Source organism: Neofelis nebulosa, chromosome 6 (assembly GCF_028018385.1).
Source record: "Neofelis nebulosa isolate mNeoNeb1 chromosome 6, mNeoNeb1.pri, whole genome shotgun sequence".
Lineage (NCBI taxonomy): Eukaryota > Metazoa > Chordata > Mammalia > Carnivora > Felidae > Neofelis > Neofelis nebulosa.
In genome coordinates this window covers 80,565,134-80,637,222 of record NC_080787.1, presented here as the reverse complement: position 1 = coordinate 80,637,222, position 72,089 = coordinate 80,565,134, and the positions used below count along the sequence as shown (strand labels likewise).

Below are 72,089 nucleotides of genomic sequence, written 5' to 3'. Positions count from 1 at the left end.
AGACATAAGGAAATTGAGGCACTGAAGAGGATCAGTAGCTTCTCTAAGTTCACACAACTAGCAAGTGATAGATCCTGTTTTAATAACTAGCAGTCTGCCCTATGACCCAGCAATTGCACTACTAGGTATTTATCCAAGGGATACAGGTATGCTGTTTTGAAGGGACACATGCACCCCCATGTTTATAGCAGCACTATCAACAATAGCCAAAGTATGGAAAGAGCCCAAATGTCCATCGAAAATGTGATATACACACACACACACACACACACACACACACACACACACACACAATGGAGTATTACTTGGCAATCAGAAAGAATGAAATCTTGCCACTTGCAACTATGTGGATGGAACTAGAGGGTATTATGCTAAGAGAAATTAGTCAGAGAAAGACAAATATCATATGAATTCACTCATATGAGGACTTTAAGAAAAAAAACAGATGAACATAAGGGAAGGGAAACAAGAATAATATAGAAACAGGGAGGGGGACAAAACATAAAAGACTCATAAATATGGAGAACAAACAGAGGGCTACTGGAGAGGTTGTGGGAGGGGGGATGGGCTAAATGGGTAAGGGGCATTAAGGAATCTACTTCTGAAATCATTGTTGCATTATATGCTAACTAATTTGGATGTAAATTAAAAAAATAAAATTAAAAAAAATTTCCTTCTAATTCGGGAACTTTTAACCAGAAGTTTGATTTAATTCAACAACTATTTAGCATCTACTATTTTACTGTGGTTCCTTTGTTAGGATAATAAGTAAATCAGAAACTCACTTCCCCTCCCAAAAAATAAAATAAAATAACTAGCAGTCTGACTGCAGAGCCCATGTTTTGGCCGCTAGATTATACTACAGATGACAGAGTACACAGTCAGTTGACTACTATGAGCAACTACTATGTCTAAAACACTGCCCTGGAGGTACTGAACAGGACATATTTCTGCCTTCAAAGAGCTCTTGGTCTTGCTAGGCAAAGCCAATAGGTATGCAAATAACTGAATTACAATATTGTATGATTGAATAATGAAAAAAAGAAGTTCAAGTTTCAGAAGTATTAGAATGAAAGAAATGATTCAGTTCTAGGGACAGTTTTCCAGAGGAGTTAACGTGTGATCTGGGTTTTGAGAGAAGAGCTGCTAAAATAAGTAAGGAAGTTCTAAGCAGAATGCATGACCTGTAAAAACAGTATGGTTAGTCTAAGGAACAATTATATACTGTAGTCTGATATTACTGGAGATAAAGTGAGAGGGAGGAGACCGGAAAGGTAGCTGTGCATATTGGCATTATGCTTCCCATGGGTGTCCTATACATTTCACGTTTACACAATTTTCATCATAACTTCTATTTTTTTTTTATCATCTCATTTGGGCAAATGGTTTGCTTTACCCACCTGGGGCTACAGATGATTTCCTTCATTTCCTTGGATTCAATGAATCTCCTTATTGCCTGACTAGATTCTATATATTCCTTTTATATTTTCTTTGTGTGGTATCAATTCTATAGCTATTTAACTGACAGGCTAGGAAAGACAGATATGAACAGGTAATTACTCTTCAGTGAAATAGAGCAATCTTAGAGGTATGTCCCTGGCACTGTGATACCAAGAATCAACATGTGATCTACTCCATTTCATAGGAGGCAACAAAACTGAGTTTTGAAGGATTATCAGGTATTCCAAGCAGAGGACAAGCACAGCTTGCATGAGAAACATGAACTAGTTTAACCAGAGTGTAAAATGTACCAAGAGAAATGATGAAAAAGTGAGCCTGACCATATAAGCAAATACCCAAAAAGGAGGGTTATGGTTTCCAAACCAAGGAGTTCAGGTTTTTCTGGTAAGTAACTGTGAGTCACTGATGAGTTTTAAGAAACAGAGTAACATGATTAGAGTTTCATTTTAGCAATTGTCTCTGGCAGCATCAAAGAGGGTGAATTCAAAGCAGAGAGATCAGTCAAAATAACTATTGCAAAAGACAAATTTAAGGGCAATTTGGCAACATCTGTCAGCATTGAAAATCTATATACCTTTTGACTCACCAATTCCACTTGGAGGAATTCATCCTATGGCTACATTTGCACATGCATAGAAGGTTATATACAAGGTTATTTATGGCACCTAAATGCTTAATAGTCATCCAGAACATGAAATAATTTAATGCTAAAAAAACATTTTATGTATTGATATAAAATGATCTCAAAAAGTTATTATTAAATTACAAAAACAAAAATTGTAGAACAACACGTAGTGTATGCCATCATTTAAGTAAGAAAGACAAAAGAATTTTATGATTTTAATATACACACAGTACATGAAAAACAGCATATGCATAAAATATCTCTGGAAAGAAACACTAGAAACTGATAACATTAATTACTCTGGAGAGGTGAGCCAGGTGGAGAAATAGGAGTGGGAACAGACATTTCACTAGAACTTCTTAACCTGGAACCATGTGAGTGTATTGCCAATTCCTAAATAAATAAAATCAATGTTAATTTAAAGGGGTGACTCTAGTAAGATATAAAGGGGGCTCTGAATCAAGATATCAGCTGTCACAGGTGGAGAAAATGGAATAGAGAAAAAATGTTAAGGAAATAGAAACTAAAGACTTTTATAACTCTTCAGAGATAGCATGTGAGAGAGAAGAGTTTATAATAACCCTGGTTATAATAACTAAGAAACAAAGTGACCATATTAATGCCACTTACCAAGATAATGAAGGCAAAAAGAATAACAAGTTTAAGGAAAATAAAATGAGGACAACTGTGGACATATTATGTCTGAAGCATTGCAGGACCACATATCCAACTGCCTACTAGGTAACTTATTCATCCAATCAACTGTGCTAACCACTGAGAGCATACACATGGTATGAAAGTGTACCTGTCCAAGAGGTATTGGACTATATGATCTGAAGCTCAAAAAAAGAATTTTGACCAGAGATATTGCTACAGATTTTCAAGTCGTTAAAACATACATAGTTGACATAGGCTGAATTATGTCCCCCCAAATTTGTATGTTGAAGCCCTAACCTCTAGTACCTCACAACCTGACTGCATTTAGAGATAAGATTTTAAAAGAGATACTAAATTAAAATAAGGTCTAGAGTGGGCTCTAATCCAATATGATTGGTGTCTTTTTTAGAAGAAGAAATTTGGACACAAAAAGAGAGGAAATAATATATAGACATGGGGATAAGACAGTCATCCACACCTGGAACAGAACCTTCTTTCATAGTCCTCAAGAAAATGCCAATGCTGCCAACACCTTGACCTTTGACTTCTCACAATGAGAAAATAAATTTCTGTTGTTAAGCATCCAGTCTGTGGTACTTTGTGATGGCAGCCCTGACAAGCCAATAACAAACTAATATAAAAATTGTAGGCAAAAGAAGACATAAGCATAGCTTTTATTTTTTTTTAATACAAATCATAGAGGATTCTAGGAAATAGCAACAGAAGCAACATAGTTTTGGAATCTATCTAAATCTCACCATAGAAACAGATAAAGCAATTATGGTAGCAATATAAAAAGCCCAGGAACAATATTTAAAACAAACTAGGGTAAAGGTAGCACTATAAAACACAAAATGTAGGCATAAAAAAAAAAACAACTACAAGAGCTGCACAGTACCAATAACAGAGAGAAGAAAAAAGAAGCAAGAAACAGCTGATTGAACTGAAAATAAAAAAAAAAAAACAGGTGTTCACTGAAAAGTTCAAGGGGTCAACTTAAGAATAGCAGCTGAAACTAGGAAGGATTTTGCACACTCTAACATCAGGGGTCCATATTACGGTCTGAAGAGGATGAAGCAGTCTTGACCATATATATCTCAAAGCTAATCATGTAAAGAGTCTCTCAAGTATAACCCCACAATGAGGAGAAACATCTGAGATAAGAATCAAATTGAGTAGTATAGTGACAGTAGAGATAAAGAAAAGAGAATATTCAGGTAAAAACTGGGGAGGGGAATACAATATAGCTCAAAAAAGAAGCCATCATATTTTTTAACACTTCACTAGCATAACAGAGAAGGAAACTCTAGAACAAAGAAGTTAGAAAACCCATCTGCAACAGTCTACTTTAAGAAATTCAGGTAGATTATTTTCATAAAAATAAACAACAGAAAACAAGGCCAAATTTTATATGTACAAAGATACTATAAGCAAAAAGGAAGATAAGGAGTAGAATACCATGCCCATAAATGTTGAAAGCACACAAAACAGATGAAAACTATGGTCTACTATTTCAAAATAAGCTTAAATATGTTAAAGTGTGAAAGAAAAGCATAGGATTAGAAAAATTCATAAACTCAGAAAAGAATTAAAAATAAAGGAATTTCAGAAATTAATACTAAACTCAAATATAAGACTGAATAAAAATAAGATAGTGACTTCAGAGAAATGAGTAGAAAGGACTGCATATTTAAATATAACAGAGCATTCTAGGAGAAGTTAAGATGGTGGAGAAGTATTAGGACCCTATGCTTGCTTCATCCCTCAAACACAGCTAGATAAATATCAAATCATTTTGAACACCCAAGAAGTAGATCTGAATGCTGAAAGAACAAATTGCAGAACTAGAGGAAGAAAAGAAGCCACATCATGGAAGGTAGGAGTTGCAGAGACATCATTCTGGGGAGAAAAGAATCTCAGGTGCTGTGGAGGAGAGGGAGACTTGGTCTCAGAGAGAGTAGAGAGAGAAACAGAGAGAAAGCACCACACAAGGGACTACATAAGACAAACATGTCCCCAAAACCAGTGACTAGGAAAACTAGAGTGGCTAATTATCCTAAGTTTTCACAAGCCATGGAGCTCAAAGTCTTAAGTTTTAGAAGTCTCTGCCACCACCAAGTGGACCCTGGTGAACATGGTGGTGCCCCTGTGGGAAAGGAGCCAGAGGTCCAGGAGCAGACAGCATTGTTTGAGGGTCCCCTGGAATGCACTGGAAGAGACAGATCCCTTTCTTGGAGTGCACTTGGGAGAGGTGGTATGGCCTCCCAGGGAAAAAAGAGCTGGCAGCATCAATGCTGTCCTGTTCATTAGTATAAGAACAGAGACACCTGCTGAGGGCAACAAACCTTGTTGTTGGCTTTTTGCTCTGCTTTACCATAAACTTTGAGCGCCTGTAGAATTGTGCAACAGCTTTTCTGGGACAAACCAGGACCAGCCGCGGCATGGTGAGACACTCCCCTAAAGGATCAGCTTGGGTCCACATGTGCTAGGTCCCTAAAATGTGGAATTTTGTAACCCAGCTAAACAGTGGCAGGTAGGAACTCCCCATTTTGGGATCAAGAGTTCTGGGCAATGCCATTATCTCCCTGCCCCTGGGCACTTACAGACCTCAATGAGCAACACAGAGCTCCCAGACTGAAGCCACTTACACCAAGCACCACCCCCTGTGCACTGCTAGTGCATCTTTACCAGGGCAAGTCAGCTTGAGAACCAGCACAGCAGGCCCATCTCCCAGAAGACCAGCACAAAGCCCTGGCATGCACCAAGTCTACTGATCATAGAGTGCTGCAAAGCTTCAGCTCTAGTGAAAATAGAATCAGGCTTATTTTAAGAAGCAGACCAAAGCACACCTAGTTAAAATGCCACACACAGGATAAGATCCAAACACTACCCACTGCTGGCAAGGAGAAATTCTGCAGAGGACTGACCTAAGGAAAAGAGCAGCCAAAACACAACAGCAGAGTGCACACTCTGAAAGACTTCCTGAAGCACTAGGCCATAGACAGTATAGGACCTCTCCTTAAGCTAGCCATTACTCTCAGGAGCAAGAACTATAACAGACTTTCCTAACACACACACACAAGGAATTCAGCCCAAAAGAAAGAACAAAAAAAGGTGATGGCTAGGAATTTATTCAAAACAGATATAAATAATATGTCTGAAACAGAATTTAAAAGAACAATCATAGGATACTAGCTAGGTTTGCGAAAAGAATACAAGGCACTAGGGGAGGAGCCAAGATGGGGATATAGCATAGAAGTTTTTTGTGTGTCTCCCATCCATGAAGTATAGCCAGACCAACAGTAAACCATCCTGCACACCTAGAAAACTGATTTGAGGATTAACACAACAATCTGCACAACCTCAACCACAGAATTCAGCAGGTACACGGCGCGGAGACGTGAACATGGGGAGAAAGAAGCTGCAGCGGGCTGGGAGCCACTTTTGTGGGTGGACAGAGGACAGAGACTGGGGGAAGAATACAGGAAAAGCACCCCTCCCCAAAAGCAGCTAGAGAGAAAGTGGAAAATTGAAAACAGCTGCAGGGACTAAACTAAAAAGGGAGAAAGGAGAAATTCCATTAAGACTGTAAACAAGGGGGGCGCCTGGGTGGCGCAGTCGGTTAAGCGTCCGACTTCAGCCAGGTCACGATCTCGCGGTCCGTGAGTTCGAGCCCCGCGTCAGGCTCTGGGCTGATGGCTCGGAGCCTGGAGCCTGTTTCCGATTCTGTGTCTCCCTCTCTCTCTGCCCCTCACCCGTTCATGCTCTGTCTCTCTCTGTCCCAAAAATAAATAAAAAACATTAAAAAAAAAAAAAAAGACTGTAAACAAGGGAAGCGCAAAGTCTGCAACTCTGCAGCTCGATACCTGGCGGTGCTCTGGTGGGAAGGGCAAATCCCCAGGAAGAGAGTGGGGTCCGGGAGGTTCTCAGGCCACATGGGGAAAAGCAGTTCCACTGCTAGAAGGACATTTGGTAGACTGTTGAAGCCACCTGGTCCCAGCAGACCCCAGAGAATGGCCAGATTTGCTGGTGCTGCAACAAGGTCATTAAGGGTGAGGCCTGGTGCCAGATGTGTGTTGTGATTTTCCATAATCCCTGAAACGCTGCTGCTACACTATCTCGCAAATTTTTTCCAGGGCAGGCTGGCACCTGGCCACAGTCTCGGGGCACCAGCAGCAGCAGGTCCAGCAAGTGTTCCTGGTTGCAGCCGACATTTGGCAGTTGCTCGGTGAGGGGCAGAACAAGTCAAAGCCATAGTCCTTCAGACATAAGGGACTGGGGAAAAGAGCCTCATCTGAGACAAACCTAGGGAGAGAGGTACTGCCTGGGGTTTGCTCACGGACAGTGAAAAAGCAGGGAGTGGACGAGAGCTGAAGACAGAGGACAGGTGCACAATTGATGATCGGGGAGAACAGAGTTCCGATACTAGAGACTGGGTAACTGGGTGACACCTTTTTACCACTCCCACGCATGCACATAGGCACCTATAAGTGCCACAACACTCCACCCCAGTAGGCTAGCAGCGCCATCTAGTGGAGAACAGAGCCATTACACTAAGCCCCACCCAACTGGGCCAATCTCACTCTTCAAAAACACAAGTCTCACCACCTGCTTAGTTTATGGACTATAAAGCGCTTCATAGTCTTACTTCTAGGGGAAAATAAAGTAATTTCAGTCCTATTTCAATCTGTTAGCAGGTCCAGGTCCATCTATTCAGTTTTCTTTCTTTTTTTTTCTTTTTCACTTCTTTTCTTTACCTTGAATACAAAAAGAGAACAAATTCATTTTTCTTAAAAAATATTTTAATATTTTTTCCTATATTTTTTACTTTTGTGTAAATTTTTTCAAATTCTATTTTACTTCCATCATTTTATTTTAGTATAATTCAGTGTATTCACTTTTTCAAATACTCAATTTCCTTTTTCTCTTTTATCTCATTTTTGTATCTTTTCTTTTTCTTGAATACAGAAGAAAAAATTCATTTTTATTTTCAATTTCTACTAAAAATATTTTTCCTTTAATTTTTTGACTATGTTTTTTACGTTTTTAAAAATTTTCTTTTAACGTTTATTTATTTTCGAGACAGAGAAAGACAGAGCATGAATGGGGGAGGGTCAGAGAGAGGGTCAGAATCTGAAACAGGCTCCAGGCTCTGAGCTATCAACACAGAGCCCAACGCAGGGCTCAAACTCACGGACTGCGAAATCATGACCTGAGCCGAATTGGCCTCTTAACTGACTGAGCCACCCAGGCACCCCTATATTTTTTATTTTTATGTAGATTTTTCCAAATTCTATTTTAGTTGCATCATTTTATTTTAGGCTACTACAGTGTATTCACTTTTTCAAATTTTTAAACAATTTCTTCCCCCGCCCCACTTTTTTCTCTAAAATTTCAAACCACTTTCAACACACAGACAAAAACACACTTAGAATCTAGCATCATCTATTCTATTTGTGTGTGTGTGTGTTTAATTTTTAAATTTTAACATTTTTTAAATTCAATGTTTTTTAATTTCAATTTTTCTACCTCATTAATTCCTTTTCTCCCTTCACAATGACAAAATGAAGAAATTCACCCCCAAAAGAAAGAGCATGAAGAAACAACAGCCAGGGGTGTAACCAACACAGAGACAAGCAAGATGTCTGAACCAGAATTTAGAATCACAATAATAAGAATACTAGCTGGAGTCAAAAATAGGTTAGAATCCCTTTCTGCAGAGATAAAAGAAGTAAAAACTAGTCAGGATGAAATAAAAAATGCTATAACTGAGCTGCAATCACGGATGGATGCCACGGCGGCAAAGATGGATGAAGCAGAACAGAGAATCAGTGATTAGAGGACAAACGTAGGAGAATAATGAAGCAGAAAAAAAGAGGGAGATTAAAGCAAAAGAGCACGATTTTAAGAATTAGAGAAATCAGTGACTCATTAAAAAGGAACAACACCAGAATCATAGGGGTCCCAGAACAGGAAGAGAGAGAAATAGAGGTAGGAGGGTTATGTGAGCAAATCTAAGTGGAAAATTTTTCTAACCTGGGGAAAGACACAGACATCAAAATCCAAAAGCACAGAGGACCCCCATTACGTTCAACAAAAACCGACCATCGACAAGGCATATCATAGGCAAATTCACAAAATACTCAGGCAAGGAGAGAATCATCAAAGCAGCAAGGGAAAAAAAAGTCCCTGACCTACAAGGGAAGACAGATCAGGTTTGCAGCAGACCTACCCACAGAAACTTGGCAGGCCAGAAAGGAGTGGCAGGATATATTCAGTGTGCTGTATCAGAAAAATATGCAGCCAAGAATTCTTTATCCAGCAAAGCTGTCATTCAAAATAGAAGGAGACATCAAAAGTTTCCCAGACAGACAAAAATTAAAGGAGTTTGTAACCACTAAACCAGCCCTGCAAGAAATTTTAAGGGGGACTTTCTGAGGGGAGAAAAGATGAAAATACATATATATATATATAAATAAATAAGTACAAAAAGCAACAAAAGATTAGAAAGGACCAGAGAACACCACCAGAAACTCCAACTCTACAAGCCACATAATGGCAATAAATTCATATCTTTCAGGACTCACTCTAAACGTCAATGGAATCAATGCTCCAATCAAAAGACATAGGGTAACAGAATGGATAAGAAAACAAGACCCACCTATATGCTGTTTACAAGAGACCCACTTTAGACCTAAAGACACCTTCAGATTGAAAATAAGGGGATGGAGAACCATCTATCATGCTGATGGTCAACAAAAGAAAGCCCGAGTAGGCATACTTATATCAGACAATCTAGACTTTAGTATAAAGACTGTAACAAGGATGCAGAAGGGCATTATATCATAATCAAGGGGTCTATAGACCAAGAAGACCTAACACTTGTAAATATTTATGCGCCAAATGTGCAAGCACCCAAATATATAAATCAATTAATCACAAACATAAAGAAACTCATCCATAGTAATACCATAATAGTACAAGGCTTCAACACCCCACTCACAGCAATGGAAAGGTCATCTAATCAAAAAATCAACAAGGAAACAATGGCTTTGAATGGCACACTGGAGCAGATGGACTTAACAGCTATATTCAGAACATTTCATCTTAAAGCAGCAGAATATACATTCTTCTCCAGTGCACGTGGAACGTTCTCCAGGATAGACCATATACTGGGACACAAATCAGCCCTAAGTAAGTACAAAAAGATAGAGATCATCCTGTGCATATTTTAAGACCACATCGCTATGAACCTCAAAATCAACCACATGAAAAAATTTGGAAAGGTAACAAGTACTTGGAGACTGAAGCACATCCTACTAAAGAATGAATGGGCGAACCCAGCAGTTAAAGAAGAAATTAAAAAGTGTATGGAAGTCAATGAAAATGATAACACCACAAACCCAAAACCTCTGGGACGCAGCAAAGGTGGTCATATGAGGAAAGTATATGGCAATCCAGGCCTTCCTAAAAAGGACGAAAGATCTCAGATACACAACCTAACCTTATACTTTAAGGAGCTAGAAAAAACAACGACAACAAAAACAAAAAACAAAACAAAACAAAAAACAAAACCCAAACCAGCAGAAGACAGGAAATAATACAGATTAGAGCACAAATTAATGCTATCGAAACGAAAAAACAAAACAAAACAGTAGAATAGATCAATGAAACCAGAAGCTGGTTCTTTGGAAGAATTAACAAAATTGATAAACCACTAGCCAGTTTGATGGAAAAAGGAAAGGACCCAAATAAATAAAATCAGGAATGAAAGAGGAGAAATCACAACCAACACAGCAGAAATAAAAACAATAATAAGAGAATATTATGAGCAATTATATGCCAATAAAATGCGCAATCTGGAAGAAACGGACAAATTCCTAGAAACATATACACTACCAAAACTGAAACAGGAAGAAATAGAAAATTTGAACAGACCAATAACCAGTAAGGAAATCGAATTAGTAATCAAAAATCTGCCAAAAAGCAAGAGTCCAGGGCCAGATCGCTTTCCAGGAGAATTCTACCAAACATTTAAGGAAGAGTTAACCCCTATTCTCTTCAAACTTTCCAAAAAATAGAAATTAAAGGAAAACTTCCAAACTCTTTCTATGAAGCAGCATTACCTTGATTCCAAAACCAGCCAGAGACCCCACTAAAAATGAGAACTATAGACCAATTTCCCTGATGAACATGGATGCAAAAATCCTCAACAAGTTACTAGCCAAACGGCTCCAACAATACATTAAAAAAATTATTCATCACGACCAAGTGGGATTTATACCTGGGATGCAGGGCTGGTTCAATATCCATAAAACAATTAACATGATTCATCACATCATTAAAAGAAAGGACAAGAACCATATGATCCTCTCAATAGATGCAGAGAAAGCATTTGACAAAATACAGCATCCTTTCTTGATACAAACCCTCAAGAAAGTAGAGATAGAAGGATCATACCACAAGATGATAAAAGCCATATATGAGCGACCCAATGCTAATATCATCCTCAATTGGGAAAAACTGACAGCTTTCCCCCTTAGGTCAGGAACAAGGCAGGGATATCCACTCTCACCACTGTTATTCAACGTAGTATTGGAAGTGCTAGCCTCTGCAATCAGACAACACAAGGAAATAAAAGGCATCCAAATCAGCCAGGACGAGGTCAAACTTTCACTCTTTGCAGATGACATGATACTCTATATGGAAAACCCAAAAGATTCCACCAAAAAACTGCTAGAATTGATTCATGAATTCAGCAAAGTTGCGGGATATAAAATCAATGCACAGAAATCAGTTGCATTTCTATACACGAACAATGAAGCAACAGAAAGAGAAATCAAGGAATCAATCCCATTTACAATTGCACCAAAAACCATAAAATACCTAGGAATAAATACAACCAAAGAGGTGAAAATCTATACACTGAAAACTATAGAAAGCTGATGAATGAAATTGAAGAAGACACAAAAAAGTGGAAAAAGATTCCATGCTCCTGGATAGGAAGAACAAATATTGTTAAAATGTCAATACTACCCAAAGCAATCTACATATTCAATGCAATCCCTATCAAAGTAACACCAGCATTCTTCACAGAGCTAGAACAAATAATCCTAAAATTTGTTTGGAACCAGAAAAGACCCCAAATAGCCAAAGCGATCTTGAAAACGAAAACTGAAGCAGGAGTCATCACAATCCCAGACTTCAAGCTATACTACAAAGCTGTAATCATCAAGACTGTATGGTACTGGCACAAGAACAGACGCTCAGATCAATGGAACAGAATAGAGAGCCCAGAAATGGACCCACAAATGTATGGCCAACTAATCTTTGACAAAGCAGGAAAGAATACCCAATGGAATAAAGACAGTCTCTTCAACAAATGGTGTTGGGAAAACTGGACAACGACATGCATAAGAATGATCCTGGACCACCTTCTTACACCATACACAAAAATAAACTCAAAATGGATGAAAGGCCTCGATGTAAGACAGGAAGCCATCAAAATCCTCGAGGAAAAAGCAGGCAAAAACCTCTTTTATCTTGACTGCAGCAACTTCTTAAGAAGCAAGGGAAACAAAAAACAAAAATGAACTACTGGGACCTCACCAAACTAAAAGCTTCTGCACAGTGAAGGAAACAATCACCAAAACTAAAAGGCAACCAACAGAATGGGAGAAGATATTTGCAAATGACATATCAGACAAAGGGTTAGTATCCAAAATCTATAAGGAACTTATCAAACTCAACACCGAAAAAAACAAATAATCAGTGAAGAAAGGGGCAAAAGACATGAATAGACACTTCTCCAAAGAAAACATCCAGATGGCCAACTGACACATGAAAAAATGCTCAACATCACTCATCATCAGGGAAACAGAAATCAAAACCACAATGAGATACCACTTTACACCTGTCAGAATGGCTAACATTAACAACTCAGGCAACAACAGATACTGGCGGGGATGAGGAGAAAGGATCTCTTTTGCATTGTTGGTGGAATGCAAGCTGGTGCAGCCACTCTGGAAAACAGTATGGAGGTTCCTCAAAAAACTAAAAATAGAACTACACTACAACCCAGCAATTGCACTACTAGTTATTTGTCCACGGGATAGAGGTGTGCAGTTCGATACAGGTGCATGTACAAACATGCACCCCCATGTTTATAGCAGCACTATCAACAATAGCTAAAGTATGGAAAGAGCCCAAATGTCCATCGATGGATTAATGGATAAGGAAGATGTGGTATATATATACAATGGAGTATTCTTTGGCAATCAAAAAGAATGAAATCCTGCCATTTGCAACTACGTGGATGGAACTGGAGGGTATTATGCTTAGTGAAATTAGTCAGCCAGAAAAAAAATATGACTTCACTCATATGAGGACTTTAAGACACAAAATGGATGAACATAAAGGAAAGGAAACAAAAATAATATAAAAACAGGGAGGGGGACAAAACAGATGAGACTCGTAAATATAGAGAACAAACTGAGGGTTACTGGAAGGGTTGTGGGAGGGGGGATGGGCTAAATGGGTAAGGAGTCTACTCCTGAAATCATTGTTGTACTATATGCTAACTAATTTCGATGTAAATTTTAAAAAATTAAAAATTAAAAAAAAAAGAATAGAAGGCACTAGAGCACCCCTTACTGCAGAGATAAGAGAACTGAAAACTACTCAGGCTGAAATAAGAAATGCTATAATCGAGATACAAAACTGACTGGATGCACTGACAAGGATGGATAAAGCAGTGGAAAGAATCAGTGATATAGAAGATAAAATTATGGGAAAAAATGAAGTGAAAAGAAGAGGGAAAGAAAAGTTTTGGATTACAAATGCAGACTTAGGAATTCAGTGATTCCATAAAGCATAACATTTGTATCATAGGATTCCCAGAAGAAGAGAGGGAAAGGGGGGGGGGGGGCAGAAGGTTTATTTAAGCAAACTACAGCTGAAAACTTCCCTAATCCGGGGAACGAAACAGACTTCAAAATCTAAAAGGCACAGAGAATGCCCATCAAAATGAACAAAAGCCAGCCAACACCAATATATATAGTAAAATTTACAAAATACACAAACAAAGAAAGAATTCTGAAAACATCAAGGGAAAAAAAATCCCTAACCTATAAAGGAAAATAGAATCAGGTTTGCAGCATACTTGTCCACAGAAACTTGGCGGGCCAGAAGGGAGTGGCATGATATAGTCAACATGCTGAATGAAAAAAAAAAAAATGCAGCCAACAATCCTTTATCCAGAACAGCTGTCATTCAGAATAGGAGAGATAGTTTCCCAGACAAAAAGGTGTTTGTGACCACTAAAACAGCCCTGCAAGAAATATTAAAGGTGACTCTTTGAATGGGAAAGAAAGACCAAAAGCAACAATGACTAGAAACGAACAGAGAACATCACAAACACACCAACCAAGTTTACAGGTAAAACAATGGGACTAAATTCATATCTATCAAAAATCACTCTGAATGTAAATGGACTAAATGGTCCCATCAAAAGACACAGGATCTCGGGATGGATTTAAAAAAAAAAAAAAAGACCCATCTATATGCTGCCTATAAGACCCTCATTTTAGACCTAAAGACACCTGCGATTGAAAGTGAGGGAATAGAGAACCATCTATCATGCTAATGGATGTTGAAAGAAAGTTAGAGTAGCCATATTCTTATCAGACAAACTAGATTTTAAAACAAAGACTGTAGGGGCACCTGGGTGGTTCAGTTGGTTAAGCATCTGACTTCAGCTCAGGTCATGATCTCACAGACCATGGGTTCGAGCCCTGCATTGGTCTCTGCACTGATTGGGTTTCTCTCTCCCTCTCTTTGTCTCTCTCTCCGCACCCCCAACCCCATTTACCCCATTTACCCCATCTCACTCTCTCTCTCTCTCTCAAAAATAAATATATAAACTTTTAAAAAAACACATAAAACAAAGACTATAAGAAAAGATGAAGAAGGCCACTATATCCCAATTAAGGAGTCTATCCACCAAGAATATCTAACAATTGTACATATTTATGCCTCCAACTTGGAAGCACCCAGATATATAAAACCAATTAATCACAAACATAAAGAAACTATTGATAATAATACAATAACAGTAGGGGACTTTAACACCCAACTTACACCAATGGCCAGATCAACTAAGCCAAAAATCAACAAGGAAAAAATGGCTTTGAATAACACACTGGACCAGATATACTTAACATATCTAAACAGAACATTTCATTCTAAAGCAACAGAATACACATTCTTTTCAAGTATACATGGAGCATTTTCCAGAATAGATCAAACAATGGGTCACAAATCAGGCCTTAACAAGTTCAAAACGATCAATATCATACAATGCAGATTTTCAGACCACAATGCTATGAAACTTGAAATCAACCACAAGAAAAAATTTGGAAAGACCACAAATTCATGGAGGTTAAGGAACATCCTACTAAAGAATGAATGGGCAGGAAATTAAAGAAGAAATAAAAAAAGTACAATGAAAACATGACGGTCTAAAACTTTAGGGATACAGCAAAGGCAGTCCTCAGAGGGAGTATATACAACACAAGCTTCCCTCAAGAAGCAAGAAAAGTCTCCAATACACTACCTAACTTTACACCTAGAGGAGCTAGAAAAGGAACAGCAAATAAAGCCTAAAGGCAGGACAAAAGGGAAATAATAAATATTAGAACAGAAATAAATGCTACAGAAACAAACAGATAGAAAACCAGCAGAACAGATCAAAAAACTAAGAGCTTGTTCATTGAAAGACTTAATAAAATTGATAAATCCCTAGCCAGACTAATCAAAGGGAAAGAGAAAGGACCCACATGAATAAAATCATGAATGAATGAAGAGAGATCACAACCAACACCACAGAAATACAAACAATTATAAAAGAATATTATGAAAAATTATATGCCAACAAACTGGGCAATATGGAATAAATGGATAAATTCTTAGAAATCCACAAAATACCAAAACTCATACAGGAAGAAATAGAAAATTTGAACAGAACCATAACCAATAAAGAAATTGAGTCAGTAATCAAAAATCTCCCAACAAACAAAAGTCCAGGCCAGATGGCTTCCCAGGGAAATTCTACCAGACATTTAAAGGGGAGTTAAGGGTGCCTGGGTGGCTCAGTTGGTTAAGCGTCCAACTTCGGCTCAGGTCATGATCTTGTGGTTTCTGAGGTTGAGCCCCGCGTCAGGCTCTGTGCTGACAGCTCAGAGCCTGGAGCCTGCTTTGGATTCTGTGTCTCCCTCTCTCTCTGCCCCTACCCCAATTGTGCTCTGTCTCTATCAAAAATAAATGAAATGTAAAAAAAAAAATTAATTAAAGGGGAGTTAATACTATTCTTCTCAAACTGTTCTAAAAGATAAAAATGGAAGGAAAACTTCCAAACTCATTCTATGAAGCCAGCATTACCTTGATTCCAAAACTAGACAGACACCACTAAAAAAGAGAATTACAAGCCAGTATCCCTGATAAACATGGATGCAAAATTCTCAACAAGATATACTAGCCTCAAATCCAACACTACATTAAACCATGATCAAGTGGGATTTATTCCTGGGCTGCAGAGCTGGTTTGCTATTTGCAAATCAATCAATGTGATATACCACATCAATAAATGAAAGGATAAAAAACATCTGATCCTCTCAATAGATGCAGAAAAAGCATTTGACAAAATACAGCATCTATTCTTGATGAAAGTCCTCAACACAGTAAGATAGATGTAACAACCTCAACATCATAAAGGTGATACACGAAAGACCCACAGCTAACGTCAGCCTCAATGGGGAAAAACTGAGAGCTTATCTTCTACAGTCAGGAACAAGACAGGGGTGTCCACTCTTACCACTGTTATTTAACATAATACTGGAATTCATAGCCTTGGCAATCAGACAACAAAAATAAATAAAAGGCATCCAAAATGGAAAAAAAAAGTCAAACTTTCCCTATTTTCAAATAACATGATACTCTATGTAGAAAACCCAAAGACTCCACCAAAAACTGCTAGAACTAATACATGAATTCAGCAAAGTTGCAGGATACAAAAATGAATGTACAGATATCGATTGCATTTCTATACACCATTAATGAAGCAGCCGAACGAGTAATCAAGGAACTGATCCCATTTACAATTGCACCAAAAGCCATAAGATACCTAGGAATAAACCTAACCAAAGATGTAAGAGATCTGTACTCTGAAAAGCATAGAACACTTATGAAAAGAAATTAAAGAGGACACAAGAAATGGGAAAACATTCCATGCTCATGGATTGGAAGAACAGACATTGTTAAAATGTCTCTACTATGCAAAGCAATCTACACGTTTAATGCAATCCCTATCAAAATAACACCAGCATTCTTCACAGAGCTAGAATAATCCTAAAATTTGTATGGCACCCAAATAGCCAAAGCAATCCTGAAAAAGAAAAAAAAGCTAGAGGCATCACAATTCTGGGCTTCAAGCTATATTACAAAGCTGTAGTTAGCAAGACATTATGTTACTGGCACAAAAATAGATACATAGATCAATGGAATAGAATAGGAAACTGAGAAATGGACCCACAACTATATGGTCAACTAAATTTTCTACAAAGCAGAAAAGAATATCAAAAAAGACAGTCTCTTCAACAAATGCTTTTGGGAAAACTGAACATCAGAAAAATGAAACTGGACCAGTGTCTTACACCATACACAAAAATAAATTCCAAATGAATTAAAGACCTAAGTGTGAGACAGGAAACTATCAAAATCCAACAGAAGAACACAAGTAATAACCTCTTTGATATCAGCTGCAGCAATTACTAGATACATCTCCTTAGGCAAGTGAAACAAAAGCGTGAACTATTGGGACTTCATCAAGATAAAACTGCTGTACAACAAAGGAAACAATCAACAAAAACAAAAGACAACCTTCGGAATGGGAGAAGATATTTGCAAATGACATATATTATAATAGGAGTTAGCATCCAAAATCTAAAAAGAACTTATCAAACTAAACACCCAAAAAACAAATAACCCAGTTAAAAAATGGGCAGAAGACATGAGTAGACAATTTGCCAAAGAAGACATCCAGATGGCTAACAGACACATGAAAAGATTCTCAACAACAGTCATTATCAGGGAACTACAAATCAAAACTACAATGACACCACCTCACACCTGTCAGAATGTCTAAAAGTAACAACACAGGAAACAATAAAGGTTGACAAGGATGCAGATAAATAGGAATACTCTTACAGTGTTGGTGGGAATGCAAACTGGTGCAGCCACTCTGGAAAACAGTACAGAGGCTTCTCAAAAAGTTGAAAATAGAACTATCCTACAACACAGCAGTTGCACTACTAGGTATTTATCCAAAGTAGTAGATACAAATACACTGATTCAAAGGGATACATGCATTTCAATGTTTACAGCAGCATTATCAACGAGAACCACACTATGGAAAGAGCCCAAATGTCCATTGACTATTGAATGGATAAAAAAGATGTGGCATATATATATATATACATATATATATATATGTATATGTATATGTATATGTATATGTGTATATATATATATATATATATATATATGCAGCAAAAACAATGAAATCTTGCCATTTACAATGATGTGGATGGAGCTAAAATGTATTATGCTAAGCAAAAGAAGTCAGTCAAAGAAAGACAAATACCATATGATTTCATTCGTATGTTAAATTTAAGAAACAAAACAAATTAACATGATGGGGGTGGAGAGAGAGGCAAACAACAAAACGGACTCTAAACTATAGAGAACAAACAGAGTTCCTGTAGGGAGGTGGGCAGGGGGATGGGTTAAATACATGATGGGTATTAAGTAGTATACTTGTTGTGATGAGCACTGGGTGTTGTATGTAAGTGATGAATCCCTAAATTCTATACCTGAAACTAATATTATATTGTATGTTAATTATAATTTAAATAAAATCTTGAAGAAAAAATTATCAAACAGAATTCAAAGAGCTGAAAATTATAACTGATTTGAAAAATTCAATATAAAGTTTCAACAACAAACTATACCAAGTGGAAGTGAAATTCATCCAATGAGAGAGGCAAAAAGAAAAAAGAATGTTAATGAGTGAGGACAGCTTAAGGGATTTATGGGATACCATCAATCAAGCCAATATATACATTATAGGGGTCCCGGGAGAAGAGAGAGAAAAGGGTAGAAAGCTTATTGGTGAAAACAATGGTGAAATAATGGTGAAACCTGGGGGGGAAAAACAGATATCCAGATCCAGGAAGTCCAGACAGTACCAAATAAAATAATCTAAAGAGACCCATAGTAAGCTACACTGTAATTAAATTGTCAAAAGTTTAAGATGAGAAGAAAATCTTAGAAGTAGCAAGAGCAAAAGAACTTGTTACATACAAGGCAACCCCTGTAAGACTATCAGCATATTTTTCAACAGAAACTTTGCAGAAGTGAGTAAGATGAAATACTCAAGGAGTTGAAAAAACCTGCCAATCAAAATTACTCTACCCAACCAGGGGTCCTTCAGAATTCAAGAAGAGATAGAGTTTTCCAGACAAACAAAGGCTAAAGGAGTTCATCACCATTAGATCAGTCTTTTTCTTTAAGTTTTTATTTATTTATTTTGAGAAAGAGAAAGAAAGAGTGGGAGAGGGGAAGAGAGAGGGAGAGAGAGAATCCCAAGCAGGCTCCAAGCTGTCAGCACAGAGCCCAATGTGGGGCTTGATCTCATGAGCCATGAGATCATGACCTGAGCTGAAGTCAGACACTTAACCAGCTGAGCCACACAAGTGCCCCAACCATTAGATCAGCCTTAAGTGAAATGTTAAAGGGACTTTGTCAAACTGAAACAAAAGGATGGTAATAAGTAGCAAGAAAACATGTGAAACTATAAAATTCACAGGTAAAGGTAAATATATAGTTTAAATTTAGAATACCCTAATGTTGTAATAGTGATAGGTAAATCATTTATAACCCCAGTATGAAGGTTAAAAGAAAAAGAAATGGGGTGCTTGGGTGGTTCAGTCAGTTAAGCATCCGACTCTTGATCTCAGCTCAGGTCAGAGATCTCTCTCTCTGCCCCTCTCCCACTCAAACTCTCTCTCTATCTCAAAATAAATAAATAGACATTTTTAATTTAATTAATTAATTAAAAATAACTATAACTACAACAGTTTGTTAATGAATATATAGTGTAAAAGATGTAAATTGTGACACAAAAAGCATAAAATGAGTGGGGGGGGGCAGGAACGTAAAAATAGAGACCTTTATTTTTTTTTTCAATATATGAAATTTAGTGTCAAATTGGTTTCCATACAACACCCAGTGCTCATCCCAAAAGGTGCCCTCCTCAATACCCATCACCCACCCTCCTCTCCCTCCCACCCCCCATCAACCCTCAGTTTGTTCTCAGTTTTTAACAGTCTCTTATGCTTTGGCTCTCTCCCACTCTAACCTCTTTTTTTTTTTCCTTCCCCTCCTCCATGGGTTTCTGTCAAGTTTCTCAGGATCCACATAAGAGTGAAAACATATGGTATCTGTCTTTCTCTCTATGGCTTATTTCACTTAGCATCACACTCTCCAGTTCCATCCACGTTGCTACAAAGGGCCATATTTCGTTCTTTCTCATTGCCATGTAGTACTCCATTGTGTATATAAACCACAATTTCTTTATCCATTCATCAGTTGATGGACATTTAGGCTCTTTCCATAATTTGGCTATTGTTGAGAGTGCTGCTATAAACATTGGGGTACAAGTGCCCCTATGCATCAGTACTCCTGTATCCCTTGGGTAAATTCCTAGCAGAGCTATTGCTGGGTCATAGGGTAGGTCTAAAAAATAGAGAAATTTAGTGTAGCTCAAAGTTAACTTGTTATCAGTTTAAAATAAGTTCTTGTAAATTTAAGATGTTTTATGTAAGCTCCATGGTAACCAAAAAGCAAACACCTACAATAGATACACAGAAGATGAAAAGAAAGGAATCAAATCACATCACTACTGAAAATCATCAAATCACAAAAAAGTAGCGCAAGAGGAAGAAAGGACCAAAGGAATTAGTAAAAAAAAAAAAAAAAAAAAAAAAAAAAAAAAATTAATTCATTTAAAAAAATAAAAATAAAACACAAACAAAAAACCCCCTAGAAATCAATTAATAAAATAACAATAGTAAGTCTATAACTATCAATAATTACTTTTAGGGCACCTGGGTAGCTCAATCGGTTGAGTGCCCAGCTTTTGATTTCCACTCAAGTCATGATCCCAGGGTCGTGGAATCAAGCTTCACGTCAGGCTCCACACTGAGTGTGGGGTCTGCTTGGGATTCTCTTTCTCGCTCTCTCCCTCTCCCCCTCTCCTCCACTTGCGTGCTCTCTCTCTCTCTTTAAAGTAAAATAAAATTAATAATAATAATTACTTTCCATGTAAATGGATTGAATTCTCCAATCAAAAGATATGGTTGAAGAAAAAAAAAAAAAAAAGACCCAACTATAGGCTGCCTATAAGACACTCACTTCAATTTTAAAGACACACTTAGACCAAAGTTAAAGGGATGGAAAAGATATTCTAATGGAAACCAAAAGAAAGCAGGATTGACTATACTTATATCAGATAAAATAGACTTCAAGCCAAAAACTGTAAGAAGAGACAAAGAAGTTCATTATATAATGATAAAAGGGTCAATCCAACAAGAGGGATATAATAATGGTAAGTGTTTATGCACCCAACATGAATTTATCCAAATATATAAAGCAAATACTGACAGATCTGAAGGGAAAAATAGACAGCAACACAACAATAGTATGGGACTGCAATACCACATTTTCAAAAATGGATAGATAATACAGAATATCAACAAGAAAACTACACATTAGACCAGGTGGACTTAACAGACATTTACAAAACATTCAATCCAAAAGCAGCAGAATTCTACTCAAGAGCCCAAAGAACATCCTCTAGGATAGATCATATGTTAGGATACAAAACAAGCCATAATAAATTTAAAAAGGCTGGAATCATACCAAGCATCTTTTCCAACTTAAATGTTTTGCAACTAAAAATTAATTACAAGAAGAAAACTAAAACATTCACAAATATGTGAAGATTAAAAAGCAGTCCCCTGAACAACCAATGAGTCAAAAAATAAATCAAAAGAGAAATCAGAAAATGTTTTAAGAGAAATAAAAATGAAAATATGGGGTGCCTGGGTGGCTCAGTCTGTTAAGCATCCGACCCTTGATTTCAACTCAGGTCATGATCTCATGGTTCGTGGGTTCAAGCTCCACATCTGGCTCTGCAGTGGGGAGCCTGCTTTGGATTCTCACTCTATCCCTCTCTTCCCCACCCATCCCTGCTCATGCTCTCTCTCTCTCAAAAATAAATAAACATTTAAAAATATTTAAAAATGAAAAATGAAGATGAAATTACTACATACCAAAACTTAAGGGATGCGACAAAATTATTTCTAATAGGAAAGTTTATAGCACTAAAACTACATTAAGAAAAAAAATAGACTTCAAATAAACAACCTAAAGTTATACCTAGAGGAACTAGAAAAAGAACAATTAAGTTAAAGAGGAAGAAAGGAAATAACACACACACAAAAAAAAACAGAGCAGAAATAATTAAAATCGTGACAAAAAAGACAATAGACAATCAATGGAACTAAGAGCTAGTTTTTCTGAAAAGATTAAAAAAATAAAAAATAAACATTTAATTGGACATACCAGGGGGGGAAAAAAGAGGATTCAAACAAGTAAAACTGAAAATAAAGAAGAGACATTACAATTGATACCACAGAAATACAAATGATCATAAGAGACTACCATGAACAATTAAAGGTCAACAAATTTGACTACCTAGGAAAAAAGTGGATGAATTCCTAGAAACAAACAACCTACCACGACTAAATCAGGAAGAAACAGGAAATTTGAACTGGCTTATTATTAGTAGGGAGTCTGAATCAGTAATCAAAAACCTCCTAAAAAAGCCCAGGACCAGATGGCTTCATTAGTGAATTCTACCACATTTAAGGATTCTACTAACCCTTCTCAAACTCTTCCAAAAAATGGAAGAAAAAGGAATACTTGCAAACTCATTTTATGAAGCCAGCATAATCCTGATACCAAAGCAAGATGAGGACACTACCAGAAAAGATAATTACAGACCAATATCCTTGATGAAAACAGATGCAAAAATTCTCAACAAAATATTAGCAAACCAGGGGCACTTGGCTGGCTCAGTCAGTAGAATATGCCACTCTTAATCTTGGGGTTGTGAGTTCAAACCCCACACTGGGCACAGAGATTATTTAAAAAGTTAGCAAACCAAATTTGGCAATACATTGAAAGAATCATACACCATGACCAAGTGGGATTTATTACAGAGATGCAAGTATGTTTCAACATCCACAAATCAATCGATGTGATACACACACAAAATGAAAATTAAAAATTATATGATGTCAATAAATGCAGAAAAGCTTTTGACAACATTCAACATGCACTCATGGTTTAAAAAAAAAAAAACTCTCAACAAACTGGGTATAGAGGGAATGTACCTCAACATAATAAAGGGCATATATGACAAGCCCACAGCTAACATCACTGAACTCAGGGTTGAAAAGCTAAAGCTTTTCCTCTGGGAATGGGAATAAGACAAGTATGCCCACTCTTGCCACTTCTATTTAACACAGTACTGGAAGTCCTAGCCACAGCAATTAGTCAAGAACAACAAATAAAAGTCATCTAAATTAGAAAAGAAGAAGTAGAATTGTCTCTGTTTGTAATGATATTACATATAAAAAACCATAAAGACTCTGCAAAGAAAACTTAGAACTAATAAAAGAATTCAGTAAACTTTCAGAATATAAAATAATATGTAAAAATCAGTTGCATTTCTATACATTAACAACAAAATATCAGAAAGAGAAATCAATAAAATAACTCCATTTACAACTATATAAAAAAAAGAATAAAATATTTCATAACAAATTTAACCAAGGAGGTAAAAGATCTGTATACTGAAAACTGTAATATGTTAATGAAAGAAATTGAAGAAGACCCAAATAAATAGAAAGATGCTCTATGCTCATAGATTGGAAGAACTAATGTTGTTAAAATGTCCACCTATGCAGATTCAGTGCGATGCCTATCAAAATTCCAATGGTATTATTCACAGAAATCAAAATAAACAATCCTAAAATTTGTATAGAACCAAAAGACACTGAATAGCCAAAGAAATCTTGAAAAATAAGAACAAAGATGAAGTATCACACTTCCTGATTTCCAGCTATATTACAAAGCTACAATAATCAAAATAGTACAGTATTGGCATAAAAACAGACATATAGATAAATGGAATTGAACAGAGAGCCCAAAAATAAACCACACACGTATGGTCAATTAACTTATAATGAAGGTTACATGAACATACAATAGGAAAAGACAGTCCCTTCATTAATGATGCTGAGAAAACTGGATAGACACATGCAAAAGAATGAAACTGGACCATTATCTCACATCATACACACAAACCAGCTCAAATTGGATTAAATATTTGAACGTAAGACCTGAGACTGTAAAACTCCTAGAAGAAAACATAGTGGGTAAGCTCCTTGACATTCATCATGACAGTGACTTTTGGGATTTGACACCAAAAACAAAGGTAACAAAAGCAAAAATGAAAAGTGCAACCACATCAAACTAAAAAGATTTTGTATAGCAAAGGAAACCACCAGAAAAATGAAAAGGCAGCTTAATGGGAGAAAATATTTGCAAATCATATATCTAATAATAATATAAAGAACTGGAACCACTCAGCAAAAAAAAAATCTGATGAAAAAATGGGCAGAGAATCTGAATAGATATTTTTCCAAAGAAGATATACACATGGCAAACAGCTCAGCATCACTAATTATCAGAGAGATGCAAATCAAAACCATATTACTTCCCATTTGTCAGAATGACTATAATCAAAAGACAAGATATAACAAGTGTTGGCATGGATGTGGAGAAAAGGGAACCGTGCCATATGATCCAACAATATTTATATATTCCTGGGTACATATTCAAAGGAAATGAAAACAGGATATTCTGCATTTCCATGTTCATTGCAGCATTACCCACAAAAGCCAACATATGGAAACAACCTAAGTGTTCATCAACAGATAAATGGATAAAGATGTGGTATATATATGCAATAGACTATTATTCAGGAATGATAAAAAAGGAAATCCTGCCATTTGAGACAATATGAGTTGACCTTGGGGGCATTAAGCTAGGTAAAATATGGCAGAGAATGACAAGCACTGTATGATAGCATTTATATGTGTAATCTGAAAAAAAAAATGAATTCATATAACAAAGACTAGAACAGTGGTTACCAGGATCTGGGGAGTGGGGGACCATAGGAAGATGATAGTCAAAGAATACAAATTTCCAGTTACAGGATGAATAAGTTCTGGGGATCCAATGTACAGCATGGTGACTATAATTATAGGAGCACCTGGGTGGCTCAGTCGGCTGAGTGTCCAATTCTTGATTTCAGCTCAGGTCATGATCTCTTGGTCATGAGATCAAGCCCTGCATTGTGCTCTATGCTGGGCGTGGAGAATGTCAATTTTATTTTACATTAACTCTTCCCTCTGTCTTGGGACTTCACACCAACTGTTTCCTTTGTTTAGAGCAATTTCCCCCTACATTTTGAATGAAGGGTGCTTCTGCTCTGTAGAATCCATAAAACAAAAATCATCTTGTTTTATATTCTTTATAGTAATTACCATTATCTGAAATTACCTTGCTTAATTTCCTTTTTCTGACTGTGTCTTCCATTAGAACAAAAGCTCTTTGAGAGGAAGAACTTGTCTGACTTGGTCACTGCCACAGCCCCTGCTCCTAGAATGGTGCCTGGCACATAGCAGATACTCAATAAATTAAATCACTTAGAAAGAATGAATAAATAGTATGAGAAGAGAAGAAAACCAAAGACAAAACCATGGGGAGCACCTACATTTAAGAAACAAGTAGGGAAAGAGAAAGCAGTGAAGAAATCTTCTGAACAAAGGAAAAGAAGTGTCCCAGAAGCCAGACAGGAAAGTGTCCTGGTCAATTTGGTTCTTGAATCCTTACATCATTTACTGCTTATAGTTTAGAACTTGCTCCTTGGACCTGATGGCTTGATATTCTTCAGCTGGTACTGATTTTAGGTCTCCCCTTGCTCCACTTACCTCTTGAATTGAGAAGCTTCCAACTGCTCTAGGAAAAACTCATCCAACCCAACCCCCTGAGGCTCCACCCTTGAGACAGCCCTTTGTGCCTGGAATTCCTGCCAGAGGCACCTCAGGAATATGGACTAAATAGAATCAAATTGTATGGTAAATGACACAGAAACAATTTCTCAGATGTCTCCATAATTATTATCACTGAAACAAATCACCAAGGGGAAAGACCAAAGATAAGAGTTGGAAAAAGTATTGCACACATAGAAAGAAGAACTCAAAGAAGAAATTGGAAGTGACAATTTAAATTTGCTGAAGAATTAGAAATGCTAAGTATCAAACAGAAACTGAAATGAGGAATGGATAAGATCAGAAGCATCATGTCCTCAAACTGTCATAGTTGTCAAATTTCATACTTAACAAAAATATGTACTTCAATAAGGAAGAATTAGGATTCTAAGGAAGAAATCATGGAAAATAATGACAAAGAGATCTATACAACAGACACATAACAACAGACACATAACAACATAATCTATTGGTATATTAATTTGCTCTCTCAGCTGAAAGTATTTTTCTCTCCTCTATTCTAGTCAGGTAGCCATAAAAACTATGGCGTTTGCCTCTAGGAAACCATCTCAACTCCAACTTTTCCAAAAAGCTATGTCTTCTCTAAGAGTGAGACATGGAGACAAATCCTTTAAATGAGTGAAGCAATATTAGGCAAACCAAAGGCCTGGAGGAGATTCTCTAAGACAAAGGGGAGGGATAAGGTTTGGAAGTAGGATTAAACATGGAAGAGAGTCAGTCCCACAAGGATGAAGGATAAAAGACTGCATGTGAAATTATTCCAATGATACGCTTACAGAAGAAAATAAACACCAAACACCACAAAGTTGAGAGCAAAAGTAAAGTTCTTTTCCAGAAGATCTATGGTCACTGTGAGAGGTACTTGATGCATCTCAAAAAATGCTTGACTTAAACTAGAGGACCACCTTTAGAAAAGCTTCATTGAGGGGCGCCTGGGTGGCTCAGTCGGTTGAGCGTCCAACTTCGGCTCAGGTCATGATCTCCCAGCTCGTGGGTTTGAGCCCCACATCGGGCTCTGTGCTGACAGCTCAGAGCCTGGATCCTACTTCAGATTCTGTGTCTCCCTCTCTCTCTGCCCCTCCCCAGCTTGCACTCTGGCTCGCTCTCTCTCTCTCTCAAAAATAAATATTTAAAAAATTTAAAAAAAAAAAGAAAAAAGAAAAGCTTCATTGAGTAGAAGAAATTCCAGTGACACTGCCAACCACTTTGGATTAATCAATCAATCCCCTAGTGTGATGATAAGACTGACATCCTTGTCTAAACTAAAGGAATGGGAAGAAGATCCCAGAGGTGAGTGCCGTGCTACAGGTGGAGGCTTAAAGCAGATTTGAGTTTTAGAGAAATTATGGAATGTGACATTCTTTGTGTGCCAATATTTTGGACTAAAATTCATAAGCATCACACACATTTAGATAAAAGAAGTTAGGAATGCCTGGGTGGCTCAGTTGGTAAGTAAATGGCTCTTGATTTCAGCTCAGGTCATGATCTCACGGTTTGTGGGACTGAGCCCCACGTCAGGTTCTGCACTGACAGCACAGAGCCTGCTTGGGATTCTCTCTCTCCTCTCTCTCTGCGCCCTCCCCCCCCCCCCTCCGCTCATGCTCTTCTTCTCTTTCAAAATAAATAAACTTTAATAAAAAATAAAGAAGCTGGAGGAATTCCTATGAACACAGCACAAGAGATAGTTTTGAAAGAAGAAGAAGAAAAGGCAAATATACTAGTAGCAATGGGAAAGAAAGAATAACAAATAGAAATAAGACAAATCATATGCATTAGGGTCCTCCAGAAAAACCAAACCAATAGGAAATATAGGATATAGATAGATTAGATAGATAGATGTGTCTATGTCTATATCTATGTCTATATCTGTATCTATATGTATATCTATCTACACACACACACACACACACACACACACACACACACACACACACACACACACAGAGGGAGAGAGAGATCTATAGAGTGGGTGAGTAGGTTGGAGACTCAGGGGAGTGGTAGTTCTAGCCCAAAGGCAGTTCTGCTGGCAGAATTAGCAGAATTCATTCTTGTTCTGAAGAGGTCAGTTTTTGTTCTATTAAGGCATTCAACTGATTGGGTAAGATTTATCCACATTATAGAGTGTAATCTGCTTTACTCAAAGTCCACTGATATAAATGTTAATCTCATCCAAAAAACACTTTCAAAGAAACATCCAGAAGAATGTTTGATGAAACATATCAGCACTATGGCCCAGCCAAGTTGACCCATAAAATTAACCATTATATCCCCTGAATGCCAGGGCAATTTCCATTTATCTGTGTAAGAGACCTTCAGTTGTAAATACTTGAGAATCTACTTTAGAGATCACTTGCTATGTAAAACAGAAGAGAAGATGTTAGGTTATTGCAAATATTTTGAAGCAATAGATACATCTACACTTATGGTTCTAATGCAAAAATTTTAAGGATGAAAAATGAAAAACTTTCAAATAGTGGAAAAATCTGAAAGCTGATTTTAAAAGGATGTATCATATAAAGAGCTTGTGTGAATTATTCAATTTTTCCTTAAACTGAGAACAAGGGGCAAGAATGGAGTCAAGGGATCATAGACCAGCACAATAGAGGTATTTCTCTCCCACCTCACTCTTTTACCAAAAGCTAACTCGGCCCTCTCTTCTCCTTCTCAGCATCTAGAATCTAAGAGTCAGAGGAAATGAAACTAATTCATTGTACTTTACCAAGGTGGCCCCCCAACTGATATTTGACAAGGGCCTTAGAAATATTCTCTGTTGGATATCATGAGCCAAAGTACTCTCAACTAAGTCCCCAACAAGTGCAGGTCTTGAAATATGGCAAAAATTTGACATATTAAAAAATATAGTGTGACCTTCACTGGCATTATCACACATCTTTGTTCTACTGAATGACTGTAGACTGAGCCAATACACTGGCTCTTATTGTGTGAAATACTCTAAGAAATATATCTATCAGATTTGTCTCCACATGGCTTCCTTGAACTGCCAAAAAGTTATAGCTTATATTATTGTTCTTCAGTTTTTCAATCCAGATTTCAGATTGCTCAAGCATATATGCTAATTCTTAATCAGAATGATAGGTATGTGTTGAAGATCTTTATCTTCAGAGCATGCAATATATACATAGTCTATTCATAATGTATATCATGGTTAATGAATCTTTGAATTTAATCGAACTCTTTCAAGTTGATTTTCAAAGTGTCTTTCCCAAAGGTTATCTTTCATTTTCTATTCTTATACATAAATATCTCTCAGAAATAAACTCTGAGTATCCTTCCAATTCAATACCCTCATTGTATAATCATTTCACAAAGTTGACAAGTTCTAATTACCTACACAATATGAGTTAGGAAAATTCCTTCTCTGACAGGCCATTAAATAAGATTTCCGAGGGGCAACTGGGTGGCTCAATGGTTAAGCTCAGGTCATGATATCACGGTTCCTGAGTTTGAGCTCTGTGTCAGGTTCTGTGCTGACAGCTTAGAGCTTGGAGCCTGCTTCAGATTCTGTCTCCTTCTCTCTCTGCCCCTCCCCCATCCATCTCTCTCTCTCTCTCTCTCTCTCTCTCTCTCAAAAATAAATAAAACATTTAAAAAATTTTTAAATGAAAAAATAAAATAAAAAATAATGTTTCTAAGATAAAGGTTTTTGATCCATGGCCTTGCCCTGCAATAGTACATGCATTTCGGGTTCCTCCATACACCTGAAATACAGAACATCACAGAACATTCAGAACATCACAGGAAAGTAACAGTGTGAGGATAGCAAAGTAAACATGTAAATCACACGATGTAACAAATTCCCAACTCTAATTGCTCAACCATTCATGATATTCATGATATTTAATATTTAATAGTTTAAGTACTTACAAAATATAGTCAATCATCACATTGGTTATATGATAAAAGACAATTGGCAAAACTTAGTGTGCTGAGAAATTAACAGGATACAAAAATACAGCTATGGTTACATCCTTTTGATATATCTTTAAGAAATCTATACTAGTTTTTTGCCACCTAGCTATTTATCATTTAAAGAATCATTAAATTCTCTAAAACCAGAGTTTAAAATACATAACACATGTTATGTATTATAGAGCTAAAGGGTAAAAGGGTTGATGTAACATCTTACAAACCTGACTTCAAAAATTTATGATTCTAGGACTTTATGTCCCTGAAGTTATCCTAAAATGATAACTAAGAGCAATTGTATACATTTACTGACAAGGTATGAAATTCAGTTATTATAAGATTTTCCAATCAGTTTCCAGGCAATCATTTGTTTGCAGCCATTATAAACAGGGCTTAAGAATTATCTGAACATCTTATTTAATACTAACTATAATGTATTTGTGAGTAACTACAGTAGAATGGGCAGTTGTAATGTGCTTTTCACAGATGCATTGTAAGACAGCTTTCATTTAAACAGTGTTACATTATCTCGGAGAATAAGGTAAAAGAGAGAGAGAGAGAGAGAGAGAGAGAGAGAGAGAGAGACACTAGCCACCAAGTCAAGCTGGTATGCAGAAACCAAAATATTAATTCACTCTGGCAAAGTTGACAAGACTAGAATATCTTTTATTATACACATGAGTACATGTATACATTTAAATGTACTTAATCCTACTTAATTAAACCAGGATTTTACAGGTAAATATTATTCAGGGTCCCAACAGAAAACATATGGAAAATCTAAGAAAAGTTCAGTAAGTTTAACAAGATGGCAAGATGTAGGAAAACCAAAAAGAACAGCATCCTGGGCCTAGTTGAGCTTTATTACCCTTAGGTCTGAAGGGACAAGGGAAGAAAGAGAACGGTGAAGTGGGACACTTTAAAAGAAGCTATCCCTTTAGTGGAGGCTAACAGCTACTCTCTCTTCCCACTGATCTCCTGCTCGGGTTCCCTATTGGCCCAAACCAATGGGAAACCAGAGGACACGGGATTCATTGATGCAATCAATTTAGGTCAGCTTCCCAGAGGATAAAGTAGGTGGAGAAGGTTGAAGCATGGCTTTAGAGTGAGAAATGTAAGATAGTTTGCATAACAAAAAAACATTTTTTGGCAGATTTTTTTTTTTAATGAGATAAAAAAAATCTTCTTTGGTCCATGAAGGAGCTTCAAGGAATTTAAGAATTAGTAGAAGTAGGTTGTCATGGATTGTTACAGTAATGGCCCCGGCAAATCACACCTCTCAGTATTCACATCTCTCAGTATCCACATGCTTGTTCACCACCCCTTCCATATTGACCTTGGGCTTGGCCATATGACTTGATACAAACAAGAGAAACATCAGCATACATAATACAAGCAAAAAGTTAATAGGTGAATTCTTGGAATACTGCCCTGATATGTCTAGGCCATGAAGATGCCCAGAATGAAATACCATGTGGGAAGAGATGCCCGGCTGTCTTGGATGTCCCAGCTGAGCCTTGCCCTCAGCAGATCACCTCAGCATGAGTAAGCCCATTCAGAAAAACTCCCCAGTCAACCCACAGAATCATGAGAAATAGTAATTGTTTTTGTTGTAAGCACTGAGTTTTGGGGTGGTTTATTATGCAGCAATAGATAAATGAACACAACCTGATTTGACTGAGGAATGGCTAACCTCCAGTGCTACAGAAATCAATCATGTTCAAATGATATTCCTACAACCCAATTCTCTCTGCCTCTCAATTCAGCTCTACTCTTTCCCCTTCTGTGTGTTGACTTAATTCTCAGAGAGGTTCTCCTCTTGTGGTCAAAAAGATGGTTGCGGCAGGATGTGGAGAAAAAGGAGCACTCATGCACTGTTAGTGAGAATGTAAATTGGTGCAGCCACTGTGGAAAACAGTGTGGCGGATCCTCAAAAAATTAAAAATAGAAATACCATACGGTCCTGTAATTCCACTACTAGGTATTTACCCAAAAAAAACAAAAACTCTAAATCAAAAAAATATATATGCACTCCAGTTTATTGCAGCATTATTTACAATAGTCAAGATATGGAAGCAAACCAAGTGTCCATCAATAGACAAATGGATAAAGAAAATATGATACACACACACACACACACACACACACACACACACACACACACAATGGAATATTACTCAACCATTAAAAAGAATGAGGTCTTCCTATTTGTGACAACACGGATGGACCTACAAGGTATTATGTTAAGTAAAATAAGTCAGACAGAGAAAGACAAATACCACACAATTTCACTTATAATATGGAATCTAAAAAACAAAATAAATGAACAAACAAAAAAGCAGAAACAGAACCATAAATACAGAGAATAAAGTGACGGTTGCCAGAGGGGAGAAAGTTGGGAGACGGGCAAATGGGTGGAATGGGAAGTACAGGCTTCCAGTTATGGAATGAATAAGTCATGAGGATGAAAGGTAACAGCACAGGGACTACAGTCAATGCTACTATAATAGTGTATGATGACAGATGGTAGCTACATTTGTAGTGAGCATAGTATAATGTATAGACTTGTTGAATCACTATGTTGTACACCCAAATTAATGTAACATTGTGTGTCAGCTATACTTCAAAATTTTTTTTTTTTTTAAAGAGAGATCATTAGGGCTCCTGGGTGGCTCATTCAGTTAAGTGTCAGACTTAGACTCAGGTCATGATCTCATGGCTCGTGGGTTTGAGCCCCACATCAGACTGCTGTCAACACAGAGTTCATTTCTGATCCTCTGCAACCCTTCTCCCTGTCCCTCCCCTGCTGGTTCTCTTTCTCAAAAAAATAAATATATAAACTTTTTAAAAAATAAGAGAGATGGTTGTAGCACTCCCAGATTTCACATCCTCTACGTTCAAATGTAATAGGACTTTTTCTCCACAATTGGATGAGATAAATCTGACTCTCACTAGCTCAAACTGGATTGTTTCTACCTGCAGACCAATCACTATAGCCAGGAGATGATCTACCTATACCCCTCCTGTGATACAAGTGCAGGATCCCCATCTCTCCCTGCCAGGAACAGATATAATAGTGGGGTTGTCCAGGTGCCCTATGATGCACACATTTTAAGCAGAGGAAAGAAGTACATATCAAATCTGGAATAAGGAAAGATACTTCCAAACAATTTTATATGCCAACACAGGGTATGATGGCTCCTTATCTCCATGTAAGGAAATGAACCAGGTCCAAAGAACTGTTATGCAGCCACACAAGGGTCAACAGACTGTGCATGACTGCCTTTCCCAACAGTCCACCATTGTTCAACAGTCCACCAACCGTTGTTCAGCTGCTTATATAGCAGATAAAGTGCATAAAATCTGGTAGGACCACTGTCTGCCCCAAATTTAGAGATAGAGCTGGGTCTAATGGGGCCCTTGAACAATCTATATAGATGCAGTTTGCCTGCAGAGACCTATCATTTTGAGATAGCACTTCATCAGGATCATTAGGAGAACCAGACCCAGGATGATGATCAAGCCTACCCTTGAGGACAGTCTCTAATTAGGAGACCCAAGGGCCTGGAATAAACCAACTAAGGAGTCTGGTGGGGTACTGCAGGTAGATAGTCAATAATCATCCCATCTGAGCACGGATGTTCTTTAGTTTTTGCCTTATCTGAATTATTGATATATACACAAGAGTTGTTGGCTGTGGGGAATAAGCTTAGGAATTCCCTGAGCTTGCACCAGATGGGTTAACAAGGCATAAAGAACTAGAAAGCCACAGGATGTATACCCCCAAGTTTGGGTAAACAAGATTAGGTAAATAAGATTAGGTAAATGGCGCAAAGACCCCCAGTATAGGACAAAGGTATAAGAATAGGGTATCTCAGGATGAAAACATCCAAGATGAGGTAAACAAGATTAGGTATTCAGGGCAGAAATGCCCCCCAACTTAGTACAACAGCAGAAAGCTGCTTTCACAGGAAGGAAGGACCAAATTAGGTAAACACGTACATAGGGCGGTGGGGGAGGTTGCCCAGAGTGGAGCCTTGCTGACCTTGAGGTAGCATGCTGTCTTTCTTGTCCCCTAGGCCAGTTTAGGTAAACAGACATGGGGCCTCACGTCCTCTGTAAAGAACCTTCACCAGGAACCAGGATTTTGTTTTGTATTGACCCAAACCCCTAACACCACACATCTTCAAAACCCCCTTTGCCTCATGCCCATGAGTTAATTAATGTTCACGATTTCATTGTCTCTTTGTGCATGTCCATTACCATGTTTCTAAGCCCTCTTATCCTAATAAAAATGGAGCAAGGACCCTTACTCTGGGCTCTTGTCTCCTCCCAGACATTAGCCTCTCGCATTGTTAAATCCTGCATCCCGTTTTCTTGCTGGACAAGACAGAACTCCAGACCCAGAGTCTACAACAGTTGGCAATAATACAAATGCCTCACTGTTCTGCCAACAGGTAATCAAGGCTGTTCAATTATTCATCACCACTTTAGCTAGTGAGTTTGTTGAGTCTTGTTGGTTTTGGATGGCTTGGAGGTCTGAGTCAGACCTGTACCACTCAGGCTATCACATGGGAATATGGAACTAGGGCCTTAACCCCCAATTTAGAGGGACTTCTCTCTACCACATAGCATGGGTGGAAGTCTTCTGGAGGAATCTCATTACTTTCGTTTATCTATCCAGTTTTACCAATCAAAGCCATATTGCTCTGCGGATCAACCCTATTCTCCTTTTTCCCCCTTTGTAATCTCTTGAATTCACCTTTTGGCCCTCTGGGCATGGCTTCCCCTTGTTTGTTTTCTATTTGTTCAGCCCAAGTTGTTGGAAACCATTGAAATCATTTTGTTTTTATCCCAAGCAAGACTTTTCAGTGGAGCTTTTCCATTGTTTCCCTCACAGTCATTTCAGGGTCAACAGCAGTGATAGCGGGGTCTTCCACTGGGAAGGGTCCTGTTGCATGAAGGCCTCCAATACATCATCCATGTACCCAGACACAGGGTCACATAATCAGGTATGGCTTTTACCTGAAATGCAGTTGTGGCTTTATGAATGGCTTTCCAGGGGGTCTTAGTCTTAGGGAAGTCCTCACAGTTAAGAATATTGTTCTCATACTCCTTGCAATCTAGATCAAGAGTAACATGGACTGAAGGGAACCTAGGTGGCTCAGCCGGTTGAATGTCCAACTTCAGCTCAGGTATGATCTCACAGTTTGTGAGATCAAGCCCTGCATTGAGCTCTCTGCTGTCAGCACAGGGCCCGCTTTAGATCCTGCCTCCCTCTCTCTCTCTGACCCTCTCCTGCTCGCTCTCTCTCTCAAAAATAATAAACATTAAAAAAAAAAAAAGAGTGACATGCACTCTTCGTCCTGTTGGTTGCCCTACTCAATGTAGATTTTTAAAATGCACTGCAGCAAAAGGTCAGTGGTTAGCTTCGACTGCACCATTCAGCCTGGGACATTTGGGTCTGCAAGGCCTTCTCGTCGAACAGGGGCACCAACCAAGCTGCATGAGAATTCCCTGGCCTCCGCCCAAATCTATCTTTCAGTTTTTGTATTTCACTCTCCAAAAAGGATCTCATTTGATCAGTTTCATGTTCAGCAACATCATTGGTGGTTTGCATTTAGTGAAAACAAGTCTTACTTGGGGCTCTTAAGCAACTCGGATCAAACAGAGCTTCCTACACAGGGGCCTTTGACCCCCCTTGAGTGTCATCTGCAGCTCCTGGCATGTGGGAGTTAGAGGACAGTGTGGAAGTATGAAGATGGCCAGAAGCCAGGTTAACTTCCCAATATTTTTAGGGCCCACCTCTTGCATTTCTGCCCTCATCCATCACACCAGTTTATCCTTGGTGACAGGGAGACTGCCTACGTTTCACTTATTCCCACTCATCCAGAGACAGCACAGTATCTCAGTCAGGCCCTCCTCCCCCCAGGAAGCTGACATCATTCTAGGATGGCTGGACTGAGGAACGCCATGCATCTGCATCATGTACTAATATCGTTGGTGACCTTGCTCACTGCACTAAACTGTTGAGCAATTGACACCTGTTACCAAACACCAGGAAAAGCAGTGGCAAGATGTCAACCTACTGCAAGAGTTTTCAGGTGTTGGCACTGCCAAGAAAGACAAGACTCACACAGGCACTGGATGGAATAATACTTTATTCACAGAGATAGAGCAAGATCAGCTTCAATACTGAGTGTCAGTCCATCATGGCCAGCGCATCTTGCCCCAAAGTTGGCACAGGGAGATAGTCTCTACTCAATCCTCTTATGTAGCAGGTGAAGAACACTCTTCCCTTCCCACCAGAAACGGATATTGCAGTAGGGTTGGTGTGGTGCCTTATGAGGCACATGCCTTAAGCAGAACAAAGAGGGACATATGAAATCCTGAATCAGGAAAGATAATCCCAGATAAATCCATATGCCCAGCAGGCTATCAGGACTCCTTATCTTTGTGAAAGCAAATGTTCCAGGCCCAAGGCATTATCTTCATCTTCATCTCTTCATCTTCACTATTTCACTGAGACCATGTTTACAAGATCACCAGTAATCTTCATGTTGCCAAACCCAAAGGTTATTTCTGTTATTGTACTTGTCCTTTCGGGAGCATCCCAAATGAATAAATGAATCTCTCTCCCTGTTTACCTCTTTCAGAGATATCACACTTTCCAGTTTTCCCCTTAGGCGGGTTTCCTTTGCTGTCACTTCCTTCTCTACTAAAACCCTAAAGTTAGCAGGACACCAAGGCTCTGCTCTGTCCTGGGATTTCTCCTCTTTATTTATACTCTTTCCCTGATGACCTCAGTGTCATGTTTTAAATATCTTACTTATGCCAAAGACACTCAAGCCTTGACCTCTCCTCTGAACTTTGGACTCAAGTATCAAACTGTCCTTGATGTTGCCACATATACAAGGCTTTTCCTCTAATTTAAGTTCTTTAATTTTATTCCATGAACTTAACACTTTACTATTTCAGAGTTTTCACAAGATTTTCTTCAAATTACATTTGTGTGTTCTGCCATCAAACCTACAATTTACTGACGAGTTCAGTTTAGAAACTAGGAAAACAAAAGAACATTGTACTAAGAGAAGATTCTTTAATTCTAATATTGGAAGTCTGATTTTTTTTTTCTGCTTTGGAATAATTATGCTTATGCTATTTAATATGGTATATATACTTCTACCATGATTTAAGAAAAAGTTATAATAGTGAACTTTATTCTCATGAATTATCTACCCAGATCTTTGTGTATATTGAAATGTTTTCAAAAGCTGTCTACTGCAGTATATCTGATTACACTGTGGTACTGGTTCTAGGCTACTGTTGTTGGTGTTTTCTTTCTTTTCTTCCCACACTTTGTACACAAAACTTCAATCATCCTCTTTACCTTCATTTGCTCAATGAGCCTTCTCCAGCCCTGACTTTTCTCTTGGGCTTCATTTCTACATTTCTGATTATCCACTGGAAAAATGGAACTCAATGTTCTACCCCATATTTAGCACAAGCAAAAATGAATCTTCTTTTCACTTCTCCCAAATCAGTAACTTCTGACTTACCTCTTCCTCTCAATGGAGCTGTCATTCTCTTGGCTGCCTGGGCTCCATTGTTTTCTCTCTTCTCCCACATTTCATCATCACATCCTACTTTTTCTTCCTTTAACACAGCAATATCATGCCCTCATGACATTATGAATTTGGTGAAAGACTTGGGAATGTGAGTTCACTGAGATCTCTATGCCTCTTTTTTTTTTTTTTTTTTTACCTCTAATACAAGGTTAAAAATACATACCAGGATTGTTTTGAAGATTACATGATCTAATACACATAAGAACTTGACACCACTTTAAGTTCTGTGTGTTCTCCTCTTCCCTGCCTTCCATTTCCATTGCCAACATTATAGTGGTGTCCTTCACAATATCTCATCTAAATGACTGCACTAATTTCTAAACTGTGCTTTTTAATCTTTCCTCCAAACACTTCCTAAAACACTATCTGGTTCACATTATGATCTCATCAAAAAGACTTTAATGATTTTAATGTTTAAAGCAGAGATATCTAAAATTAAGTTTACAGACTTCTTATTAAACTATAAACTCTTTCAGGAAGGACAAGGACTTCTGTGTATTTGTATTAGCTGTCCTTGAAGCACACGGCATGCACCACAGGCTCAATGAATATTTCCTCCAAAAAATTATTAAAATGATGATCTCATCTAAAAGTATGTTAAGAATATGAGAACTATTTTTAGCATGTTAGGTTCTTCAAGGATACTTTTATTTATTTATTTAATTTTTAAATTTATATCCAAGTTAGTTAGCATATAATGCAGTAATGATTTCAGTAGATTCCAGTGATTCATCCCCTTTGTATAACACCCAGTGCTCATCCCAACAAGTGTCTTCCTTAATGCCTCTTACCCATTTAGCCAATCCCCCCATCCACAATCCCTCCAGCAACCCTCAGTTTGTTCTCTGTATTTAAGAGTCTCATGTTTTGTCCCCCTCCTTGTTTTTATATTATTTTTGCTACCCTTCCTTTATGTTCATCTGTTTTGTATCTGAAAGTCCTCATGAGTGAAGTCATATGATATTTGTCTTTCTCTGACTAATTTCACTTAGCATAATACCCTCTAGTTCCATCCACATAGTTGCAAATGGCAAGATTTCATTCTTTATGATTGTTGAGTAATACTCCATTGTATATATATACCACATCTTCTTTATCCATTTATCCATCGATGGACATTTGGGCTCTTTCCATACTTTGGCTATTGATGATAGTGCTGCTATAAACATTGGGGTACGTGTGCCCCTTTGAAGGAGCACACCTGTATCCCTTCTTCAAGGACACTTAAATTTCAGTTCTGACCTTTATATGGTCTTTCTTTAATCATGTCAAATATTTGGTAGCAATTTGCTTGACTGTTTTAGGTGTAGGAGCAATGACTGATGGCTTCATCCCTCACTGTTTTTCTGTTTCTTGAAGAGATAAACACCTTGAAGGAGTTGTGTAACAGCTTCAGCCATCACTCATGTTCGCTGGAGGGCAGTGCTGTCAATAAGCAAGTTCTGGATTCATTTTATTTTGCATTGCATGTGTTAGTTATTAGTTGGAGTCAAAAGCTAATATGGAAAATTTTTCTTTAAAGACTGGAATATGTTTCAGGTATGCTGTACCACACTTACCCTAAAACAGTGATTCTCAAACTTCTATATGTATATGAATCACCATTGACCTGTGCCATCCAATAAAGTACCCACTAGCCATATGGCAATGGGACACTTGAAATGTGGACAGTCAAACCGAGATATGCTGTGACTGTAAAATACACACTGGATTGCAAGGACTGAGTACAAAAAAGGAATGGAAAATATCTCAATAACTTGTGTTGATCAGATGTTGAAATGAAAATATTTTAGTTATATTGGGTTAAACAAAATGCATTAGAATTAATTATATCCAAATCTTTTTATTTTTTAAAATGAGGCTACTATAATATTCAAAGTTACATATGCAATTCTCATTTGTGGTTCATGTTATATTCCTGTTGAACAGCATTGGCTCATATGGTTGTTTAAAAATGTTTCCTGGGTTGGGGTGCTTGGGTGGCTCAGTCGGTTGAGCATCCAACTCTTGATTTTGGCTCAGGTCATGATTCCAGGGACGGGATGGAGACCCTGCACTGAGCCCCACATCAAGCTCATGCTCTGCATGGAGCCTGCTTAAGATTCTCCCTCTTCTCTCCCTCTCCCCCACTTGTCAGTTGTCTCTCTCATTAAAAAAAAAAAGTTCCCTGGGTCCCATTTTTAGAGATTCTGCTTTGGTTGTTGCACATTAGGGCCCAAAAATCTGGTATTTTTTAGCTCTCCAAGTAATTCAATTGATAAGTCAGGGTAGGGAATTATTGTTTCATACTGCTTTTGATGGTCTTCAACACAGCAGTGATTCAAAGATAACACGGAGAAATAGTTTTCAATTTTGATTGTGTAATAACTGCCATCCCATAAAGTAATATGCATGTTTTTCAATTAGCAAAACACTCTTCAATATATCATCACAACACGACTATTTTGTGGTAGTGGAAGGATGGTACAAACAATTCAGCAGTATCTATCACAAACTTAAGTGCACATAACCTTTGACTCACCTTTAGAAATTGATCTTGCAGATCTTCCAACAAGATCCCTATAATATATCTGTAATTCGCTTCAGCACAATTTGAAATAGTGAAAAACCAGAAACTGAGGAAATAAATTATGATATATCCAACTGAATACTATGCAGGCTATAAACAAGAATAAGTTTATTTATAAGTACCGGTTGAAAAAATGTTTAAATTTATGAGGGGGCAAGAAAGTTGCAGAAAAGTATGCAGATCTTACCTGTACATATAAAATATTAAAAAATATGTATTTGTATTTGCATAGAAATATTTGTATATGCATATACAATTCAAAAGTTTCAAAAACTGTTAATAGTGGTTACTGCTAACAGTGAAGAGATTCCCAGTGATATGGAAAGGATCTTTTTGCTTTTTATATCCTTTTGTACTGTTTTAGTTTTTTTTTACTATGACCAACATGTAAATTTATATTTACATTACAAAATACTGTTAATGCCTAGCCAAGTAAATATTTCATCACTTAGGTCCCTGTTACAGAAATTTGATTTACACTATTATCCTTTAAGCTGCAATTTGGTCTTCATTTTAATTTTCTAAAAGGCCACCACATATATTCATTTATTCATTCAACCAATAGTTACAGACAACCTACTTTATGCTGGACAGAACACTGTTCTAAGGCCGAATAATAAAAAGTGGACACAAAACCATGTGTTCCTTAGACATGGGGAGGACAATAAACAAACCCAGACATAAATAATAATTAGTAATGAGTGTCATGAAGGCCTGAGTTTTCAAATGCTAGAATGTTCAAATGTCATGTGTGCTTGTGTGTGCATACACATGTATTCACTTACACATATTAATTAATACAATCTTGGCTACTTAATTTTTTAAGAGTCGTTTGTATATAGTATTCTGGGATATTTCTCAAACTAAATTTTCTCTTGCATTCATTATAACGAACTCGGTCAAACAAATTAAAAATAGCAAAGCTTTTCAGTTGTGTCAATTTAGACAAATTACTTAGCTGCTTTAGGACCAATTTTCTCCTCCACCAAATGGGGTATTTACCTCTCGGGTTGGCTGCGTCGGGGAGAACTCTACGCGCAGACCACGTAACGCAACAGCAGCGCCTGGCACAATGAAGCACAGGGATGGGGTGGGGCGGGTAGGGCGCGGACGCCCGCACTGGGGCGCAACTGGGCCGCGTGCGGCGCGGCGGGCCGGCTGTCCCGCAGAGGCGCGGTATTCTCGCAGTGGACCGCAAGAGAAAGGCGGTGCTTTCACATACTTTTTTCACCTAAGCACTTCTGCACGCCAATTTATCTTTCTGGGAGTGCGGAGACCAGTGCCCGCCAGCTCCTGCGGCGCCCGCTGGGCGTCAACTCCCGCCGCGCCAAGTCAGCCCGACTTTTCGAGATGGTCAAATGCTGAGGCCATCCTGCGCTACAAAACTCAAGCCCACTCCCGGCCCCAAGCCGGCCAATCTGTTCAGGGCGCATTTGGCCCGGGGCAGGCGGTAGACTCGCCTCCAACTGCGGCTGTTGGTTTGAATTCTGGCGCCACTCCCACGCCACGTAGAGCTAGACTCGGAAGCGACGGATCTTCGAGCGCAGCGGGCGCGCACCGGGGACTGGGCGGGCGTGCAGCGGGCGGGCGACGCGCGCACCACGCCCCGGAAGCAGCCCCCGAAAGAAAAGAGCCGCCGCGCGCGCTCCCGCTCTCTCCCCTCAGGAAACGGCCACGCCCCCGTCATCTCCCAAGTCCAATAGACGCGAGAGGGTGGGGCGGCCTCGGTCTGACTCAGGGGAGGCTATAAAGGGAACTGCTGGCAGCGCAACTCGGTCTTTTACGTCTGGATTTCGGAGGCGTTGTGTCGTTTTTGGTGAGTGGGCGCTGTGGGCGAGGACCCGAGCGGGCTGTATTGGAATAGACTGAGGTTCGCTGCAGCATTGTGAGAAGATTGGAGATTGAGTTTAGGGTGCTGTGTGTAGAAAACTTACACGTGGAAAACACGCAGCCGGGCCGCCACGTGTCCTGAGTGGTAGTGGAGGCGGCAGGCTTCGAGCTTAGGCGTGTGGAGGCTGGTGCTGATGGCCACGAGCGGTGTGCGCGGCCTGCTTGCTAAACGCCGACATCTGGCTGGCCAAGCCTGAGCGGCGGCGGGAAAACCATACTCCCGGTATTTGGGGCAGGGAGTTTTACGTTGAGCAAGAGGCCTTTAATACGGAGAGTGTCGTTTTCTCGTCGCGGATCAAAAAGGTCATTTGAAAATGGGCAGCCCTGACGTTGCCTGAGATTGAGTTGTATTGTGCCCAGGTGGCGCTGTGTGCAAACCAGATTAATGATTGGGAAGATTTTAGTACTGAAAACCTTCAACTGTCATTCTGTAAGAATGCTTAATTTTAAATATTTTGGTCCCCTTCAGGAACAATGGCTCTCAGTGGCATAACGGAGCTGTTACCTGGAGATGTTCAGGTAAGTACTGTTGAGCTTAGTTTTTAAACTGAAGAAATAAACCTGTTGATTTACAGGAAAAGATGGTGCATCATTTGAAATTTGCTTCCTACTAGATACAAAGGAAAACTAGAAAATACATGAGGGAATATTTGCTGGGAAATTACTTGGTTGGAACCTGACCATTTTACCCAGGTATGTGTTGGGCTAATAATTTGACTGTTGGGCTACTTTGATTCAGTGCGATTAGTCCATATGTAGATTAAAATGAAAAATTTTTTTGTCCTTGAACAGCATCCTGGGAGTTGATGAATACTAACAGACCTACAAATGTCACTGGCTAGCAACGTAATTTTTAAAGTAAGTTGTGTGACTTACAAGATCAACTGTAGTGTTTCTAATACAGTGCTTACCTCTTAAAGTTGCTTTGGCTTACGGTAAATTTCACTGTAACATAATTTAGTGGATTATGGTCTTATCAATGATGAAATCTATCCCGAAGCTGACCACCTGAAGAAAAAACATACGGATTCGGCTTCTGAGATAAGACTGAAGTTTTTATAGTCTGGATTTTATAACTGAGAGGGTTCTGTTAGGTTATAAATCTCGTAGGGGGAGAACTGCTACCTCAAAATGTGTTGTGGGTTTTTTTTTTTTTTTCTCTGCCAACAGTGAGGGGTCGCTGTCTTTCCATTGAAAGAGGCCAGTTTGCTGTGACCTTCCTAAGATGTAACCCATTTCTGTGAGTGGAGATTTTTTTCCCTTAACAGTTCATCAGTACTTTGTCCTTGGTCTTAATCCATGATGATCTTATCCCGAACCTGAATATCTGTTGAGAAAACTTATACGGATCTGGCTTCTGAGATAGACCATTATAAGGACAATGATATTTTTAAAAATTCTTTGGCTCTTTTGATGTTGGTAGTCTTGTAAATCTCAAATGTTTTTCCTTTTCTAGGGTTAATACCACCAGATTTACTTGTGAAAAATCGATAAGGAAAAGCTCTTCATTTAACTGACATGGGAAGAAAACCTACAAATCAAGACAATATTTTTTTTATTTCTGTAAACAGGTTATGAAACCGCATCAGATTCAGATTAATGTATTTGTAAGATTTAAGCCATTACTTTTTATGTCATACTGCCCTAGAGAATCCTAACCTGTTAAGCAGATTACTTTGTAGATCTGTTTCTATTTTAAATACAGGAATGCAAAGGAAGGTACATATTTTTAATGGAGAAGTCTTTGATTTCAGTTAACCAGACTTGTAATCAGCTTATTGTGAATGTTTCACCTTTGGCCACCTGTTTGAATTTAAAATCTACGATTGTAATTAAAGCTGAGTGAAAATTTACACTGAATATTGTGGAAAAGTCCTTACATTTTTATGGAGAGATGACTCATTTTGGCAGTATCACACGGTACAGATCATGTTGGGTTTTGTAGCATACTGAATATTACTGGATTAGTGGTGAGCAAAACGGAAAGACTGAGTCTATTACTGGGGGAGGGGAAAATAACAGGTATTACTGGTTCTAATTACTGAATTCTGGAATGTTTGGTCCTAATGAATTATAGTTTGAAAGGATGCTCAAGATGGAAAATGTGAGGGACACCTTGGTGGCTCAGTAAAACATTTCAGCTCTTCCATGCTGGGTAAGAAACCTACTTTAAAAAAAAAAAGATGGAAAAATGTGGAATGCTGAAAATGAAGAGAGCACAGCATGACAGCGGGTCATGGGGGAAGTTCACTGATAAAACCAAACATTGCATAGAATGGATTTAGTGTAGACAGTAATAGCATCTGATCTAACCAAGATGGTTTGGCCCCATGCATGATCATTTTCCCTAAATAGCTACATGAATAAATTGTTGCTAAGCCTATACTTCAGTGTTAGTCAAAAGAATATTCTTGTCAGCTTATGATTATGAACTACCTTTTTTCCTAAAATGTTTTCTTAGTGCAAATACAACGTTGGACCCATGTAGTTTAAGAGGCTCAGTGACAACCATGCCATTTAGTGAGTAGGTACAAAGGGAAAAGCCACTTGGTATAACAGATTACATGTATAATGGGATTTTGATATATTAACAAAAGAAAAGTGATTGGGGTCTGTACAACCTTTTCAAGAAACTGTCTAGCCTTTTGTCAAAGCTGGCACCTCACTTCAAAACAAGTTGTGAAATAGATAAAATTTGCTTTGGAGCACTCTGACCTCTTCCTGCAATTTCTGTTGTTGCTCCTTTCCCTCTCAATTGATCTGGTAATATGTCACATGTCTTTAGTTTATTATAATGTGCATTTTATGGATTGCAGTGTTACTGGGCTCTGCTAAGGAGGTTAGAAGTAAAACACTTCCTATGTCCTCATTTTGTTAATAGTGACATGAAATGCCAAGAAAACCAAAGGCAGGCTATAAAGTGAGAAAAAATGTCTTGAGATTGAACAAGTGGATTTGAGTCAAAACCATCTCAGATGAGATGTGAGAAAGATAACATTTTTGGCATAAACACTTGGAGCAAAGATTATATGCTCCAGGACCTCAGAATGATGAATTTGAAATTTAGGTATCAATTGTGTGGTTAGATGCAGGACAAATAAGGTAGAAGATAGGCTGAAATGTTTTGGGGTGACAACAGTAAAAACCTATGGTTATTTGAATTCCCTAAAACATTTTTTTCAGGGGGAAGGCACATAGCAGAAAATCACATTTAGTCCCTTTGACTCTATACAGAGTGTACACTTGAACAAGTAAGTCAGATCCAAAAAGGTACGCTTTAGTGAAATTAAGCTTGAAAGCTCAACATGTTATAATTAACGTCAGCTGCCATTAAAATTACTAATTGTTTCAAACCTGTAATATACCTAAATGGTATTTTTCATTCATACAACGTGTTGACTGTCATTCTACTAGCCTTCTGTTTTATGAATGTTAACATACCAGGTATTCCTTTCAAGTCCCTGGCTAAGGGACTTAACCCTCTGAGCATATGTGCAATTTAACAGAGAACTTAATGGAGACAAAGCTTTCAAGACCTGAGGAATAAAAGACAACGGCTATAATAGACTGGGATCTGCTTGGTTAGGACTGATACCAGAAGTTGAAAGCAAAACCTACATGTGTCTGGCTTTAGTGGCTTTAACCAATAGGAATGCTTTATGCCTTCCATCACGCTTCCAGGTTATCTTCAAATATAGTAGGCTCAAGCCTACCATTTGGTGCTTTCTAAAATTCTGTTGCCAGAAATCTAGTATCAACTGCACTTCCCAATCAAGTGCTCTCTGAATTGATAATGCACTTCATAAATCCTTAACTGTTTACCCACCCTGTGAGGAATCTTGGTTGTGCTCAGGTTTTTAACACCCAATTTCCCAGTTAGAATATTTATTTGAATTCTAGCCTTCTAGGATAGTCTGCTTATCTTTTGCTGGTCCTTCCTTCCTTTAGGTGGGACTCTCTTTCTCATCTTTCCTCCCAAAAGCTTGGTTCTGGATCCAAGTAGCACTCACAGCATAGTATACTAATTATAATTGCCTGGCTGAATATTGCCACTGCCTCTGGCCTTGCTGCACCTCACTGATTCTACTTATTTGCATATGTATGAAGATCAGATCAAAGCACAAGTTTGCCATGAGGTGCTGGAAGGTTTATGGACCATCTTGGGGTGGAAGAGAGGGTATCTTTTCAAAATGACAATTGAACTCCTTGGTCTCATTCTTACAAGACCTGGCCTCTTCCCCTTATTACTAGTCCACTGCTAGAGTCCTGTCGTGCCATGTGGCTGAGTTACAACAAAATGAGTTAATGTCACAGAACCCCTGAGTACACTATAATCGAACCTTTTTGGGAACTTAATTATGCTCATTCAGTTGATTCTAATTCTTTTCAAAATAGTATTAATAATGTAAAATGCATTTAAGAATACTCAGAAATTAGCATTTGAGGAAAATAACATTTACACATATAATGCGTTACTTAGGTCAGTAAACTTGACATATCCTTGCCTCCTAACTATATAAAGTATAATTGTACATTTTTAAATGTACAGTTTGATGAGTTTTTCCTTTGATACACACCCATGAAAACATAAGTTTTAGAGAAGTACAGAGTTAAGAGATCTGAGCTGGAGAAATAAAATTGGGAATCATCCACATGTGGATGGTGTATTTAAAGCCATAAGATTACATGAGATCACCAAAGGAGTGAATATAGATAAAAGGAGTGGTCCAAGAGTTGAGTCCTGGAACATTCTAAGAGTAGGGGATTCTGGGTTTAGTTAAAATCCTGGAGATTATTTTGTGCCTGGGACAAAAATTGAGAAGCAGAAATCTATTGTCAAGTCCAACTGCTATATCAAGAAAAGGAACTAGATGGAAAATCAAGGAGTTTTGGAATAAAAGCAAGAGTGAAAACTAAGCAAATAATTGGGCTATAGGGCTGGAGATAGCCTTGATTTAATGCAGATCCTTAGCATAGAAATTGAAGGAGTTAATATCCGAGAAAGACTTTGTAAATTATCGGGCAAAGTAGTCTTCAGGAAAGATTAAGATAAGGAATTTAGGAAGTATGATAAGGGTTTTCATCAGACACTGCAGACTTAGAAAAGTGGAGTTAGCTACAGACAAGTTAGAGGTTTGTCTTACAGAGCCAAAGTGCCTGCTGAGGCTAAAAACTACCGATTTTAATAGTTAATCAGCATAATTATTCACTGTTCTCCTATGGGATTTATCTGCCTGGGAGCAGGAAGCAGATCAGTGGATTCATCCAAAATTAGGAATAAAGTGGCCAGGAAGAGCAAAACAATAAGCCAAGAGAATTGATTTGGTAAAAGTGTTATTAAAATTATTAACCTTGAGATCCAATCTGATTAGGGAAAAACACAAAACAAGTGAGGGTCCCAAGTGAGACAAAGATCATATGTACCATGAAAACTTACTGTTGAACACTAGGTAAAATAAGGCCCTCTCCAGTTATACCACAAAATGACCCATAGTGTGTTGTATTCTGATTGTTGGTTTCTCTCTCTCTGGCCCTAGAATGTGAATCCTTTACAAAAATAAACTGTGCCGTTTAATCTCAAATTTTGCCTAGAACAATGTAATGACTCCCATAAGAAATTGTCTAAATGGAATTCAATTTGTGTATCTAAGGTGGGCAACGATGTGATTTAACCTCTCCAAAAGGGGTAAAAGAAATAAAAGTTGGAAGGTGTTTTGGACAAATACTTGTGTTCCCCAAAATCCATATGTTGAAGCCCTAACCCTAGTGTGGCTATATTTGTAGACAGAGCTCAAAAGAAGTTAACTGAGTTTAAATAAGCTCATAAGGGTAAGGCTCTGATCTGGGAGGAGGAGTGTCCTTATAAAAAAAGACACCAGAGAACTCACTCTCTCCCTCTCCCCTAGCACACCCACAAAGAAGAGGTCACATGAGCACACAGTGTGATGGTGACCACCCACAAGCCAAGACAAGAGGCCTCAGAATGTTGAACTTCCAGCCTCCAGAATTGTGAGAGAAAATTCATTTCTATTGTTTAAGCCACCCAGTCTGTGATATTTTGTTATGGCAGCTCTAACAGACTTAAGAAGCAGAGGATAAATGGCCACTGCTATAATTTTGGGAGTTTATATTTAGCTAAAGAATTATGAGTAATAACTATGAAAAAAGCCCATGCAATGTAATCTCTCTGGCTTTATACATTTTCCCTTTAGGTTTCTATTTATTACACTGGAACTAAATCTACAATGTACTTTCTTATTGAATATTAGCAAACACAGCTGCTAGTCACAAAGCTTCCTCTCCACTTGTTTCATCATCAAGTTCAATTATTTGAGAAATAGGTAATTTCTCAATAAAAAATACTAGGGAAGAGGGACACCTGGCTGGCTCAGTCAGTAGAGCATGTGACCCTTGATCCTGGGGTCGTGAGTTCAAGCCCCATGTTGGGCATAGAGCTTACTTAAAAAATAAAAATAAAAATAAATCAGTAAAGAAACCAGAAATTGAAATGAAACTATCTTGGATAGAAAGTGAATGTTGTCTGAGGTCTTATGCTTCACAGGAAAAACTTTTTAATATAAATGAAATTACTTTCATAATCACCTCATATAACAAATTATTTAGGCTTACTAAATATTTCAGTCTAAAATTTCCTTTTTCTATAGAAACATTAAGATTGCAGTAAGTTTTGGGGTACCTGGGTGGCTCAGTTGGCTAAGTATCTGACTCTTGGTTTTGGCTCAGGCAATGATTCATAGTTTGTGGGATCAAGCCCCATGTAGGTCTCTGTGCTGACAGAGCAGAGCCTGCTTAGGATTTTCTCTCCCTCTCTGCACCTCCCTGCTCACGCTCTCTCCCTTCCCCTCCCGCTCTCAAAATAAATGAAATAAACTTAAAAAAAAAGATTACAATAAGTTTTAACTTAACATTTTTTATAACTGATAGGTCACACCTATCATGATATTGTTCCCTATTGAATGAAAGATGCTTAATATAAAATAGTTACTGACACTTTCATAGCTCTTTTTATTTTTCACAATACTTTGACATATATTTTCTTGGGTTCTCCCCAAGGTAGGCATTATTTAGTATTCATTTATTTTATATGTGATAAACTAAGATTGAGATATTTAAAATATAAGCTGGTTAAGTTCCAGGTCAGTGGAAGGAATGATTTCATCATCTAATATATTTTGTATTGTTTTTTAGTTTTGGTGCCACATTTAAGAAAACAGTGACAAACTAGGAAGTATCAAAAAAAAGAAGACAAAGGTTCTAGAAACCATGTCATTTTGGGTGATCTTTTAAGATCTTGGAAATATTTAACCTGAAGAAATGAAAGTCAAGGGAAAACATGATGACTATTTTAGGGGTGCCTGGGGGCTCAGTCGGTTAAGAATCTGACTTCAGCTCAGATCATGATCTCATGGCTTGTGGGTTTGAGCCCTGCATCAGGCTCTGTGCAGACAGCTCAGAGCCTGAAGCCTGCTTCAGATTCTGTGTCCATCTCTCTCTGCCTCTCCACTGCTTGAGCTCTGCACCCCCCCCCCAAATAATTAAACATCAAAAAAATGAAAAACACGATGACTAGTTTTAGATATTTGAAAGTGTATCAGATGGGGTAATAGTAATAATAATAATCCGATGTGGTAGGTACTATTAATTTTTTTAAGTTTATTTACTTATTTTGAGAGAGAGCACACAAGAACATGAGCAGAGTTGGGGCAGAGAGAGAAGAGAAAGAATCCTAAGCAGGCTCCATGCCATCAGCACAGAGCCTAATATGGGGCTCAGACTCACAAACTGTGAGATTGTGACCTGAGCTGAAATGAAGGGTCGGACACTTAACCAACTGAGCCACCCAGGCATCAGTAGGTACTATTAGTATGCCCATTTTACAGATGAGGAAATTGAAACTTAGAAAGGTAACCTAACGAAGGTCGCATAGGAAGTGAAGGAATTGGAATTTAAAATCTGGCAGTCTAAGTCCAGAGATGGTGTTCTTACCCCACTAAATACCTTCCCCAAAGGAGTAGTTAACTTAAATGTTTCTCTAGAAGGCATAAAGGAGATCAATGAAATAAATAAAAATCCACAAATGAACCTAAAAATGAAGTTCCCAATATGAGAATGTGCAGCCTCCATATCATAGTCTCTTGTCAGTGTGAGTTGGAGGAAGGAGGCTGGCCCTAATCAACTTTGAAGACCCTTCTAAATCTAAGTTCAGATTTTTGATTTGCCCAAGGTAACCCAGCTACTTAATGTCCAAAATGACAACCAATATCTTCTATCCCTTTTTCAGTCCAGTATTCAGTCCAATAAGTGTAATGTCCCAGTTTTTTCCAGTGGTAATATAAATTTCCTCAAAATTCATTAATCTGTGAGAGTGGGTAAAATCATATTATGTTGTACTGGCTCACTGCCCATCTGTTAACACAGGACCTCTAGCCCGTATAAAGTTCCTTCAGAGAGGCCCATTAGAGTATCTCACATGTATTCACAAATAAGTCTCCCAATGCTCTTCCTGATATTCTGCCTATTACTATGGCCCCTTTATTGGGTACCCCCATATATCCAGTGCCTCCCACTAAGCATCAAAGTCTCCTTTCTTGCTGACACTATCATGGTCCAGAGAGGTGTTGTATTCTCATATCCTTCTCCTACTGCTATGCCTCATAAAAGAGAAATCTGTGCAGTTCTTCTTGTTCCTTCTGTCTCACAAAGCCCCTCAAAAAACAGTCCCTTCAGCTTTTTTTCATAGATGTTTTTCCATGAGGGGCACCTGGCTGGCTCAGTCTGTAGAGCATGTAACTCTTGGTCACGAGGTCATGAGTTTAAGCCCAACATTGGGAGTAGAGCCTACTTTAAAAAACAAAATAGGGGCGCCTGGGTGGCGCAGTCGGTTAAGCGTCCGACTTCAGCCAGGTCACGATCTCGCGGTCTGTGAGTTCGAGCCCCGCGTCAGGCTCTGGGCTGATGGCTCGGAGCCTGGAGCCTGTTTCCGATTCTGTGTCTCCCTCTCTCTCTGCCCCTCCCCCGTTCATGCTCTGTCTCTCTCTGTCCCAAAAGTAAATTAAAAAAAAAGTTGAAAAAAAAAAAAAAACAAAAACAAAAACAAAATAAAAAATAAAAACATATCCTAGATGTTTTTCCATGGGACTAAGACCTGGTGCCTGTAGTCAGGCTTGGGTTTAGAACTTCCCTATCTTTCTCTGCCACATCTCTAATCTCTTCTTAGCAGACTCTCACCCTGCAATTCATCCTGAGAATCTAGAAGGTTCAGCCTCATGAGTCCAGACAAATCTGAATCTCAGATTAAGCTTAACCCTGCTATATCAATAGTAGCCTGAAATCCGTATTGGTTTTGTTTTTTAATTTTAATGTTAATTTAGTTTTGAGAAAGAAAGAAAGAGAAAGAGTGTGAGAGGCAGAGAGGGGGAGATACAGAATCTGAAGCAGGCTCCAGGCTGTGAGCTGTCAGCACAGAGCCTGATGCGGAGCTCGAACCCACAAACCACATGATCATGACCTGAACTGAAGTCAGATACTTAAACAACTGAGCCACCCAGGCACCCTTGAAATCCATATTTTTTTAAAGATTTTATTTACTTTTGAAGTAAACTCTATACCCATCGTTGGGCTCAAACTTAAGACCCTGAGATCAAGAGACATGCTCCACCAACTGAGCCATCCAGGCACCCCCAAGTCACTTTAATAAACGTTTTTACAAAAATGTTGCCAATAGTTGATCAATTTAATTACATTAGAACATAGACATTAAGCTCACTAAACTTCTCTGAGGCAATAGTAAGCTATATTCTTTGGTACATCTCAATTCTCATCTTTTAGTTTCATCACTGATGAAGACTCTCAGCTTATATTACATTTCTTTTTCAAAAATGAATGCAATAACATTGTTCAGAGTCTGATCATATACCCAGAAATGTTAGGCTAGTTTTGAAATCAATGGACTTGCGTCTCATGTAGAGCCTTATGGATCATTGAAAAGATTTTACTCTAGGGGCGCCTGGGTGGCTCAGTCAGTTAAGTGTCTGACTTCGACTCAGGTCACGATCTCGCAGTTTGTGAGTTCGAGCCCCGCATCAGGCTCATGTGCTGACAGCTCAGAGCCTGGAGCCTGCTTTGGATTCTGTATCTCCTCCTCTCTCTGCCCCTCCCATGCTCATGCTCTGTCTCTCTGTCTCTCAATAATAAATAAACGTTAAAAATTTCAAAAAAAAAAAAAAAAAGAAAGAAAAAATTTTACTCTGAGTAAATTGGGAACGACTGCAAAAGAAAACAGAGGGGTGCCTGGGTGGCTCAGTCAATTAAGCATCTGACTCTTGATTTCAGCTCAGGTCATGATCCAGGGTTGTGGGATCAAGCCCTGTGATGAGCGTGGAGCCTGCAGCCTGCTTGAGATTCTCTCTCTCCCTCCGCCCCTTCCCCACCCCCCCCACACTCTCTCTCTAAAATAAAGAAGAAAAAAAAAAAGGAAACAGAAACTCAAAGGGTGATTCATAGCATCAAAGCATGTGAACCCTACCCCCTAGGGCCCAGATTGTGGTCTCTATCATTTACCATTAAAAGGAAACAAGGCTCATTGGAGAAATGACTGATTGCAGATCTGAGGCAAGAAATGTATAAGATGAACCTGGTACACCTTCCTATAGCAGAGAGCAAGAAAGCTGTCAAAGACTGCTAAGATTGTATTAAAAGAACTAAGGAGCCAACCTGGAGTATCTTCTACCATCCGAAGATGTAATGTAGACTATTACAAAGGATAATAACTACAATAGATAGAAACACATAAAATATGTTCAAATCTATGAATTCATAATGATACCAAAACAAAACAAAACTGATTTTGATGCTGTTAGAGGATGTTGGTAAACCAATTTATCAATTTCAGAACTGGCAAATAAAGGGACTTTCCAACACCAACTCTAGTAACAGATAATCAAATAGAAGGTAAGAAAGTTTCTCTTTATTGATGTATTCTAGTTAATAAATGAAAAAGATTGACATAGTTAGAATGTCACCACTTTGCAAACATCTAATGAATTAATGTATCTAAGTGATGATTGTCAATGGCTGCTAACATCAAGAAAAAGAAGCAAGCTGAATGTAAGTAGTTGATTGGATGTTTTGAAGCATGTCAATGATATACTGATACTTAAAGAGCCACTTTCCACAGGAAATATGCTTTAAATATTTTTTTCCATTAAAAGTGATATATTTACCCTAAGATATTAGCACTCTCCATTCTTTGCAATAATGTCACACATCTGCAAGATGTCTCACCAGTCTCCCCAAAAAGAGTTCCTTGAATGAGTCTAACAAAACTCTAGAAAACTAGTTATTAACATGAATAAAATAGCATGAGATTTATCACTTCAGCTTCAGTTGCATCTTGGGGAGATGAGTTTGTTTCATACACTTTAAACTCTTCTGTCAACTAGTAATAACAGTCCTGACTATAGTATCATTGTCTACCTCAATAAACAGCCATATCTCAGGAAAGGAAATATGCTCAATACCATGGTAATGTTTACTCTAGATAAATGTTTCATAGATGATTCATATTATAGTACCCCAAATTTCTTTGAACATTCTTCTTAATATAGAATAAATACAACCTCTTAAATTTAGATCCAGTGAAATCCAAATATAAGAAACCATCTCCTGGGGCACCTGGGTGGCTCAGTCAGTTGAGCATCCGACACTTGATTTCAGCTCAGTTCATGATCCTGGAGTCATGGGACTGAGCCCCACATTGGGCTCTGCACTGAGCATGGAACCTGCTTAAGATTCTCTCTTTCAAAAATTAAAATAAATAAATATCTAAAAATTAAAAAAAATAAACTGTCTCCTATGCAGTTTTCTGTTTGCCATTTACTAGGAATTTAAATTACTTATCAATTTTTAACTTGAATGAAGAATGGAGGTGCCTGGGTGGCTCAGTTGGTTGAGCGTCTGACTCTGGATTTTGGCTCAGGTCATGATCCCAGGGTCGTGAGATCAAGCACTACATTGGGCTCTGCACTGAGCGAGGACCCTGCTTGGGGTTCTTTCTCTCTGTCTCTCTCTCCCTCTGTCCTCTCTCCCCCTTCTCCCCTGTATGTGCTCTCATGCCACTTGCTCTCTCTAAAAAAAGAAGAAAAAAAAAAAGAATGATGTACAGAACACGAACTTCCAGAGTAAGTAAAATATACGTTTTCAACTTTAGGCACAGGTTCTGGAGTATTTAAATGTATCTAATTTCCTAAAAGTTATATTTTTGTTTTTCTTTTTTACCTATTAAAAAATTATAAAAAGAAAAAATTATAAAATATATAAAAATGTAAAAAGAAGGAAGGTATTAAGAGTAAAATGAAAATAACTCATAATTCCACAAGTCCGAAATAACCACTGTAAAAAATGTTTTATTTATTTCTGTATGCAGATATAAATTTTAATAAAATTTGAATTATGCTGTATATGGTTTGTTATCCTAATTTTAAAAAAAAATTTAATGTTTATTTGTTTTTGAGAGACAGAGAGAGACAGAGTGTGAGTGGGGAAGGGGCAGAGAGAGAGAGAGAAAGACACAGAATCCGAAGAAGCTCCAGGCTCTGAGCTGTCAGCACAGAGCCTGACACGGGGCTTGAACTCACAAGCCATGAGATCATGACCTGAGCCGAAGTTGGACGCTCAACAGACTGAGCCACCCAGGGCCCCCCCTAATTTTTTTTTTTACTTAATATTCTATAGTGACAATTTTCAATGCCTCTAAAAATTCTTCTACTCATTGTTCTCATTGGCAACATCTAGGAAACTTCATTTTTATGGATATTCAATAACTAACCAATTCCCTAAGACTGAAAATTTCGATTGCTTTGAATTTTGTCATGATGACAAATTTTACAGCAATAAATATTCCAAACAATAATGCTACACTGGTTATTTCTGGATAGTGGGTTTATATTACCATCCATAAATTAAACATTTCTGAAAATGTATCTTCTCACATCCATTTGCAGCCATTCTAGTCCATACTGCACCCCATCATGTACCTTCTCTCCCAGTCTTTTACACTGCACAGTCTATAGGGGTAAGAAACTACCTAACATCCTTAACCATGTTTTTATACATACCTTCCAGCTCCTTGCCTTAAGTAAATTGTGCTTCTCTCCTGAGGGCACCACTTCCCCTTGCATCCTTTTTTTTTTTTTTTTTTAAGTAACCTCCATACCCAAATGGGGCTCAAACTCACAACCCCAAGATCAAGAGTCAAATGCTCTACTACCTGAGCGAGCTAGGTGCCCCCCTTTGCAGACTTCTGAAGCCATTTCCCTCATGTGTGGAAGTTAAAATCCAATGTCTTCCTTGCACCCTACTGCCACTTCTTGACAATTATTTCTCCATCTTTATGTACAACCCCCTGATTTTTTTCATGTTCATTCCACCTGACTGGCCACCCTGTGTCCTGCCGTAAGGCTATTATTTTCCAACTGTCTAGTTACTTACCCTTATTAAATTTTGAGGAGTTGAGGACCAGCTTTGCTGTGCTATTCTGTATCATCTGTTTCCAATGTCTGCACATCAATGTCTTAACAATTTGGTTTCTCAGTTCTTTGATTTCTTCCATTTTCTCCTCTCTACACCCAGCACTCTTACCTGGGATCTACTGGCCTTCAAGGAGCCATAATGGAAATCAAGTGGTCTATGAACTTGGGTAGGGAAAAAGCTATTATCTTCAGTTTCATGAAGCATCAACTGAAATGTAATGTTTATTTCAATAACAAAAGTAAGCAATATACCAGAGAACTATTAGCAGTATCTATGAATTTATCACCAATAGAAAACACAGCTATTTTTATACACATTGCATTTCAGTTACTATCATATACAAATAATTTAAAATTTTTATTTATGCTTATTTCTACCTAGGAAATATGGTCGTTTTTAAGCCTGCCACTAGATCTTGTTTAATGCAAGGAAGCACATTATCTTAGTCCATTCAGGCTGCTATAACAATATACCACATACTAGGTAGCTTATTAACAACACAAATTTATTTCTCATAGTTATAGGGGCTGGAAGTGCAAGATCCAGTATGCCAGCATGGGTGGATGAGAGCACTCTTCTAGGTCACAGTTTCTCATTATATCCTCACATAATGGATGGGAGTGAGGGAGCTCTTTGGGGTCTCTCTCTCTCTCTCTCTCTCTCTCTCTCTCTCTCTCTCTCTTTTAACATTTATTTTTTTTTTGAGAGAGTGCACATGAGAGTGGGGGAGGGACAGAAAGAGGCATGAATCCCAAGCAGGCTCCGCACTGTCAGTGCAGAGCCCAATGCGGGGTTTGAACCCATGAACCGAACTGTGAGATCATGACCTGAGCAGAAATCAAGAGATGGACGCTTTGGGAAAGGGTCTATTCATTTCTTCTGCCCATTTCATCACTGGCTTATTTGTTTTGTGTGTACTAGATTTTGGATACTAATCCTTTATCTGATATGTCATTTGCAAATATCTTCTCCCATTTCGTTGGTTGCCTTTTAGTTTTGATGATTGTTTCCTTCACTGTGCAGAAGCTTTTTATCTTGATGAGATCCCAATAGTTCATTTTTGCTTTTATTTCCCTTGCCTTCAGAGACATGTCAAATAAATTGCTGTGGCTGAGGTTAAAGAAGTTGCTGCCTGTTTTCTCCTATAGGATTTTGATGGTTTCTTCTCTCACATTTAGGTCTTTCATCCACTTTGAATTTATTTTTGTGTATGGCATAAGAAAGTAGTCCAGGTTCATTCTTCTGAATGTTGCTGGTCTTGACATCACTACATGGTCTGCCACCACCATCAAAATGAGTTTTCTGTGGTCCCTGCTTCATTGCGTCAGTTTCTCCCAATTCAATATTCAGAGCAAATGCATCCAAATGTCAATTCCGAGATTCTTAAAGTGGGAAATCCCCCCAAATAAAGGATTGGGGTTCTGATGCACATAAGTCATGATAATCAAATAATCAAATCTTAAGCAAAATCCCATAATCAAATCTTTTCATTCAGTGTTCTAATTTTACTAACAGCATTATTAATAGCATTGACAACAATATTCTTAATTGGTAGTGATCAGTCTTGAGAAAAAGAGCAGGTTAGGGGCGCCTGGGTGGCTCAGTTGGTTAAGTGTCCAACTTTGGCTCAGGTCATGATCTCACAGTTCATGGGTTCAAGCCCCGGGTCAGGCTCTGTGCTGACAGCTCAGAGCCTGGAGCCTGCTTTGGATTCTGTATCTCCCTCTCTCTCTGCCCTCTCCCCCTACTCATGTTCTGTCTCTCTGTCTCTTAAAAATAAATAAATGTGAGAAAAAATTTTTAAAAGAGAATGTTAAAAATCATGTTGTCAGTTACTCTTCAATTTGAAAGTAAACTATATATTCATTCACTTTATCCAGATTATGACTCTTTCTGTGATGACAAATTTTCCTCCATGAATAAAAAGAAAACTACAATTCCAAGTGTAAAATTTCTGACCAATGTCTTCTAGTTGCCAAGTTAGCATACATCTGTGTGGTAGAGATAACTTCAAAGATTTTTCCCCATTTCATTAAAAAATGTCCTTAAAAATGAAAACAAGAAAAAAGTTGAACGCCTAACTGATTGAGCCACCCAGGCGCCCCCAGGTCTCTTTTATAAGAGGGAGCTCCACCCTTATGACCTAATCATCTCCCAAAGGTTCAACCTCCTAACACCATCATATTGGTGTGACGATTATGACATTTGGGTTTGGGGGAACACTAACATTCAGGCCATGGCACACCTACATTACTATAGCATACATTTAATTTGTTTAAATAGTTTTATAACTGTATTTTAATGTAAGACTTTATATGTAATCCTATGTAGTTTGTTGTATGCCCTTAAAAATATTTTTTTCAAAAGGGGTCCATAGGCTTCACCAGAGTGGCAAGTAGTCCACGGCACAAATAATTAAGAACCTCCTTGGGGCGCCTGGGTGGCGCAGTCGGTTAAGCGTCCGACTTCAGCCAGGTCACGATCTCGCGGTCCGTGAGTTCGAGCCCCGCGTCAGGCTCTGGGCTGATGGCTGGGAGCCTGGAGCCTGTTTCCGATTCTGTGTCTCCCTCTCTCTCTGCCCCTCCCCCGTTCATGCTCTGTCTCTCTCTGTCCCAAAAATAAATTAAAAAATGTTGAAAAAAAAAAAAAAAAAAAAAAAAGAACCTCCTCATTATACAATAGTCTCCCTGTATCTGCAGAGGATACTTTCCAAGACCCCCAGTGGATGTCTAAAACCGTGGATAGTACCAAACCCTATATATGCTATGTTTTTTTCTCATACATACATACCTATGATAAGGTTTAATTTATGAACCAGGCGCATTAAGAGATTAACAACAATAACTAAGGGGCGCCTGGCTGGTTCAGTCAGTAAAGCGTGCAACTCTTGATCTTGGGGTTGTGAACCCCACATTGGGTATAGAGATTAGTAAAACTAAAATCTTTTTTAAAAATTTAAAATAAAAATAACAATAACTAATAATGAAATAGAATAATTATAACAAATACTATAATAAAATTTCTGTGAACATGTTCTTTCTTAAAATATCTTATTGTACTCTACTCACCCTTCTCATGATGATGTGAGATGAAGTGAAGTGAATGATGTAGGCATTGTAAATGAACCCACAGAAAGTGAAACTGTGGATAAGGGGGAACTATGGTATATCAAATATACAGTATTTGATGCCCCAAATGGCTGACTTGCCCCAGCCATTTGCCCTGCTGCAAAAATCACATAGCACGGCTGCGGACTCTCCCAGGGCACCTGGGTGGCTCAGTCGACTAAGCATCTCACTCTTGATTTTGGCTCAGGTCAAGATCTCACGGTTCATGGGGTCCCATAGGACTCTGTGGACAGTGCAGAGCCTGCTTGAAATTCTCTCTCTCCCTCTCTCTGCCCCACTCCACTGTTCACGCATGTTATCTCTCAAAATAAATAAACATTTTTTTTAAAAAAATGATACAGTCAGGCAGATTTATGCCATTATACATTCATGGTCTTTACTCTCAACCAGCCCCTCAGTGATTCTAGGCAGTCACCCTTTCCCTTGTTAGTTTTCTCCCCCATTTCAGACTTACTTTTTCCTCCAAACCTCCCAACTCCTCACTCCCCTACCTCAACTGTCCCTTCACCTCAGAGATTTCAGCCCTCTCTTCATGGAGAATTTTAAAGACTTCAGCTGACGCGATTTCCTTATGCCAGGCACTGTATGTAGCCAGTTTTTCCTTCCATCTCATTATAATGGAATGGTGTCCCCCTCTGGTCTAAGGCAAATTCTGCCTCCAGTTCTACAAATCACATTCATTTTTGCAATAAATATTGAATCAACACTTCCTATATTTGTTATAAGTTATATCCCTGCCCCCCCCAAAAAAGAGACACGTTGAAGACCTAAACCCCAGTACTTCAGAATGTGACCTCACTTGGAAATAGGGTCATTGTAGATGTAATTAGTTAAGATGGGGTGATACTGGAGTAGGGTAGACCCCCTGATCCAATATGACTGGTGTCCTCATAAGAAGATGATCATGTGAAAGCAGAGACACAGAGTGAATGTCATGTTGCAATGAAGGCAGTGCTTTAAGTTCTGCAGCTGCAAGCCAAGGAAAGCCAAAGATTATCTGCATACTACCAGAAGCTAGGAAGAGGCAAGGAAAGTTCCAGAGGGAGCATAACCCTGAAAATATCTTGATTTCACACTTCGAGCCTCCAGAGCTGTAAGACATTAAATTTCTATTGTTTTGAGCCACCCAGCTTGCAGTACTTTGTTACATCAGTCCGAGGAAACAAATATACTGCCGTAGGCACAAAACAGTGAACAAAGCAACAATCCCTGGCCTGTTTGTGGAGCTTACCTGCCTTCTTAAAAACCTGTATATTAGGGCACCTGGGTGGCTCAGTCGGTTGAACATCCGACTTCGGCTCAGGTCATGATCTCACCATCTGTGAGTTCAAGCCCCGTGTTGGGCTCTTGCTGACAGCTCAGATCCTGGAGCCTGCTTCAGATTCTGTGTCTCCCTCTCTCTCTGCCCCTCCACTACTCATGCTCTGTCTCTCTGTCTCAGAAAGAAATAAACATTAAAAACCTGCATATCAAAATAATCCCTTCTTTCTCCTCTATCTTTGACTTCTCCTTCTCTCCTGGCTCCTCCCAACTTTAAGTGTCCAGTATCTTTTTATGCAGAAATTAAAATATCCCTGGCCTTCGCGTTCCTTTCTAACTGACCAGTTATCCCTTGCTCCTTGTTTACAGCCAAATTTCTTGAAATAGTCATCTATACTTGCTTTATATATTGATCTTCTACTCACACTTCACCCTTTGTATTCTCACCTTTCTCCTCCCCATTCCACTGAAATTCCCTTTGCCAAGGTCCCCAGATGAACTTGTCATTAAAGCCAGGGGAACCTTAAATCCCTCCTTGCTTGATCTGTCAGCAGTATCTGACCATGTTGACCATTCTATCTTCCTGAAATTCTCTTTTCATTTGGTGTCTGAAAAGCTATTCTTTCCTATATTTTCTCCACATTTTGTGACTGTTCCTTCTCAGATTCTTTTTTTTAATTTTTTTTTAATGTTTACTTATTTTTGAGAGAAAGAGAGACAGAGCATAAGTGGGGGAGGGGCAGAGAGAGAGGGAGACACAGAATGGGAAGCAGGCTCCACGCTTTGAGCTGTTGGCACAGAGCCCAATGCAGGGCTCGTCCTTCTCAGATTCTTTTGAAGATGTTTCTTCCATATATATACATGTTGATGTTCCTCAAGATAGTATGCTGGGTCCTTTTCTTACTTTGCACACTCTTCCTAAGCAAATCAATAACTATAGTTCCAAGTCAATAACTCTGGTTCATATCTCTCTCCAGAGATTCAGATCTGAATATCCTGTCTATAAACATCACTACCATGGGATACATGTACCTCAGACTAACATTTTTAACCTCCTTCCCATCCCTCCATTCCAGTTCTTTCTCTAACATTCCCAGAAAGTAACATTTCCATTCTTCCCATTGCCAAAACCATACCATGAACTTATTCCTCACTTCCCTTTCCCTTATCCCTCTACCACCAAGCAATCTACACATGCTACTGGTCTGGGTGTCCAAATATTTCTTGAAACTCTGCTTTCCCTCATTTTCAAGGCTACTCCTTAGGATCAGCCACAATCCTCTCTCATCTCAATTATTACACCATCCTCTTTATCTGTCTCCTTCCTCTGTCGTTGCTCTTAGGGCCAGTGTCAGGGGCAGATGACTTGTGCAGTCATGCAGAACCTTCACTCAAAAGAGCCCTTCACTTGGTTTTATGTTCTGAAGTTGCCATCTTGAAATTCTTTTTTTTATGTTTATTTATTTTTGAGAGAAAGAAAGAAAGAAAGAAAGAAAGAAAGAAAGAAAGAAAGAAAGAGCAAGTGGGGGAGGGGCAGAGAGAGAGAGGAACAGAGGATCCAATGTGGGCTTTATGCTGACAGCAGAGACCCCAATGGGGGGCTTGAACTCACAAACTGTGAGATCATGACCTAAGCCGAAGTCGGACACAACCAACTGAACCACCCAGGTGCCCTGCCATCTTGAAATTCTTAATATTTTTATCTTTGAATTTATATTTTATAAGTGAAGTCCAATGGGACAATAGAACATGTGTGTGAGCAGAGGAGAAAAAGGCAATATACATGGCTGCCTTTTCTTGTCACTCTCTTTCTATATTGTGGCCACAGTGCCTCATGAGCACAGAATTCCAGTAGACCCACGATGTGTGGGAGTTCAGTGAGGCTCAAATGAGTACAAGGCAAGAGTGTTAAGTGTATGTCAGTAGAAGAAAGCCATGGTTTCCACTGGGGAATCAACTTGTTTTGAGGTTAAAAAGAAGGTAATGGTATTCTAAGAAATGCTTGGGATTTTCTCTCTCCCTCTCTCTGCCCCTCCCGCTGTTCACACTCCTTTTCTCTCTCTCTCAAAATAAATAAATAAATAAATATTTAAAAGAAAGAGAGAAATAAAGAAGGAGGGAAAACCCATACTTACTTTTCCTTCAAGGCCCTCCTGACACAACAGCATGCAAAAGAGTATTGGTAGAAAATGCACCTATCAAAAAGTTAAAGAAAAAGTTGAGCTGGTTTGTACAGTGTTTCCACTGTTCTGAAAGAACAAAATACATATGCATGTATCAGTTATGAAATACAAATTATAACATTTCAATGATTCTTCATGAGTTGACTGTTCTTATATTTGCATCTAAAACTGACTTTGCACAATATAAAGATGAATGGTAAAATTTATGCTAATAATTTAAATTTTTAATTTTTCTCTAGTTAGAATGTTAAATAACAAATAGAAAGTACCATGACAAATGAAGAAAAAGACTGCAGAAGAATGAAAAAGGTTTATATTTTAGTACCTATAACACATTTCTCCTGCTTTTTTTCAACAAGAAGCCCTACATACTTATTTTGTCCTAGACCCAGCAAATTATGTAGCCAGCTCAGGTTGCTCTTCACCAATCCATCCTATAGCAAGTATGAACTAAATTATAAACATTATTAAGTCATTTTCTTGTTTAAAGCCTTTCTGAAATTTGTCAAAACCTTACCCTACAGTTGCACTCTACACAAGGATGCTCAAGAAAGAGAAAAGGATCTGAAATCCAGCTTGCACCCTACCTGCCCTTCTTTGCCCTGCATAGCATACCCTGACATGTGGTATGATTCTGACCTTAGACCTGGGAGTGGCCCCTACCCTGGCCTGCTTGCTTTGTAGTAGTGTTAAATTAAAGTGCATGCAAATCAATGGGAGGCCTTGTTAAACCGCAGATTCTGATTTTGTTGGTCTAGGATGAGGCCCAAGATTCTGCATTTTTTAAAATTATTTTATTTTATTTTTATTTTAAGTTTTATATTTTTATTTGGGGGGGGGCAGGTGAGGGAGGGACAGAGAGAGAGGGAGAGACTGAGGATCTGAAGCAGGCTCTGCTCTGACAGCAGAGACCCTGATAAAGGGCTCTAACTCACAAACCGTGAGATCATGACCTGAGCTTAAGTTGGATGCTTAACAGACTGAGCCACCAGGCACCCCAAAGATTTTATTTAAGTAATCTGTACACTCAATGTGGGGCTCAAACTCACAACCCCTAGATCAAGAGTTACATACTCTACTGACTGAGTCAGCCAGGTGCCAACCAATATTCTGGATTTTTGCAAGCTTTCATGTGATACTCATGCTGCTGGTGCATGGACCACATTTTGAGTAGCAAGGCTTTAGAGAACCCTACTCTTGGGCTCCTCAGGCAATGCCACTTTCATATAAAAACCCCATTTTGGCTCAGATACCCAGAACTATAGAATTCCCTGTCCAAACAGTTCTGAAATTATTTCTAACTGTTTGCTGGGGGATAGGGGAATAGTGAATAGAACTAAGACAAGTGGATCAAGAAGTCCACATGTATACGAATGAGGCCCTTTTTGGTATAGGATGGACTTGGAAGTAGGAAGAGAAGAGGACCAGGATTGAAGTCATATGCCAACATTGAACTCTGATTCTAAGAATTTTGAATTTGAACTTGGTCTTTTAGGTCATTATGAAGTTATAAGTGTCAGGTTAGAAGAATAGAACACATTTAGAATAGAACAACACAATAGTCAATTAGAGTGAGCTACAACTTTAAGATGTGGGCCTCTAATTGTACTCTTGCCCTAAGCTCTGCAAATGTTAGGGGCAAGTCTGTAGAGTTTCATCCACCATGAGGAAGTGGCATCTTCTTTAGATAATGACACCCTCCACTGCCCTTTTCACTCTCCAAGGCCAGGCCTGGAGTCTCCAAGTTGCAACTGCCCAGAGTGAATGCTTATTTCTAATTCACACAAAGGCTTAGTGTAGGTTCATCGGATGCAAACAGCATTTTTTAAAAGTAAAATTTTGGGGCGCCTGGGTGGCGCAGTCGGTTAAGCGTCCGACTTCAGCCAGGTCACGATCTCACGGTCCGTGAGTTCGAGCCCCGCGTCAGGCTCTGGGCTGATGGCTCGGAGCCTGGAGCCTGTTTCAGATTCTGTGTCTCCCTCTCTCTCTGCCCCTCCCCTGTTCATGCTCTGTCTCTCTCTGTCCCAAAAATAAATAAAAAAACATTGAAAAAAAAATTAAAAAATAAATAAATAAAAAAAATAAAAGTAAAATTGAGCATGAAATAGAAAATATAGGAGTGTTTGCACATAGTAAAAATATTATCATGAAATATGATTCATGTGTACATATCTATGAAATTTGTAAACTGGTGGCATTGTGAATTATATCTTTTTCTTTAAAAAAAATTTTTTTTCTCTTTGTAATATTCCAGTACTGACAATTTTATTTTTTTTTAATTTGTTAGTGTTTATTCATTTTTGAGAGAGAGAGAGAGACAGAGAGACAGAGTTTCAGTGGGGGAGGGGCAGAGAGAGAGGGAGACACAGAATCTGAAGCAGGTTCCAGGCTCTGAGCTGTCAGCATAGAACATGATGCTGGGCTTGAACCCACGAATGGTGAGATCATGAACTGAAGTTGGACGCTTAACCACATGAGCCACCCAGGCACCCCTCTATCTTTTTCTTTAAGTCATAGTCAAAAAAGTGTGAAAGCCTCAGTTCTAGATGGTAAAGGACTTCATAATCAGGTTGTGGGTTATCTCTTCACTATCACATCTTACAATATTAATTTTCCTTTCCCAGACCTGCCTTCTGCCTATCTAAGCACTTTGCTTTTTTTTTTAGTTTATTTATAGCTGGAACAGGGGATGGGCAGAGAGAGAGACAGAGAGAGAAAATCCCAAGCAGGCTCTGTGCTGTTAGCACAGAGCCCCATGTGGGGCTCGATCTCATGAACAGTGAGATCATGACTTGAGCTGAAATCAAGAGTGAGACGCTTAACCGACTGAGCCCCCCAGGTGCCCCAGCACTTTGCATTCTAACTGCAATGAACTTTTCTCAATTCTAGAAGGCACCATGTTTCTCTTACCCTTGAGTGCTTGCATATGCTTTCTTTCAGCCTGTAATCTTCTTTATCTCTTCACTTAGATAACACTCAGTCTTGAAGATCTAGTACAGACATCACCTTTTTGGGAATCCTTCTCTGACCCCTAAGTTCAGGTGAGTCACTCTTCTAAGCGCTCCAGTATAATCCTTTCTCCTAGCATTGAATTCATCACCATATTGTATAACTGCTCAGCTGACTTTGGTCTTGTGAGGGAAGCGACAATGACTATTTTATTTATCTGATCCTCTATTGTTGAGCACAGAATCTGGCATATAGGAAGTGCTCAATAAATAATGTTGCATTGAATTAAAAACACATTTCCTATTTCCTTTCCTTTCCTTTCCTTTCCCTTCCCTTCCCTTCCCTTTCTTTTCTTTTCTTTTCTTTTCTTTTCTTTTCTTTTCTTTTCTTTTCTTTTCTTTTCTTTTCTTTTCTTTTCTTTTCTTTTCTTTTCTTTTCTTTTCTTTTCTTTTCTTTTCTTTTCCTTTAAGTAATATCTACACCCAACATGAGACTCAAACTCACAACCTCTAGATCAAGAGTCAAATGCTCTAGGGCACCTGGGTGGCCGAGTTGGTTAAGCATCCGACTCTTGATCTCAGCTCATGTCATGATCTCATGGTTTGTGAGTTTGAGCCCTGCACTGAGCTCTACACTAATGGCATGGAGCCTGCTTGGGATTCTGTCTCTCCTTCTCTCTGCCCTTCCCCAGCTTGTGCGCGCTCTCTCTCTCTCTCTCTCTCAAAGTAAATAAGTAAACGTAAAAAAAATTTGAGGGGTGCCTGCATGGCTCAGTCAGTTAAGCGTCCAACTTCGGCTTGGGTCATGATCTCACAGTTCATGGGTTTGAGCCCCACGTTGGGCCCAGTGCTGACAGACCGGAGCCTGCTTCAGATTCTGTGTCTGCCCCTCTCCTGCTCATGCTCTGTCTCTCTCTCTCAAAAATAAAATAAACATTAAAAAAAAATTTTAATAAAAAATTTTGAGGGGCGCCTGGGTGGCTCAGGTGGTTAAGCGTCTGGCTTCGGCTCAGGTCATGATCTCGAGGTTTGTGAGTTCGAGCCCCGCATTGGGCTCTGTACTGACAGCTCAGAGCCTGGAGCCTGTTTCCAATTCCTGTCTCTCTCTCTCTCTGCCCCTTTCCCGTTCATAATCTGTCTCTCTCTCAAAAATAAATAAACATTTAAAAAAATTTTTTTTGAAAAAAAAATCAGATGCTCTACTGACTAAGCCAGCCAGGTGCCCCACATATTTTCTATTTTCTAAGTAAAATATATTACAGTATTATATATGCATCTCATTGTACTTAAATCTTTTTCAAGGTCTGTGATTATTTTCTTCAGATAAAGCCCTAGAAGCAAAATTATTACTGGATTAAATAACATACTCCTTTTAAAATCCTCGACATATATTAACTTCATTTCCAGAGGCTTATTGTCCCAAATCTATTTAGGAACTATTGACAATTTTTACAACAGTTGACCTCATTTAGAATATGTATCTCTATATCTCTCCATTCATACAAGTCTTATTTTTAGAGCACTGAATATAAGTTTTATAATTTTCCTGATATATGATCTTCACAATCCCTTTAGAGGTGACCATTTTATATATGTTTGTGTATGTGTGTGTGAATACACACACATGTGTAAAGTTTTATTATTGTGAATCTGAAGTCTTTCCCACCATATTTTTATTACCAGGTATTGCTGGCATACAGGAAATCTAATAGAATTGGTGATGGCTTTCTTATCTGGCTGCCGTATTGATCTTTTAGTTATAGATGTACACAACAAGCAGGGAGAGGGGCAGAGAGAGAGGAGAGAGAGAACTGCAAGCAGGCTGTCAGCACAAAATCCGATATGGGGCTCAAACCCACCAACCTTGAGATCATGACCTGAGCTGAGATCAAGAGTCACGCTCAACCGACTGAGCCACCAAGGCAACCCTCCTAAACTTGTTAAATACTGGTAAGGGCAGGATCCCCTTTGTATTCTGTACTTTAACAGAAACACTAGTATTTCAGTGTTAAGTGTGATATTTCTTATATTTCATGAAAGTATTTTTTATTATCTTAAGGAATTTTTATTCACTTTCTGGTTTATTATTATTAAAACTCAAAAGGCGCCCACTTTGTTAAGCATCTGACTGGCTCAGATCAAGATCTCCTAGTTCATAAGTTCGAGCCCCACATCAGGCTCTATGTTGTCAGAGTGGAGTCCCGTTGGGATTCTCTGTTTCCCTTGTCTGTCCCTCCCCTGTACACGGTCCGTCTCTCTCCCTCCCTCTCTCTCTCACTCAAATAAACAAACTTTAAAAAGAATTTAAGGAGCATCTGGGTGGCTCAGTTGGTTAAGTGTCTGACTTCGGCTCAGGTCATCTCACAACTTGTGAGTTCGAACTCTGCATCAGGCTCTGTGCTTACAGCTCAGAGCCTGGAGCCTGCTTCAGTTTCTGTGTCTCCCTCTCTCTCTGCCCCGCCCCCCCCCAACTCATTCTCTCTCTCTCTCTCTCTCTCTCTCTCTCAAAAATAAATAAACATTAAAGCAAATTTTAAAAAAAGAATTTAAAAATAAAAAATAAAACTCAAATATAGGGAGCTCCTGGCTGGCTCAGTTGGTAGAGTGTGCAACTATTGATCTTGGGGTTGTGACTCTGAACCCCACCCTGGGTATAGAGATTACTTTTTTTTTTTTTTCAACGTTTTTTATTTATTTTTGGGACAGAGAGAGACAGAGCATGAACGGGGGAGGGGCAGAGAGAGAGGGAGACACAGAATCGGAAACAGGCTCCAGGCTCCGAGCCATCAGCCCAGAGCCCGACGCGGGGCTCGAACTCACGGACCGCGAGATCGTGACCTGGCTGAAGTCGGACGCCTAACCGACTGCGCCACCCAGGCGCCCCATAGAGATTACTTTTTAAAAAGACTCAGGGTCACCTGGGTGGCTCAGTAAGTTAAGCGTCCAACTCTTGATTTCAGCTCAGGTCATGATCTCACAGTTTGGACAATTCTGGCCCCACATGGGGCTCTGCACACTGACTTTGTGGAGCCTGCTTGGGATTCTGTCCCCCTCTCTCTCTTCTCCTCCCCTGCTCATGCTCTTTCTCTTTCTCGCTCAAACAAAACAAAACAAAACTCGAAAGTAGGTTTTATTTTTATCATATGCCTTTTTAAATGTTAATTTATTTTGAGAGGGAGGGGCAGAAAAAGGGGGACAGGATACGAAGCAATGGAGCCCAATGCAGGGCTCAGACTTATAAACCGTGAGATCACGACCAGAGCCAAAGTTGGATGCTCAACCAACTGAGCCACCCAGGTGCCCCTTCATATGCCTTTTAGGCATCTGTCGCAATGATCTATTTGACCTCTTGATGTGATGTATTAGATCAGGTGTTTGAGGATAAACTTGACCATGTTTCTAACCAATTGGAGAATTTAACTTGCAAGTACTTGTTTTATTTAGGATTTTTACATTTCTTTAATGGTGGAAATTGTTCTGAATTTGTGTGTTTGTGCTTTGTCAGGTTTTATATCAAAGTTTATGCTGATTTTATAAAATGAACTAAGAGACTTTCTTTTTCCATTCTATGTAACCATTTCTATAACAGTATAATTATATTTTTCATGAAAGAATCCACTCTTCAAACTATCTAGGCCCAAAACCCTTTGAGGAGTTAATTCTTTATCTTTTTAATTTCTCCTGTTGTATTTTTTTTAATGTTTATTTGTTTTGAGAAAGAGAGCGAATGCACACTTGAAGGGCAGGGAGGGGAGAAAGAGAGAATCCCATGCAGGCTCCATGCCCACCATGGAGCCTGATGCAGGACTCAATCTGTCCACTGTGCAATCATGACCTGAGCAGAAATCAACTGACTGAGCCACCCAGGCACCCTTCCCTTAGTTTTTAATTCTTTTCTGTCTTTTACTTCACTTATCTGATAACACATTTTCCTAGGAAATGTTCAATTTTATCAAATTTCCAGACTTACAGCACAGCATTATGGAGTAGTACATAAAGTATTCATGATTAAAAACAAAATCTTGTAAATGTAATTGTATTATCATTCTTAATTTTCTGAATTGTGTTTTTACCCTCTTTCCTCAGTTAAGCTGCCTGACTTTAGTCTGTATTACTGGTTCTTTAGAAGGAAAAATAGTTTTGGGGTATATAAATGAATTACATTCTTCTCCTATTTTTCAATGGATTTTTTCTGTTTTTCCTCATTTTTCCTTTTTATTTTTTTAATTTTTATTTATGTATTTATTTTTTTAATATGAAATTTATGGTCAAATTGATTTCCATACAACACCCAGTGCTCATCCCAATAGGTGCCCTCCTCAGTGCCCATCACCCTCATTTTTCCTTTTTAAATTTTACCTTATGTTATTTCATAGTTCTTTATTTCTTATTTTATTTTATTTATTTTGAGAGAGAGCACACCAGCAAGAGAGAGCAAGCAGGGGAGGGGCAGAGAGAGAGAGAGAGAGAGAGAGAGAGAATCCCAACGAAGCAGGCTCTGTGCTGCCAGAATGGAGCTGGACGTGGGGCTCAATCTCATGAACTGTAAGATTGTGACCTGAGCCAAAATCAAGAGTGAGATGCTTAACCAACTGAGCCACCTAGGTGCCCCCATAGTTCTCTATTTCTGATTGGAATGTTATGCTTAGTTCATTTATTATCGTTCTGTATTTTCCCACAGTGGAAATACGTAACATCATAAATTTGCCTATAAGTGAAGCTTTGGCTGCAGCCTACACATTTTGCTATGAATATTACACTGAAATTTGGCTTTGGCTTTGGAACGAGGCTAAAATCTGCTGTTACACTATTACATTTGACCTTTAGCCTGTGGAAGACTAAATTGTCAAATGCTGACTTCAAAAAAATTCAAGGCAGCTCTGAACTTGTGTGAAACTAATGACCATGCGGTCATGTATATTACTATGATTTTTAATCAGATTTGGTACATCAGTAATGTGTACAAGGGTCATTTGGATATGTTTTTAATATTTGTTTATAGGACAAGCATTTTAAAGGTTCCTGCAGGAAAAAACTATATGCTTTATATGTGGAAATCCTATCAGTCAGCTGAAGTATAATAGTATATTTATTATTGTAAGAGTACAATATTGCAATAATTAGTGATGATGTGAAAAGTAGGTAAAATACACATATTAAGTGAAAAAGCACTTTATATCAGTTATATATATATATATATATATACACACACATATATGGTATGAGACAATTATTGTCAAATATATGAATATAATATTAGTATCTGGAGAGATAAAAATCAGAAAATTGTATTTTTATACAGTACTTGTCCCTGAAAATGAGGTTCTAGGACATTTTTAGTTCTATTTTATGTATTTATTTAACGCTTGAATTCTCATTAAGAGCATATATTATTTTTTATAAGAAAAAATAATAAATATATTTAAAATGCAAACAAAACTGAAGATATACAAGTTAGTAGTCTGATAACCATATGATGATCTTTCTCTTATTGGAAGATAATGTGACCCAGTTACCTAGGACTTTTATTTTCTCATGCTTCTTTTTTTTTTTTTTTAATGTTTACTTATTTATTTTGAGAGAGAGGGAGAGAGAGAATTCCACGCAGGCCCCACACTATTAGCACAGAGCTGGACTCAGGGCTCCAACTCACAAACCATGAGATCATGATCTGAGCTGAAATTCAGTCAGATGCTCAATGGACTGACCCACCCAGGCACCCCATATTTCCTCACACTTTTCTTGCTGGCCTTTCTACCACTTCACTAATCACTATGCATAGACAAGGAGAAAAACAGCTAGTAAATTATGTCATATTTTACCAACTATGATGAAGAAATAGACAAAATAATGCAACGGATTCATATAAAGTGTTAAATCTTAGATAGTATTCAAATAGGGCCCTTTTGTGCTTGATCAAGGAACTCAGTTTAGCCAAATAGATTGTTACATGAAGGATACATGGGAGGGGAATGAGCATTGGGGGCACGGGGTGGAACTGAAGAATCTGAGACTCAGTGATAGACTGATTGTCCAGTCAGCACTCACAAGAATTGGACCTGGGGAGACAACAGGACCCAGGAGGCTCAAGGGACTGACAACTCTGTGTCTTCTCTCTTGCTGTGTATGGTCTTTCTTTCTCAGAGTATCTTTTGTCCATCTCTGAATTTTTGGTCTCTTTTCCTCCTGCTTCCCATTGGCCTAATCCCTCCCTTTCTACTATTTATATCTACTGTTTTCACTCTTGTTTTCTCAAAAACCTTACTCCTTTGTTAACTCTTCTCTCTCCTGTATCCTCCATCTTTTTCTTTCTACTGAATTCTATCCACAGGTATATAAATATGCTTCTGCCATCTTAAAAACCAAAACAGGGGCACCTGGGTGGCACAGACTGTGTGTCAGCACAGAGCCCACTTTAGATCTTCTGTCTCCCTCTCACTCTGCCCCTCCCGCACTCTCTCTGTCTCTGTCTCTCTCAAAAATAAATAAACATTTAAAAAGCAAACAAACAAACAAAGGCAAGGGCACCTGGGTGGCTCAGTTGGTTAAGTATCCAACTCTTGATTTCAGCTCAGGTCATGATCTCACAGTTCATGAGATCAAGCTCCACATCAGGCTCTTTGCTGTCAGCGCAGACCTTGCTTCAGATCCTCTGTCCCATTCTCTCTCTGCCCTTCCCCCACTTGCTTTCTCTCTCTCTCTCTCTCTCAAAAATAAATAAACATTAAAAGAAAATAAATACTCTTATAACAAGATAATTGAAAATGCAAGTGATTGCTCATAGGTTAGTGCTGTCTGATAGAACTTTCTGCAGTGATGGAAATGCTCTGTATCAGTGCTACCCAATATCATAGTCACCAGCCACAAGTAGCTATTGAGCACTTGATAGGAGGCTAGTGTGACTCAGGAACTGAACTTTGGATTTTATTCAATGTTAATTA

The 72,089-nt window shown here is 38.5% G+C and overlaps 2 long non-coding RNA genes and 2 other non-coding genes across 4 annotated transcripts; 3 read left to right on the top strand and 1 right to left on the bottom strand.

Moving 5' to 3' along the window:
- Positions 1 to 40,140: 40,140 nt before the first annotated feature.
- LOC131514516 (uncharacterized) lies at positions 40,141 to 41,794 on the bottom strand. The gene is made up of 2 exons (XR_009263107.1): positions 41,191 to 41,794; positions 40,141 to 40,234 (listed from the first exon to the last, which is right to left on the bottom strand). It is a non-coding gene; the product is annotated as an uncharacterized LOC131514516 (long non-coding RNA).
- Positions 41,795 to 41,923: 129 nt separating this feature from the next.
- LOC131514515 (uncharacterized) lies at positions 41,924 to 47,999 on the top strand. The gene is made up of 7 exons (XR_009263106.1): positions 41,924 to 42,004; positions 42,548 to 42,597; positions 42,693 to 42,771; positions 42,871 to 42,936; positions 43,249 to 43,318; positions 43,535 to 44,602; positions 47,985 to 47,999. It is a non-coding gene; the product is annotated as an uncharacterized LOC131514515 (long non-coding RNA).
- LOC131515615 (small nucleolar RNA SNORD50) lies at positions 43,053 to 43,121 on the top strand. The gene has a single exon (XR_009263669.1). It is a non-coding gene; the product is annotated as a small nucleolar RNA SNORD50 (small nucleolar RNA).
- LOC131515614 (small nucleolar RNA SNORD50) lies at positions 43,373 to 43,442 on the top strand. Its single transcript, XR_009263668.1, has one exon. It is a non-coding gene; the product is annotated as a small nucleolar RNA SNORD50 (small nucleolar RNA).
- Positions 48,000 to 72,089: the final 24,090 nt, after the last annotated feature.